At 43.3% G+C, this 72089-nt stretch overlaps 2 long non-coding RNA genes across 3 annotated transcripts; both read right to left on the bottom strand.

Annotated features, from left to right (window-relative positions):
* Positions 1 to 29545: 29545 nt before the first annotated feature.
* Positions 29546 to 37163, bottom strand: LOC309864596. 2 transcript variants are annotated; one of them, XR_014311634.1, is made up of 4 exons: positions 37100 to 37163; positions 34786 to 34866; positions 33047 to 33150; positions 29546 to 29860 (listed from the first exon to the last, which is right to left on the bottom strand). It is a non-coding gene; the product is annotated as an uncharacterized lncRNA (long non-coding RNA). The 2 variants fall into 2 exon arrangements; XR_014311635.1 differs by lacking the exon at positions 29546 to 29860 and adding an exon at positions 30671 to 30783.
* Positions 37164 to 38127: 964 nt separating this feature from the next.
* Positions 38128 to 58017, bottom strand: LOC309864595. The gene is made up of 3 exons (XR_014311633.1): positions 57812 to 58017; positions 39374 to 39521; positions 38128 to 38485 (listed from the first exon to the last, which is right to left on the bottom strand). It is a non-coding gene; the product is annotated as an uncharacterized lncRNA (long non-coding RNA).
* Positions 58018 to 72089: the final 14072 nt, after the last annotated feature.

Raw genomic sequence — 72089 nt, 5'->3', positions numbered from 1 at the left:
GCCGGCCCGCCATCTTGGCCGCCTCGGGCCCAGCGCCCGAGGAAGCGCCCTCGGAGCTCGGGCGCCGCAGGCTGCAGGCCGCGGAGGGACGCAGGGCGCGAGGGCGGGAGGCAGGGGCTGCGGCCGGCCCAGGCGCCGCCGCTCCCGCCGCCGCTGCGTCTCCTCGGCGCCCGCTGCGTCCCCGCGCGCCCTCGCGCCGCACCCCGCGCTCCCTAGCGGACCTTCCCGGGCGCGAGCCGCCAGAGACGGACCCGCCTCCTCGCACCTCCGGCCCGCCCGCCGGCCAATGGGGAGTAGGCCGGGGCGGGGCCCGCGCGGGGCACGCCCCACACCCCTTGGCCTAGCGGGCCGAGGAGAGCAGCTGCCCCGGCGGTGGCGGCAGGGGGGAGGGCGGCCGGTGGCTTCCTCGCCTGCGGACGTGTGGCCCGGGACGGCCACCCGCAGGCCCCGCGCAGCCCCGCAGGGGGAAGGGAGGAACCGAGTGAGTGTCGGGGGTTGGGGGTGACGCAGCCGGTCTTCCCGCCGCCCCAGCCGGCTCACGGAGCGTGAAGCCCGCGCTCTCGGTCCCCTTCCGCAGTAGGCGCCGGCGGCGGCGGGGAGCTGTCCGCCCCGGTGGTTCTGAACCAGGCGCTGCGGAAATTCCAGGTAGGCGCCGGGCCTGAGGGTCATGATTCCCGTGGCTGCTGTGGCTGCTGCTGCTTCGGTGCTCCACAGCCGGCTGTGCCTTGAGCTCTTGCAAGCACAAGGGCTATCTGGCTTCCGGGAGCCTTGCTATAATAAGGAGCCCTCCTCGCTGGTTCATTCCTGGGGTCAGGTGGTGACTCAGTCTCGCTTCAGTAGCCCTGTAATTTGAGGGGGTCAACATCCGATCTTCGTCATTCCTTCCGTCTTTGACCTTTGACATCTTTAAACTCAAAATATTCATTACCTTCCAAATATTAATTACTCTAACACCACCACTGCAACATCTTCACCCATACATTTGACACACTTGTCTGTTAAAGTACAGCACAATCACCCAGGCTTCAGTGTTCTGATAAACAATAGATCAGAAAGGTTTCATCCATCCCTCTGCCTTGGCCAGGAGTGCGTGGCACTCATTTCATTGATGACGATACACGTGATCAGGCGTTTCTTGCTCCTCTCTCCCTCCCACAATAATGCAATAAGTCACAATGATGGTAATTGGGCCATAAAGTCACTTGCACTCTGAAATAAAATAAATCCACAGAGATGTGAAGGGCTTGCAAATCCTACTGGGTATTAACTAAATAAGGATTACACGAAAGGGAAAGGCATATTGCTATTTCATGCATAAAGGATGCAGATGCATAAAGGGTGAAGATGTTGGTACCACCAGCTAAGGTCGTTCTAACAGCAGGTGAGCAGCTTCTGCTCTCGCCCTCCCCTCGCAAGCCCCTGTTTCCTCCTCCCAAACCAGAGTCTCTGTACCAGCATGAATTCCTGATCATCACTGAAAGATGATATATAAAAAGGAAAGGATTCACATGACATTGATTTGTATAAGAATTGGCTGATATACGTGAAATTGTTTGCAAAGCATTTCAACTCCGTTGGAAGAATTGTGTCACAGAAAAGAACTGGTTTCCAGCACTTCTCTATACTGTGTTAACCAGGGAAAGATTCTGAAGAGAGTTCATACAGGTAATCAGACTTAAAAAGGTCATTGACACATAGATTAAAGACGAAAAGTAAGATTGTGTAGCTCAAGTTCAAATTCTGCAATTAGGAATTCTGTAATACTCCTGTAAAATTTAATGACATATATTTTAAAAAATAATTGAAAGGGATCAAAACACTGAAATACATAGGCAAGAACTCCTTCTCTTCTCCAGGCAGCCAATGAAAAAGTCAGCAGCTAAAGTGTGTATTTTAAAAACAGTGGCTTGCTTTGCTACCCAGAGGAAGCAGGAAGTAGAGTAGTAACAGTTACAAGGATGGAATCAGTTTTCCATTGTGCCAAATCTGCATTTGTATGGTGCTCATCCCAAAGAAACCTTAGAGTCTTTGTGCTTGTGAGCTCTCAAGTGCTTGTAGCTCACAGAGCATGCAACACTGGGAGAGGATTATATGGTCACAAAAGAAACAGACTGGGAAATCAAATTGTTATCCAAACCCTGGCCTAACAAAAATGAGATGGCTATGTCCATTTAGAATCAAGGGTTTAGCAACCAAGTGCTACTTTGTTTAAACAAATGTTTCCGACCAAGAACAGTAAAAATACTTCAGCCTTTAAAAACAGGTGGCTGATTCTCCTTGTGAAAGGAGGGGAGGAAAGGGAAGAAAACAACTGGAAAACAAAAACCAAAAAACTTTCCCATCTGCTTGGCCACCTCCTACTCGATGCTATGATTATGGTTCTACATCATTAAGTTTTACAAGTAATGTTTTCTGGGAGGATAATTATAGAACCAGCATTATACTGAGATCTTTTAACTTTGAGTCATTTAAACACATCTTCCAAATAATACAATTTTGTAATATAATTAATTTTAAGATTAATATTGAGCTTTTGGTTCATAGTCTGCACAAATGGCTCCAGGGTAGTAAGAACAACCCATTTCTGTAGTAGATTCCTTAGGCTTTGTTAAGCCAGAGAGGTTCATGCTCTTGTGAAACTGGGGATAATAGCCATATTTCATTGAGTCTTGGCCTCCTTTCCTGGTATAGTTTAATAAGAAACAAAAAATGCTACCATTCAAACTATGATACCATGTTTTCTTTTCATTAATATTTTAATTTAAATGTATTCAAAAAGCTCTTTGGTAAGTATTTAGACAGATTTTTATTACATATGGCCTGAATGCATACATAAAATAAAAGTTAAAATTTTTGGTTAACGTTTTTCTAAACCTCACATTAAGAATCTCACTACTTTTATTTACTTTCTAACTGAGAGATTTCAGTGCCCAGATTTTTCTCACAATATGTTCCTCTGAGCCACCTAGAGCTTTTGTCATGCTGCACTTAAAAAATTATTATTAGACATATAGCTGACATTCAATGTTAAATTAGTTTCAGGTGTACAACATAGTAATTTGACAATTCTATACATTACTCAGTGATCACCACAGTAAGTATATCATTATGTCACCATAAAAACTTATTATAATATCATTGGCTGTATTCCCAATGCTGTACTTTTCATCTCCAGATGAGAACAGGAAATTATTTTATTTATTTTATAACAGGAAATTTGTACCTCTTAATCCCCTTCACCTATTTCACCCATCCCCCATCCACCTTCCCTCCCATAACCACCAGTTTGTTCTTTGTATTTAAGAGTCTATTTCTGTTTTTTTTTTTTTTGTCTGTTCACTTGTTTATTTTTTTATATTCCATATAGACATGAAATTACAGGGGCCCCTGGGTGGCTTAGTGGGTTAAAGCCTCTGCCTTTGGCTCAGGTCATGATACCATGTTCCTGGAATCGAGCCCCGAGTCGGGCTCTCTGCTCGGTGGGGACCCTGCTTCACCTGCCTCTCTGCCTGTCTCTCTGCCTACTTGTGATCTCTCTCTCTTTCAAATAAATAAATAAAATCTTAAAAAGAAAAAAAAAAGGAAGTGAAATCATACGGTATTTGCCTTTCTCCGTCTGACTTATTTCTCTTAACCTAATACCTTCTAGATCCAGCCATATTGTCACAAATAGCAAGATCTCATTCTTTTTTATAGCTGGATAATATTCCATTATATATCTATATACACCATATCTTTACCCATTCATCTACTGATAAACTGCTTCCATATACTGGCTATTATAAATAGTGCTGCAGAAAACCTAGGAGGGCATATATCTTTTTGAATCAAGTGTTTTTATTTCCTTTGGGTAAATATCAAGTACTAGAATTACTAAAGCATATGGTAAATCTATTTTTAATTTTTTGAGGAACCTCCATACTGTTTTCCACAGTTGTTGCACCAATTTACATTCCCACTAAAAATGTACAGAGGTTCCTTTTTCTCCACATCCTGGCCAACACTTGTTCTTTCTTGTCTTTTTAATGCTAGCCATTCTGACAAGTATAAGGTGATAGATCTCCCTGTGGGTTTGATTTTATTTTCCTGATGATGAGTGATATTGAGCATCTTTTCACATGTCTATTGGGTGTCTGTATGTATTTTTTGGAAAAATGTCTATTAAGTCCTCTGCCCATTTTTCAATTGGATTATATGTTGGGGTTTGGGTTTTTTTTGGGGTTTGGTGTGTGTGTGTGTGTGTGTGTGTGTGTTCTTTACATATTTTGGTTATTAATTCTTTATTTTATTTATCATTCACCACTGTCTTCTCCCATTCTGTAGGTTCCCTTTTGGTTTTGTTGCGGGTTTCCCTTACTGTGCAAAAGCTTGTTATTTTGTTGTAGTCTTAATAATTTATTTTTGTTCTTGTTTCCCTTGCCTAAGCAGACATACCCACAAATAATGTTGCTAAAACCAATCTCCAAGTGATTACTGCTTATTGTCTTTTAGGAGTTTTGTGGTTTCAGGGCTCTCATTTATTCATTTAATTTTTTTTTTTAAGTAAGCTTTACACTGAATGTGGGACCTAAACTCACAGCCTCAAGAATAAGAGTCACATGCTGTAAAGGCTGAGCAAGACAGGCACATCTCACACTTCACATTTAGATCTTTGATCCATTTTGAGTTTCTTTACGTGTATGGTAAAAGAATGTTGTCTAGTTTCATTCTTTTGCAAATGGCTCTCCAGTTTTCCCAACACTGTTTTTGAGGAGACTTTCTTCTGTTACATATACTTGCCTCCTTTGTCAAAGATTAATTGACCATATAATTGTGGATTTATTTCTGGGCTCTCTATCCTGTTTCCGTTGATTTATGCGTATATTTTCTCCCAGTACCCTACTGTTTTGATTACTATAACTTTGTAGTATATCTTTAAATCCAAGAAACTGATACCTCCAGCTTTGTTCTCCTTTCTCAAGATTGATTTGCATGCTACACTTCTTATAAAAGTATTCTGAGGTCATCCAAATTGCCACCCCTCCATTCTGCTTGGTTTGATGCTGGTAGGGTTTCTCTTTTTCTTTTTTCTTTTTTTTTCCTTATCTGAGATTTTCATATAATATCCAGTTTATTTTCTTTCTTTAAATGGTCCTCAAAAGGCCTGTGGCTTGGCATGCCAAGGGATGTAGATGATCAGTTGTGCCCTAGGAGCAGTAACCACATGGCACAGGGTCAAGCTGTGGTAACTTCATAGGGACTTCCACCTGCTCAGCCCCAACTATAAGACAATTCCTGACATTGGAGATGTGAAAGAAAATGGGAGGGGAGGGGCATCTTAAAATCCATAAAATATGGCATATTGTCTCCTGTTTGTACTTATACAATTTCTGATTTTGCAAATGGCCAAGCTGCCGCAGGGAACAAAAATGAGGTCCTAAGGTGGCAGAGACTGACCTGGCCAGCCCTGTACTGCACAGGCTATGTGTTACTGGATCAGTATGAATGGAGAAAGCAGGGGTGAGTCAGGGAAGCTGCTGCTTCTCCCTACATTGCCTTCATCACCCACAGGGAGGGGGCCCAAAGCCAAGGAGGACCTCCTGGAACTGAGACAGGGGAGGGGAAAAGAAAGCTGAACGATGCCACAGCTGCTGAACCATGACCAAAATATGGGGTAGAAGGCTGGAGGCAAATGTGCATGGTACACCGTGACATTTGGAGTCCTACGTGACATAGAAGCTTAAGGATCCAACCTTGCTCAAACTGATTTTACATGATGATTTTATCTACTAATCAACCCAGAGATGCAGAGAATGAAATAGGGCAATACTATAGAAAATGCTTGAGAGAAATCTCTTATGATTGAGATAACCTGATATTTCCATTGATTGATTGATTCATTCATTCATTCATTCAACAATTATGTACTGAGTATTATGTATCAAATCCTCTTCTGAACACAGAATAAATAAGGAAAAAACCCCACAAATACCATTTTTATAGCACATGCATTCAAATAGAAGAGAGAGAACAGACCGTAAATAAATAAATATATAATATGTCAGCTGTTGATAAGAAGTCAAAAGTACAGAGGGACAGAAACTATGTTGATTGTGATGGTGCTGGTGCTGTCTGTGTGTGCAGTTAGGGGAGATTACTCTGATAAGAAGACATTGGCAGATCCTTGAGTGGATTCAGAGAACAAGATGGGTACATTTAAGAAGAGGAAACAAGTGCAACGCCCCAAGAAAGGCACGCACTTGCTGTACTCTGTTAAACACTAAGGAGGCTGGTGAGCGGAGGCAGAGACAGCTAAGTGAAGAGGTAGGAGATAAATTGAGAAGGAAGTTGAGTGTTAAATTTTGTAAGACTGAATTTTGTATTGAGTGAAGTGGGGAGCCATTGGAGATTTTAGAGCAGAGAAATAACAAGGTCTGACTTTTGTCTTAAACGGATTGCTTTAACTGCTGAGTGGAAAATAAACTAGAACAGAGCAAAGATGGAATCCAGAAGACCAGATAGGAGACTATTACAATAACTCATAGAAGACGGTGTTTTGGACCACAGTGGGAGTAACTGAAATGTGGAGAACTGGTCAGATTTAGAATATATTTTGAAGATAGAATCCACAGTTTCTACCAAAGAATTAAACGTGGGCAGTGAAAGAAAGAGATGAATCAAGAATGACTCTACAGTTTCCTGTTTGAGCTATTGCAAGACCAGCAGAGCTCGAGAAGAATAAGAGCTTGGTTTTGAACATGTTGGGTTTAACTCATCTAGGTAGATCTGGAAAGCAGGCAGTGGAAGAAAGCTCAAAATCCAGGTCTGGACTGGAGGTGGAGATGTGGAGTCATCAGGAGATAGATGGTAGAAGAGGGACAGTCACCAAGGACTCAGTGTAGACAGAGGAGAAGTCTGAGGTTGGGTCCTGGAGCACATTCATACTCAGAGATCAGGAAAATGAGAAGAAACCCCAAGTGGAGGGGCTTGTCCTCACTCAGAAGGGATTGGAGTAAGGGTTCCACCCAGGTAAACTTAGTGGGATTCTGTGGGTCTTCTTTCCTTACCGATTTTTCTTTTCAAGATTTATTTGAGAGAGAGAGAGCAGGAGCACACACATGCAGGGGGAAGAGACAGAAGGAGAGGGAGAGAATCTCAATCAGATTCCCCACTGAGCATGGAGCCTGACGTGGGGCTCGACTCCATAACCCTGAGCTCATGACCTGAGCCAAGATTCACACGCTTAACCACTTAGCCACCTAGACACCCACCCAGTTTGTTTTTCATTCTTTTTTTAAAATATTTTATTCATTTATTTATTTGACACAGAGAGAAAGAGAGAGAGAGAGATCACAAATAGGCAGAGAGGCAGGCAGAGGGAGAGGGAGAAGCAGGTTTCCTGCTGAGCAGAGAGCCTGATGCGAGAGCCCGAGACCCTGAGACCATGATCTGAGCTGAAGCCACCCAGGTGCCCTCAATTTACTTTTCTCAGTGAAGTCATCAGAATGGTCGGTCATCAGCTGTATCTGATGGAAGGTGTTCAATTCTCACTCTGAACAAAATGGCTGTACATTAGAATCACTGGGAGAATATTAAAAGCACACTTATATCCAGACCCTAATTGGATATTAATCTAATTGGTTCTGCACCAATTAGATCAGGTCCTTTGGAGGTGGGCACTCCTGTGTTTTAAAGTCTTCCAGGTGATTCAAAAGTGTGGCCAGTGTTGAGAAGCCCTGGCTTAAGGTTGGAGGAAAGAAGATGTGAAATAGTCAAAATATTTCACGAGAAGAATGGAGATTCTGTCGGTCAGAGAAACATACTTGGATTTGTGGCTGAGAATTTAATGTGAAAGGGGCGCCTGGTAGGCTCAGTGGGTTAAGCCGCTGCCTTCGGCTCAGGTCATGATCTCAGGGTCCTGGGATCGAGTCCCACATTGGGCTCTCTGCTCAGCAGGGGGCCTGCTTCCCTTCCTCTTTCTGTGATCTCTTCCCTTCCTCTTTCCTACTGTGATCTCTCTCTGTCAAATAAATAAATAAAATCTTAAAAAAAAAGAATTTAATGTGAAAGCTTCCAGCATTGTTGCTTTTCTCACCAACCACCTTCAGCTGCCAGGGGCAGACATAGGGTGGACAGAAGGTTGGGTTTTTACCAGGGTGGGGTTTTATCAGGTATGTTTGATGTATGATGGAGGTGAGAGTATGGGACAGGGATTATAGTTATGGGAGCGGACTCTGTGCCAGCTGCGGAGGCCTGTGAGAATTTGGGGTAAGGATCAAGAACCACAGAAAATGAAATAGGGGGATGCCTGGGTGGCTCAGTTGGTTAAGCAGCTGCCTTCGGCTCAGGCCATGATCCCAGCGTCCTGGGATCAAGTCCCACATCAGGCTCCTTGCTCGGCAGGGAGCCTGCTTCTTCCTCAGTCTCTGCCTGCCACTCTGTCTGCCTGTGCTCGCTCTTGCTCCCTCTCTCTCTCTGACAAATAAATAAAATCTTTAAAAAAAAAGATTCTCTTCATAAAAAGAAAATGAAATAGGTAAATGGATTCTTCTGAGTGACTTAGATAATTAATACTTCTTGAAATAATTTAGTGCAGCCAGACCCCTGCAAAGCAGCCCAAACAACTCTGATGAGTGCTTCAATCTACCACTTCTTCCCAGGGCTTCAATCAATTGCTTTCAACAAGTGAACATTGAGATATTTAGAGCAAAGGAAAAACAATAAATATTGGAAGTTCGCATTTTTTTTAAGATTTTATTTATTTATTTGACAGAGACACAATGAGATAGGGAATACAAGCAGTGGGAGAGGGAGAAGCAGGTTTTTCCGCTGAGAAGGGAGCCCGATGCGGGGCTGGATTCTCAGGCCCCTGGGATCATGACCTGAGCCAAAGAGCAGATGCTTAACAATTGAGCTACCCAGGCTCCCCTGGAAGTTAGCTTTTTACATTCTTGGAAAATGGGATTTTGTACATTTATGTCCTTTTTCTGTCCCCTTGTGGATATTTTCCCTCTTGAAACACACCCAACCCCTGCTCCACAGTTGTCCAGTAAAAGAAAGGGATCTGAGTGCCATCCCCAAAGTTCACTTGCGTTTGAAGGAGAAACAATCCTGGGAAGCTGTTTTACACAAAAGAGTAGATTGCTCAGTTGTAGAAACTCAGGTATTATAAGAAAACGGGAGAGATATTCGTTACTAGAAGGGGGACTTGCTCAGCGTTTCTAAATTCACACTGGTAGATTGTTGAACTGTTGTAGGCTGAGTGTTAAAATCACATCTTTCCCTCCGTTTTCTTACAGAGACAATGATGGTTCTTCCAAGATTGTCTGTGAAAGGCTAGGCACCTGCAAAACCACACATTTGACCTGAGCCATCACCCAAGAAGAATGTAATCCGCTCTCAGATCATAGAAGAAAAAAGAGAGAGAGAGAATCCCAAGAAGAAACACTCACGTCAGGATTTTCATCAAATTTAGTGCACGTCTCAGCCATTTATCTTCATTTGCGGTAATTTTTTAAATAAACACTAATGTCGAATTGCCCTGCGTTACAACGAGCAACTCAATTATCAGAAAATCACGAGTCTCCAACGTTTGTTCTAATTACTAAAGCAGAGTGGACAGAGTGGACAGAGTTTAGAAAAATTTCAACAAGGCTTAAACAAGAGAGATTTTCCACTTTTTTCTAATCAGGTCAACATAGATACCACTTCCCCTACAACCTTGTAGGCAGTTGCTATTTTTCAGAGATATCATTTGGTTCTTTATAGAAGGCTTAAAGTTGGAGGTCCATAAAAACGATAATCAACTTTTATGTGTGCCTTCTATAGGCCAGGAACTGTGCTAAATGAACAGTATCTAATTTAATCCTCCTAACAAGCCCTGTGAAGTCAATACTACTGACTATTCTCACTCCAAGGGGGGGCAAAGCAGATGCTTCGAGAGTTAGAACTCAGTTTTCCAAGTTCATACAGCTCGTATATGATGGAACCATGACTTGAGCTCAGTCTAATGCCAGGTTGGACCCTCAGTGGCAGCTACTGTAGTTTTTTTGACCGTCACCTGCTTCCCTCACCCACCCCCGCCCCCATCTGATTCCCATTTAGGGATAATCAGCCATACCTAAATGACAGTGGCCAGGCAGGAAGGGTGGCTACTGGGTTTAATTATTTATATCCAGGGGGAAGAGCCGCCTCGCCCCATACGTTCTGCTTCAGCTCTTGCCCTGCCAGGGGAGTAGCCATCCTTCAAACCATCAGTGTTAATTGCTGGTGAGGGATGAATTAGGCGGCAGGGGTCACACACAGTTTACTAGTCATGCATATTTCTTTCAGAATACCTAAGTACCATTCCCTTGGAGATGAGAAGAAATGATGGGAGGGATGTTAAAAGGGACTCCCAGAAATATTTCTGGACCAGTCATGATCACTAGCCCTTATGATACTCTTGGAGTCATTTTACTGGTTCTTGAAATGAGTGCACTTGCTCTAGGATGGCTTGGCCCCTCCCAGTAATCAGAAGCTCCCAGGATGGGTCAAAGATTACTTTATTTGCTATAATTCTGCAAGTTGAATGTATGTCTCAGCCATTTCCTGTGAATGCTATTATGGGGCAGGCACAGGGGGATGACTATGGGACAGAAACATATCAGGTGAGAGGGATCCTATGCTTTTGTATGAAGGAGAAGCCCATTCTCCTTGGTGATGGGAGTTTTCTTTCTGCTCTGACTCCTGCCCAGCCGGGATCAGTGGGGAGCCTCCTCCTTTGGGTGACAGGTCTCTTTCTTTCTAAATCTTCTTTTTTTTGGGCCAAAAAGCAAGACTACCCTTCTTTTCATCTTTCAGCTTTTTCATCCTGGCCAACGACACTCAAACACCCACGCCCCCAATTTGGGCTGCTAGACTATGCCAAGAGGCCACATACTGGATATATTACCTCAGGCCCAGTGTTTGGACTTCACTGAACCTTAATTGTAACATCTGAGAAGGGTTGGGGAGGCGGATGTTGTGAGGATTCATTAAGACAATGTTATATTTTTATCACGGAGTCAAGGAAGATCTCTTGTTAGGAATGTGTTCAATCTTACCAGAATAGAGGGCAAAATAGCATTTTACATATATTTCTTAATAAAGTATTTCTTTTTAAAAAATTGTTTATTTGACAGAGAGACAGAGCAGGAATACAAGCAGGGGAGTGGGAGAGGGAGAAGAAGTCTTCCTGCTGAGCAGGGAGCCCAATGTGGGCCTCCATCCCAAGACCCTAAGATCATGATTTGAGTGGAAGAACGACGCTTTAAGGACTGAGCCACCCAGGTTCCCTGCAAAACAGCATTTTTTTTAAAGATTTTATTTATTAATTTGACCGACAGAGATCACGAGTAGGCAGAGAAGCAGGCAGAGAGAGAGGGAGAAGCAGGCTCCCCGCTGAGCAGAGAGCCCGATGAGGGGCTCCATCCCAGGACCCTGGGATCATGACCTGAGCTGAAGGCAGAGGCTTTAACCCACTGAGCCACCAGGCACCCCGGAAAACAGCCTTTTAAACAATATTTTTATTTTCATTTTATACATATATATGTAAACAGAGAATTGAATGTATACATATAAATATAACTTGTAAACACATTTGATATATATTTATGTTTATCCTAGGACGCAACACTGCCCTCCTGAGCAGCGCAAGAGGGTGGGTTTTTACAAAGAATCACCAAACAGCTTGACCAAACTGAACGGCCTGCCTTGCGCTGCTGCTTAAGAGAAAGCCTTGAGTTGGGAAAGGTTTGACAAATACTGAGAAAAACCAGTCAATTAATATGTTAAAAACACTACCCAACCACAGTATGGACCATTTAGACATATGGCTTTAATTTTGACTTTAGTCTCCAAAGCCTAGGGGTCCCTGGGGAAAGGGGGCAGAGGGAGAGAAAGGACCAGCTTCTCTGTGGGCCAGGTTTCTGGGGTTGCTCCCAGCCCTGCCCCCAGAGGGAATGCCCCCACCCAGGGCTTTGCTCCCAGAAGGGCCCCTCCCCCAGAAAGCCCCTTCCCAAATGGCCCTGACCTTTGGCCACACCCTCAGAGGTCCCATTATCCACCCCCAACCCCCTCACACCCCCCTTCCCTGCCAAGCACCGCCCTCAGAAGGGTTCTAAGGTGAAGTCAGTGTGCTTCTCTCTCAATGTCTAGGAATTACTCAGTTTTATTTTTGACTTTGTGTTTTTTGAGCGAAGTGGGTGGTGTAAGGACCTACTTTATATTTTTATATTTTAGCCAGAGGCTTCCATTGAGGTTACACAATAACCTTGTTGTTTAACCCTTAAGCTGTCCCTGCTCCCCTTCTCCCAGGGGACTTACTTAAAAACAAGTCCTGGAAATCAACCTCAGGTAACAAAGCCCAAATCCAAGGGTGGGTCAGGCCAGGTAAGACATCTGATCAGTGGAGGGCTGCATACTGTCTCCCTAGCTACCAAGGAGTATGGGTCCCGCCCTTTGTGAGTCTTTTGGGCGAAAATCCTAACCAAGGTGATAGGCTAGGTCAAATATCTACTAAAAGGTAAGTTGTAATTCAGTTGGTCACCTAGCATCACTGTGCAGCTTTCTCTGTGTGTTACAATTTCATTGGCCACCTGTGCATGACCAGGCCCAACCGCATGGCCTATGTCCTTAAAAGCTAGTCTGTAAAGGAGAGAGGGGTTGACTTCTCTGTAAGAAAAGCGGCCCTGGCTGGTCAGTTTGATTCTTGATGCTTGGTGCAAAATAAAGCTTTGTTTGACCTTCGCTTTGTATCAGTCTCGCTCTTTTAATCATGGACCCATTATTGGGGCATAACAGGTGGGATAGTGGAGCACGTACATAGTGGAGGGGACAGCCCACTGTGGGTATCCACCATTCCTTGCCTGTACTGCTCATTTGCATGTACTGCTCGCCCTGCCCGGTGAGCACAGCATGTAAATGGACACCTCGTGAGTGGTGGTCAACGAGACTCGCTGACCACGTGATGTCTATGACCGAGTCAACCGGAGCTCGCCTTCCCTACAGACCAGAGCTTGCTCTGAGCACCGGCAGGAGGCGGTGGCCTCTTGTGAGCAGCCCAGAACCCTGTCTTGTCCTTTCTCACTCATGTCACCTCCCTGTGTTAGCCAAGCCTTGGAAGTGGTGACTTAGGAGGGAAGGGAAAGAAAGGCAGCCCCTGGCTCCTGATCCTGTCAAGTTCCGTACTCATCAGGAAGCCGAGGGCAGCAGGGTTGGTGGAACAGGTGTGAGTCCCCAGGTGAGGTAAAGATGGCAGAGCTGGTCTTGTGCAGGATTTCTACGGTTCTGATAAGAAGAGGGCACGTGGGTGTGCCCCAGCTGTGGAATCCCTGCGTGAATTATTTAACACTGACATTGCACCCTGCGAAGATGAATGGCATAAATCATGCCCATAATCACATTATAAAATTTTTATTTGCTTGGAATGACATTAAATGCAAATAGAAAACAGCAGCCATGCCCCTTCAGAAGACAGATGATGGAGGAAATGAGCTTTCTATTTTAGTACCTTTAACAAACACTTCCTCCCTGTTTTTGCCCAAAGGGTCCTATATCTTCATTTTGCATGGGGCTTGTAAATTATGTAGCCAGCCCTGGGGACAGCTGTGCAGTGTCTCAATGACCCAGTGCAGGGAATGGCAGGAGCCTCCCTCCTTGATACAGTAGTATTACACAAGCCCCTGAAGCTGAAACAGAACTTCAGGATAAAGTCTGGGGGGGAGGTCCTCAAATTTCTGAGTCATGGGCTGTCATAAACAAAATAACAGCCGGGTGGCTTAGGCAACATACAATTTATTTTCTCATGGTTCTGGGCGCTGGAAGTCCAAGATCAAGGTGGCAGTAGGGTTCGATTCTTCAAACGTCTCTCCTTGGCTTGCAGATAGCTGTGTTCTCCACTCTGTCTTCAAACGATTGTCCTTCAGTCTGTACTGTCTGTGTCCTAATCTCTTCTTCCTGTAAGCACACCAGTCCTGTTGGCTTGGTGCCCACCCCCAGTGAGCTCGTTTTCCCTTTATCACCTCTTTAAAAATCCTGTCTCTGAATACTGCCACATTCTGAGATGCTGGGTGTTAGGACGTCAACGTAGGAATCTGGGGGCATCCAACTAAGCCCATAACAATAGTCAAAACTGGATCAGAAACTGAAATTTAGACACATTTTAAAATGCTAAAAGTGTATATATATAATTTTTGTGGTAGGCCTGAGATGGTTGGTAGGCTGAGATGTATTTGTAACCTTTGAGGGAAACATCCTTTGGAATGATCAAAGAGAGCTTCTATGTAATTCCATACATCCACAATTAAACCCCAGAGCTTTTTAATTTGGAATTTGGCTGTTTTGTGCTTGGTGGTAACCAAAACCAGCCTAGGGCTTTTCTTTTGTTTTGGCAGAAAAGTAGGAGGCAGAGGACTTGAGCATTTAGACATCTTGCTGCTCTTTGGTTTAATCATACTCTACTGAGTTGCCCGAAACTAATTAAGCTCTTGTCTCTGTAGAGGAGAGATGATGTTCATTACATGTCATTGGCCACAATGTTCCTTTTTTAAATTGTTGTTAACAATTGTGTTATTTTTCAGTATAAGAGACAAGCTTTATCTTAGTTTGGGCTGATGTAACAAGAGCACCATAAACTAGGTGCTTTAAAGACATACTTATTTCTCTCAGTTCTGGAAGCTGGGAAGTCTACGATCAAGACCCTGGAAGATTCCGTGTCTGTTCAAGTGCCCACTTCCTGGGTCACAGATGACCATCTTCTCCCTATAACCTCCAAGGTGGAGGAGGCGAGGGATCTCTGTGGGGTCTCTCTTATGGAGACACTAATCTCGCCCATGAGGACTCCACCCTCATGACCTAAACATCTCCCAAGGACCCCATCTCCTAGTTATGTCCCTTTGGACATTGAGTTTTCAACTTATGAATCCTGGAGGGATACACTGTCTACAGTGAGCTTCGTCAAACATCTTTTATGTTCAAGGCACTGTTTTTTGGCAAAATTAATCATTTCCTACACATCCTTTGAAGCAAGAGTATTTCTGCACTTTGCCTTCCTTTAGAACCTTTCTCTAGAGAGGATCCTAAAAAGTTCAGAAAAGATGCAGAAGAAACCTGCTGGTTAGCTCGTTTTTCACAGTAGAGCAGAATTCATTTTGAAGTAGGTTAATCTTAGAAATCCAGGCGAAGACACTTCGCTTGAAAATCATCTCAAATGATCAGTTTGTTTTGTTAGTATGAGTAATAGTAACTATAAGATCAATAGAACAACTTTTTGTTCTACTGTGGGCCTACTGTGTGCTGGGTACCTCGGAGCACCTGAGTTGAACCATCTCGTGATCCTTTCAACAGCACACTGAGGGTCACACTGTCTTCTCCTCCACGTTATGGATGAGCCTTAAGTCTGGGCCAGAAAAGACACAACTTTCCCAAAGCCATATTGCTACTGAGGGGCCAGCTGGGATCTATGCCCACTCTGGTGCCAGAGCCTGTGATTGCAAACGTGGGCTGCATTAGCTGTTCAGAACAAAGGACTGTTCATGGAGGTGACACAGCTAACCCGTGAGACCCACCACCCTTTTCCCTAAGGTCATCCCGGTACAGCCTGCAGTGATGGCCCGAGTTAAGCATTTGAACTTGGTGCTGCAGAGGGCGTGTTTTAGGGACAAGATTGGTGTTAAGGGGGTCTAATGAAGCCCAGAGGGAATGGAAGGAAACAGGACTTGGGGAAATATCTGGGTCCCTGGAGCAGTGATCTCCTTTTATTACTGTGCACCTCTCTTTCACAAAAATAAATAAATACATAAATACATACATACAAACATACATACATACATACATACATACATACAAAAAATATTTGCGGACATAGCACAAATTTAAGCAAATTTTTGATAAATTATAAACTCTACTACTCTACTAAATTATTATGCACATTATAAATGACATGCAAAAGCTAAACAGTTAAATGGATGACATGAAATATGAATAAAACTTATAATATTTTCTTCCAGCCCCTTACTGGACTATTTGTCAAACTCCCTTTGGAGAAGACTTTTTAAAGATTTGTTTATTTATTTATTGAGAGAGAGACAACACGTGTGTGCACATGTGAGTAGGGGGGTGGGGCAAAGGGAAAAGGAGAGAAGCAGACTCCCCATTGAGCACAGAGGCCTCACTAAGGGCTCAATCCCTTGACCCTGAGATCATGACTTGAGCCAAAATTTTGAGTCAGACATTTAATCAACTGAGACACCCAGATGCAGTGGAGAAGACTTTTTAAGAAAGAGATAGGACACTGGATTTATAGCAATAATTCCTAGAATTAATCTTTAAAAGTGGGAAGATAGAAATGGTTTTTTTAAATTTTTTTAAAGATTTTCTTTATTTATTCATAAGAGATGGGAGGCAGAGGCAGAAGCAGGCTTCCCGCAGAGCAGGAAGTCCAGAGTGGGACTTGATCCCAGGACCTGGGATCATGACCCTAGCTGGAGATAGACGCTGGAGATACTGATAAACCAAACTTTAGGGGAAAATACTGAACTTTACTGGGAAGATGAAGCAGAACAACAGCATATGGCAGCAACATGAGTTTTAGATAGTTGTTGGTCACCCAGAAGGCTTAAGGTGGAGAGAAAAACAAAAGGCTGTAGTGACCCAAAATTGTCCGAGTTGTGTAATTTGACCCAGGAACTTCCGGGTGACATAAAGATTTGTTTATTTATTACACGGACAGCGCCATGTGGGGACAGAGCAAGGGGGAATGAGAATTCCATACTAACGTGTGAGTGGCTCTTCTCCCATCTCCAGGGGGGAGGGAAGAGATTGGGTTTACTCCAGTAAGCATGGTGATGAGTTGGTGAGGTAGGTTGACTAGATGTCTGGACACCTGAAAAAGCCAGCTAAGGGGGCTTCCTGGCCATCTTGTCAGTGTCTTATTGAAAGCTTGTCATGTGCAAGACTTTCTTTTAACAGGTTGCCAGGTGAATTGATGTACAAATCAGACTACCGGCCGCCATGTGCCATTGCTCAGGTGGTCCATGACACAGTGCCCTGCAACTAAGGGGATGCACTTAGCATTACAGACATCGTTCTGTCTTTGTTATTTTGAAATTTAGAAAATATCTTATTAATTTGTTCACCCCAAAGAGGCAATTTATTGCTTACTATGACAGTCTTTTGGTAGAGGACACAAAACTGCTTTCTTTGTTATGAAAATCAATGTGTTACACCAATTTTCTGAAAGATAGAAATGAATTGCCTCCTTCCAGCTGGGTCAGGACATAAGTGTACCCTATGTATTGGTTTTTCAATAGATTCCATTTACAGATTGTACATGTCTCTCAATACAGAAGACATTTGCTCACATTTATGTGTAGAACATTCCCGAACCTGGTCCAGGTTGCGGATGAAACCGTCACTCTGACTGGCAAGGCATAACGAAGAAGAGTTTTCCTGTAAACAATATGTGGTCATGGAAGGAATCAGCACTGCAATTCGTGGCTGATTCCAAAGGCTCTAAGAGGTGGTAGATGCACAGGCAAAGTGGTGACTTTTGCAGAGGAAGCAGGCTGGGGAGAGATAGCAAAACAGAAGTTTGAGAGGGCCCTAAAATCTCCTCCTGTGGGATTATTGGCCATTGAGCTTGAGAAAGGCTATGGTGAAAACTTGAAAGAGCATCAGATCAAACCCTTGGCCACTGGAGGTTGAAACTGACATGAGCAGCACTATCTCTATTCTTGACCCAAGGCCACAGGATGACAAGCTTTGCTTTTTCAATGTGGTCTCAAGTCTCTATACTGCCCTATAAAGAAAATAATACAAATAAATGCTGAGAGTGTAAAGTGTAAGCAGAGCTCCCCTTGGCCATTTCCTAAGTTTTGTCCACTCCGAAGTGACTATCACTTTGGTGAGTGCATTGCAGGAAATGGCCTTAATGATCAATGGCAGACCTCCACTCCAGAGTGACATAAAAAGCAATCTGCACCTCCTTCCTGATTTGTCTGTAATGAAACTTGCTTTCCTCAGGTCCCAGCATTCGAGGCAGATAAAAATGTTCCCTTTCGTTGGCTCTTACTCATACTTCAGCAAGATTTCCCATGTGCTTTCCTTGGCTGGCTGCGAAACTGGACCACAATTTATGGGATCTTAGGGGACAGGCGCATAGAATTCCAGTGGGATCCCAGAACAGAACCTATTTGGAGATTAGAGACCATTGCAGTGCAAAGCTTTTCTTTGAGATCGAAAGAGGTGCATGTTATGCAAATATTAGCAAGTGTAAGTTCACACTGTCTATTGAAAATTTATAGACTCATTATGGTCAAGAAGGCTGGAAGATAAGTAGATTTTGGGAAAGATTCAGGTAAATTCAGGGAGGTGGCAAATTACCCCAGGGAAAGTAGAATGGCTAAAGAGTATGGCCCAAACTTTTTAAAAAAATTTTATTCACTTATTTGACACACAGAGAGCCAGAAAGCACAAGTGGGGGGAATGGCAGAGGGAGAAGGAGAAGCAGGCTCCCCGCTAAGCAGGGAGGCAAATGTGTGGGACTCGATCCCAGGACCCTGGGATCATGACCTGAGCTGAAGGCAGACACTTAACTGACTGAGCCACCCAGGCACCCCCTGGCTCCAACTTCCAAAGATGGTGTATGAGATACCTTTGGTGGGAAGGAATGAAGATCAGCAACTGTCTTTGATTCTGCTTCTCAGGAAGGCATTGTGATGTGGTGCCCAGGACTTTGGAGACAGACACATGCTTGGTGCCCTCCGGCTCTGCCGCAAAAGCAACACCTTCCAGAGGGCAGCTGCAGGCACTGGGTGGCGTCACACAGGGTCAGACCCGGGAGGCACTCAGCCACGTACCCATTCCACCATCCTGCTGGGTTTGGAAGAGCGCTATCAAAGTCCCTGCTGCCGAAGGACCATCCAGAGTGACATGTCCCATGGGGCACGCCGGCATTCCTTTACCCCTTCAGGTTATTGGCAGCAAGGCTGGAAATTTTTTTAATTGCCTGGGAAAATGATAGCAAACAGCTCCAAAAAGGAGTTTCAGAACGCAGACTTCATACTATGTTTTGAGTACATTTCATTCATTTGGCAGGTACTGACAGGGTGCTTAAGTGCCAGGTGCTGCTGCATTAGAAACAGACTTGAGAAGTTAACAGGAGTGGGCTCCAGCCCTCAACTAGCACAAAGTTGATCAATGGATGCATGTGACAGACAGAGCACTGTGACGGGGAGTACTAGGTGCTGTCATAAGAAGGGTATGCCTGGAGTTAAGGGAACACTCGGGGGGAGCCAGCACCAACACTCGGGGAGAGCTGTGGGAAATATGATGGATGCAGATGGCTCCAGGGGAAACCAGAGAACTGCTCAGATCCCTGCTTCTTAACAGCTCCAAGTGCCCGCCGCTTCAGAGTGGGGGCTGAGCGAGCAGGGAGCTGGGGTGGGCGCAGCGATGCCTAAGTTCTGACCTCAAGCCCCTGCACTGTTTCACCTGTCCCTTTAGGAGTACAATGACATAGGATGTCACCAACGGAGGATCTACCCCTGCATCCTGGTATTGGGAAAGCACGCGAGGGCTGAGGAGCTGAAAGCAAGAGTTGGTAGTTCCAGTAATGTGTGCAGGGTTTTAAAAAACTATATACCGGACAATATCCGGTCTTATTTCCATGTGTTTGTATCATGCACAATTTTTAACTGCAATCCTCCCTTTACCTTCTTCCCTGTTGTTAAGACTCTCCTCTCCTCACCGCTGCCTTTGTCCCTATAATACCTGTTGACAGCCTGGTGCTCATCCATGAGCTCATTCGCCTCTATCCACGCACACATGGGGCTCTGTCACTGTTTAACAAATATGGGCTCATTTTATCTACCTCTTGATCTAGTGCTTCCCAGTTAATAATCCCTCCTGCATAACGTCCTTCTGTTTTTATCTTCATTTTTATAAAGAATGGCTGCTCACCTTTTATCAGGTGCCTTTATTTTTTTATCAAATGCATTTATTGCTATGGTCTTAAGAGTTTTTCACAGTTAATTTAGTGATGAGGTAAATCTTATTGATTTTCTGGTCTTGAGCTCCCTTTATTTTCCTGGAATGAATCCAAGTTGGTCTCAGGATATAGTCCTTTGATAGATGCCTGACTTCTGTTATTTGCTAACATTAGTTCAGTTTCTGTTAACTAATCTGTCCTAAGCCAGATTTGTTAATAGCTTCCCCGTTCCTCCCTCTCAGGTTTGGGTATTAAAATTGTGCTCAGCTTCATCAAGTGAATTGACTTATTATTGTTTAATTGCCTGTTGCCATTTAACAGTAGAATGACAGTTATCCAGCTGCAAACCTGTCTGATCTTGGAACTCATCTTCTGAATTTTCCATTCTTGAATCATTTGGATGATTTTGTTTTCCTAGGAAATCATCGTTTCTTCTAGGTTATCAAATTGATTAGTATAAAGTGCCTTGCAGTTTAGTGATTCTTTTATATTATGCATTTGCTTTTATATCTCTGTTCCCAATCCTTATCTGTTTTGCAACTCTCTCCCTCTCTCTGTCCCCTCCTCCCTGAAACCCCCCTATCCCAATTCCCCTTCCCTCTCCCCACCTCCTCCCACACCCCATCTTCCCCCTCTCTTATCCTTAATAGGGAATGTGAAGTTTTTTTTATTATTATTATTTCATTAGTCTTTCATAGAAACAACTTTGAGTTTATTTGCCCCTGATATTTTTTATTAGTTTAAAAATTTATCTTTATTATAACTACTTCCTTTCTTTGGATTGAGCTGCCCTTTTCTGATGGGTTTAAATGAGTACTTTCTTTTATTTAAAAAAATGTTTGAAATAGAAGACATTTGACACTAAAGTCTCCTTAGAGTATAACTTCTGGTGTCTTCTGTAAGTTTTGGTATGAAATAGTCTCCTTTCCATTGCTTTCAAGATTTTCTTCAGTCGTCTTATGATTTCTTCTTTGACTGAAGACTGTATTTCTTAACTTGTATGTAGTTTCAATTTTTTGTTACCAGGTTATCTAATTCTGATTCTACTGGATTGTGATCAAAGAACTGTTCTTTAAATCTTTAATTTGGAAGGCTTGTAAAGGTTTCCTTTGTTGCCTAGTATGCAATTAATCTTTACAAATATGGCTTTCCTTAGGTGTAAGAAAGAAATGTTTTCCGAGGGAAATAAGGATGTCTATTTTCTTTTTTTTTTTTTTTTAAGATTTTATTTATTTATTTGACAGACAGAGATCACAAGTAGGCAGAGAGGCAGGCAGAGAGTGAGAGAGGAGGAAGCAGGCTCCCCACGGAGCAGAGAGACCGATGTGGGGCTCGATCCTAGGACCCTGGGATCATGACCTGAGCCGAAGGCAGAGGCTTTAACCCACTGAGCCACCCAGGCGCCCCAGGATGTCTATTTTCTGTGTGTCCTTGTTTTTCCCTCCTTCTAGTAGATACTCCCATTTGAAAAGCTAAAATTTTACCTTGTTATTGCATTTTTAGAGTCTTCAGGTATTATGTTGTTAGATGTATACCTGCTTATACCTTTTACATCTTCTTTCCAAACTCTGCCTTTAAAAATGTCCCTCTTCATCTTAGTACCTATAACTTTAGACCCAACTTGTCTGCGATGAATTTTGCCATTCCGGCTTTCTCTTTTGCATGGTATCTCCTCACCTGATACATTCTCAATCCCTTTTGCATTTTAAGTATGTTTCTTGAACAGCGTGGATCTGTAACCTCCTGATAGGCGCTTTAATAGAAAAAGTCAGTCTGTACACATTTAAATTAATGATAAACAGTCATAATTTTATTCCTCCCATCTTATTTTGTTTTTATTTTCCCCATTTTTGATGTTTTTAATCAAGTTCATTCTTTTTGTACTTGATAAATATAGAAGTTCTTTGCATTTTTCGATGACAGCTTAATTGAGATATAATTCACAGGCCATACCACTCACCATCTAATGTGGACAATTTAATGGCTTTCACTATATTTAACTATACTATACTGAACTACCTACACATTTTCATCATCCTCAAAAGACAACTTTAGCCATCACCACCAGTCTTAGGCAACCGCTAATCTACTTTCGGTCTCTGTAGATTTAGCTATTCTGGAAATTCCATATAAATCAAATTATGCAATACGTGGTATTCTGTGACTGACTTCTCTCAATCAGCAGAATGTTTTCAAGGCTCCTCTGTGTCGTGGCACATATCAAAATTCTATTCCTTTTCAAGGCTGAATAATATTCCACAGGCTGGATGGATCACATTTTATTTATCTCTTCATCAGTTGATGAACATCAGGGTTGTTCTCACCTTTTCGCTATTACGAATAAACCCTAAACCTTCATGCACAAGTTTTTGTGTGGGCATAGTTTTTTTCTTGGCTCTATACACAGGAGTGATATTGGTGTGTCATATGGCAACTCTGTGTTCTGCATTTTGAGGAGCTACTAAACCATTTCTAATGTGGCTGCGCCATTTTCCAAGCCCACCAGCAATTTCCAGGTTCCAGCTCTTCACATCCTTCCAACACCTGCTTTTGGGGTTTTTGATAGTAGCCATCCACGTGGGTGGGAGGTGGTATCTCACCATGGTTTTGATTTGCATTTCCCGAATGATTAGTGATGTTGAGCATATTTTCACGTGCTTATTGTCCCATATATTTTATATATACCTTATATGTATCTTTAAATATATATTATATATTTCATATTTTATTTATATTTAAATACATATTTAAGAATGTAAATATATTTACATAAATATGTTTATATAAATATATGATCATGTAAAATATATATACATTTATATATTAATGTATACATTTGAATATTAGAGAAATGTATATTCAAGTTCTTTGCTCACTTTTTAAGAGATTTTATTTATTTATTTGAGAGAGATTTATTGAGAGAGATCACAAGCAGGCAGAGAGGCAGGCAGAGAGAGAGGAAGAAGCAGGCTCCCTGCTGAGCAGAAAGAACGGGGCTCGATCCCAGGACTCCGAGTTCAAGACCTGAGCGGAAGGCAGCAGCTTAACCTGCTGAGCCACCCAGGCGCCCCTCTTTACTCATTTCTTAACTTGGTTGTCTTTTTATTTGAGTTGTAAGAATTCTTCACACAGTCTGAATGCATGTTCCTTATATATGACCTGCAAATATTTTCTCCCATTTAGTGGCTTGTCTTTTGACTTTGTCAATGGGGTCCTTGGAAGCACAAAACTGGGATATTTTGGTTGAGTCCCATTTATTTGTTTATTATTTTTTTTAAGTTGCTTGTACTTTGGTGTTTGGCCGAGGAGCCGTTGTTAGATTCAAGACCACTAACATTTACCTTTGTGTTTTCTTCTGAAAACTTTATCATTTTACTTTATTTTTATTTTTTAAAAGATTTTATTTATTTGAGAAAGAGACAATGAGAGAGAGCATGAGCAAGGAGAAGGTCAGAGGGAGAAGCAGACTCCCTGTGGAGCTTGGAGCCTGATGAAGGACTCAATCCGGAAACTCCGGGATCATGACCTGAGCAGAAGGCAGCCGTCCAACCAACTGAGCTACCCAGGCATCCCGAACTTTATCATTTTAATGCTTACATTTATGTCTTTGACGCATTTTGGGTTATTTTCTCTGTATGGTGTGAGGCAGGACTCCTGTTTCATTATTTGCATGTGGCTGCTTGGGAGTAAAATACTGTTCTTACCCCCATTGAATTGTTTGGCACCCTTGTCAAACATTAGTTGACTGTAATTTATTTTCCTTTTTTTTTTCCCATTGAGGCATTTCACGTGCCATGTATATTATATTTCTAGGAAAAAGGAATCCCAGGATTTTCCCTCCTGCCTGGATTCTTCCTTCTTCATGGTGCATGATGCCAGAAGAATTTTTCCATGCAGTGAAACCAAACTGAGGGGATGGAAATATTCTGCCACTTTTCTAGATCTTTCAGTTATACAAGTCTAGGGCTGGTCATGCCACACTTGTTTAACTTGCCCGTGAGGTACACAGCAGTTTTCCCAGCTCTGTGGTCATCAATAATTTCAAATTTGCCAATGTACTCATTCTTCGTCATCACAGTGAGGAAACGGGACGATGACTTTGGTGCAGGGCCTCCTAAGAACCTGGCCTTCGCCCCCCCTTTCAGCAGTGTTAATGTTCTTGAGGGCATCTGTGGGACATTTGTTCACACTGTTACTGCGGCACAGAAAGATGGCAGAAAAAGCTTTTTTCCCTTTTATTAATATTTGGTCTTGTTCTCCTTCCCTTTCTCATAACCGAATGCGTATTTCCCCTTCGTCATTTGAAAACTGCATACTGTTCTCCAGCTGTTTTCCCCAGACGAGACCTTGTGTATCAAGAATCCTTATTTCACAGTTATTATACACAATCTTAAAGATTTATGACTGTCTGCTTATTTTACACATGCATACACACGAAGCACTAAATACGGACTTTATCTGAATGGCTAAATGTTGGCCAAGACAGAAGCCAGTTGTAGTGGGAACTGATAGGATAAAGATATAGTCTGAAGTTTTTGTTCTTTAAAAAAAGCCTTCATGGGGCACCTGGGTGGCTCAGTGGGTTAAGCCGCTGCCTTCGGCTCAGGTCATGATCTCAGGGTCCTGGGATCAAGTCCCATGTCGGGCTCTCTGCTCAGTGGGGAGCCTGCTTCCTCCTCTCTCTCTCTCTGCCTGCCTCTCTGCCTACTTGTGATCTCTCTGTCAAATAAATAGGTAAAATCTTAAAAAAAAACAAAAACAAAAACAAAAAAAGCCTTCATGGGGCGCCTGGGTGGCTCAGTGGGCTAAAGCCTCTTGCCTTCAGCCCAGGTCATGATCCCAGGGTCCTGGTATCAAGTCCTGCATCGGATTCTCTGTTCAGTGGGGAGCCTGCTTCCCCCTCTCTGCCTGCCTCTCTGCCTACTTGTGATCTCTGTCTTTCAAATAAATAAAATCTTAAAAAAAAAAGGCCTTCATATTTTATTAAAAATTTTAGGTGTCCGAATTCAAAAGGTTAACAATATAGTACAATAATAATAATAATAATAATAATATATCATCTAATAATAAAATAATAATAATTTCTCCTGCATAGTCACTGCTGCACACTAGTAAAATGAGATGTTTCTTTTCTTTTCTTTTTTAAAGATTTTATTTATTTTATTTATTTGACAGACAGAGATCACAAGTAGGCAGAGAGGCAGGCAGAGAGAGAAGGAGGGAAGTGGGCTCCCTGCTGAGCCAAGAGCCCGACGTGGGGCTTGATCCCAGCCAAAGGCAGAAGCTTAAACCACCCAGGCGCCCCGAGATGTTTATTTTCATTTGGGATTATGGAGGGGCAAGGTGTTTTTGGCTCTCCTGCTGAAGTAGGGACTCAGTCAGTATGGTCTCCACCTTTTTCCCTAAGAGTAGCTCTGGAAGATGAAGACGTCCCTCCATCTCCCAGACATGAGGGTTTGACCAGGACATTGGATGGTATAAGCTCATTGACATAGTCTCATGAACTAAGCCCTGGTTTATTGGTCACAGTCGTTCTCCAAGTATTTTCAGGAATAAACTGCAGGTGTTGCCCTTACTCTAATTTTTCTTTCTGAGATTTCTGACTGCAATCGCTACTTCCTGCAGTCACTCAAGAAGAAACGAGGCATGTGGCAGTGCAACAGTGTGTTTTTCTTTCAAGATGACAGAATCACTCTTGATTTCTGTACGCATCTCGGATTTTCATAAACGAACATGGATTTTGGTGTCTACCCTGAGGAGATAATACATATGGTGTGAGCTACACATGTATTCTCATGACACGTCACCTGGGCTACCCAGAACTTTCTGGGCCCGGCAGAAAGGCAGAAACCCAGGTGAATTCCTCATTGTTCCAGCAGGCTGTCAGCCCTCAAAGGCCTTCTGGATGTGTTTGTGCATCGCAGTGTCTGCTGTGTAAGATACAGAAAGAGCACAGTAGTTCAGGGGGAAAATATTTAGGAACACATTTTCCAGGAGGAACCAGGATTCAGTTTGGGTGACTCTTGACCATTTTTCATCTTCTGACGACTGAAAGTGGTAGTTAATCTACAGTCATGGTTTTAACATGCATTTCGAATGTAATGTGAGTTTCCATCAACATAAAACTATAAGAACTGTCTTCCTAAAGGGCATTCATGTAAGGCCCGTTATTTTACAGCTTGATTAATGAAAACAAAATTTTTCTGTAATGCTTTCTTCCTACTCTGTATTAGTTTTCAGGACTGGATTGAAAGTGATTTATTGTGGATAGGGTTATACCTGCTCGTGGAATTTTTTTCTGTTCCTGGGTTTTTAAAGGTGGCAGAGTTGACTTTCTGATTTTAATTCATCTTCACTAGATGAAGAATTCACAAATAGGACTTTTTCTTGAAATAACCATAGCCTGGGGGCGCCTGGGTGGCTCAGGTCATGATCTCAGGGTCCTGGGATTGAGTCCCACATCGGGCTCCCTGCTCAGTGGGGAGCCTGCTTCACTCTTTGCCTCCCCCTCTGCTTATGCTTTCTCTAATAAGTAAATAAATAAATAACCTAAAAAAAAAAGAAGTTGTATTTGACTGGAGCTTCATGTGGAGTGACAGATCAACAGAAAGACAAAGGAATAAGAGACAGGAAGCAATGAAGGAAAACACAGAGGTGCACAGTATAGACAGATGTTCCTCGGCTTATGACGGCCTCGGCTTCTAATAAACCCATTGTTCAGCTGGAAATCTCTTTAGTTGAAAATGCATGGAAAACACCTAAGCGACTGAACATCAGAGCTTAGCCCCGCCAAACTTAAAATGTCTTGAGAAGACTTACAGTATTGCACAGTTGGGCAAAATCCTCTAACACAAAGCCTATTTCACAATAAAGTGTCTGGTATCTCATGTAACTAACTGAACACTGCACTGAAAGCCAGAACAGGACGGTTCAAGTGTGTTGGTTGCTGACCCTCGTGATCATGTGGTTTGCCTGGAGGCTGTGCTCGCTGCCCCTGCCCAGCATTACAAAAGAGGACCCTACTGTAGATTGCCAGCCTGGGAAAAGATCCAAACTAAATGCATATCACTTCTGCACTATTATAAAAAGTCAAAAAACCATAAACTGAACCAAGGTGAAGTCAGGGATCTTCTGTACCAGGTGTGTTAGGGAAGGTCAAGTGCTCCTGTCTGGCCAGGAACCATAGTGGTATGGGGGAAAGTTCCACAGTAGAAAGTTCTACAGCGGAGAACCACTAGGACTCAAGCACCAACGGTCACAGGTTACGCCAGGAAGACTGGATGCTCTTCTGTGGGCGATGAGAAGCCACGAGCGACTCAGGAAGGCTGAAGAGCCTGGGCAGGTGGGACAGCTGAGGGCTGCAATGAAGAGGGACAGGTGGAGCTGGGAGACCAGGTGGGGAGAGCCCGCTACCCTCGAACAAAAGGCAACAAAGGTCTGGACTGGGATGACGGAGATGGTGGAAGGTAATGGGATATTCATGAAACAGAACTGGAAAGCCATGGAAATGAAATAAGAGAGGGAGGGAAAACCGTTCATGACTTTAATTGCCATCAGTATAAAACGTGTTGAATTAAAATGAATTGGTATTTCTAGACCGATGATGACATCACAATAATGGAAGGAAACCAATTTTGATTTTGAGCCTGGTTAAGGAGACAGTATAGACAAGAGAAAAGCAGAGGCTCTGGAGTCACACAAATGTCACCGTTGAGATTCGTCCCCACTCTTCATTCCCTTCCCTGTAAACCCAGGCAAGTGACACCTGCCTCACAGCACTGGTAACAAATAGGGAAGAGCACACGTTCCCACGTTCCCGGGTCAGACAGGACAGCCAGGGATCAGCGGCACATGAGGAGGTGACAGGTGGTCACTAAACTGAGCTCAGGTGCATACACAGCATTTTATGTCACCTTGAGATGGCTCCTCTTATGACCTCTCGAAGAAGGTGGCAGTGGTGAGGAACGAACTCCAGGAGCTTATTAGCATACATGATCTTCAGGTCGTCTGGATGAGACTCAACGATCTGCTCTACAATCACCTAGCAGAAGGAAGAGCGTTTTATTTTTATTTATTTATTTGTTTGTTTGTTTGTGTTTTTGTTTGTTTTTAAAGTACCTAAAAGAGAAGTATGAACTATACACTACAGAGAAAAGAATCGTGTAAACCTTAAAAATGCACTTCGTCCTTCCTCCTCCCCACTCAGTATGCTTTCTAAACAGGAGGTAAGTAACAATGGCATGAAAATCTAGGTCCCGGGATTTGGGAATACTGCTCCAACCCTGGGGGACACAGAGGCTGAGGGACAGAGACTGGCCTGAAGCTAAAACATCACACACACTCATCTGCTTCCCTTCTGAGCTTAAAAGCGAAATACTGTATCTGCAGACAACAGCTCTGTACCATCTTCACCCTGGCCTTATCCTCTACCGTCTCCAGAACAGGGAAAGGGCTGAGATGGAAAGTGATGGAAGAAAACACATCTTATTTTGCTTTAGTATTTAATTTTTTTTGGTGAGGCTGAGTTGCAGGAGGTGAATGACAAGCATACAAACTTAAAATACAAACGTGGCCACAGTTCATTTAATGACACGGAAACGTAAAGTACTTCCCTAATTTAGCATATTAGATTCAGTTCAATGAAAAGGGCATAAATTAAATAACTAAAATATTTTCATTTAGTGACAAAGAATAATGTGATCTTTTTCACCCCCACAGAGAGAGCTATGAACTATAATAGGATACATACAAAGAACTGACAGATCATTTACTTTTAGTAGTCTTAATGAAGCTGAGAAGATTACTGAAATTAATCCTTCAATTTCACTTCTATCACTGGGATACTGTCTCGTTTTAAAACTGGAAGCCTTTCATCCTGAAGTCATGGTGGGTAGCTTTATACTTACCAGACAGAAAGAACACTCGCACTGGCAGGTGACTGGAAGAAAGCCCTCAAACGCTGAGACTGGCTTCATGACTTCTGTCAGCTTGAACTAGATAAAACCGACGCTCTCTAAGTTGGAAGCTGCTGATTGCTGGCGGCCTCACATGGTGCAGCCCATACTCCGGCCGCTCAGAAGCAGGATACACTGACTCCCTGTATTTAACTGTATCCTTAAAGGTCAAGAACACTGGGTAACCAAGTTCTGGACTTAAGGTACTACCCCGCTAACTCGCCCTTCAAAGCCCTTCATCTTTGAATATTCCCTCCCTCCCACCTTCCTAGCCTGGCAAACTCCCCCATGGTCTTCAAGACTTAGGCCACATCAATTCTGCGAAGACGCTTCCCCTCACAGACTTTCCCTGAGCACAGAGCTGTCTTCCAGCTCCTCCAGTGGGCATGGGCACCTTGGTGGGGTCATGCTTTTCGGCAACTTCATTAACGTATAACTTATGGAAATGGAAATTGACCTGAAAATGTTCTGATCTGTACCTTCTTCCTAGGCAAGTCCCTCACCCCTACTAAATTAAGATGATCCCTGAGTTATGGCATCACTGTAAGAGACCAGAGCGCATGCCTGATTCCTGCCATGCTGATGGGCACCAAGCGGGACCAACCTTTTCTTACAACCAGAAGAGCAGGAACTAAGAGCATCTTCAAGGAAGAGCCCTGAGCTCTCTCGCACCCAGTCAAGAAACGAAGCCAGATTAGATGCTCTGTGTTTGTGGAATGAGGTGCATGGGGGCACAAACCTCATCCATGTACGGTTTCACCAGTACTTGACCGACTAACGCCTCTGCATCCCGTGTCTTGTCAATTGTAGCGTAAGTCTGGAGGCAGTGCCGTATGATGTCCACATTGGAAGTCTGAAGCTCTTCTAGCAGCAGGCCTCCCAGGGACTGCTGCAGCATGGCCGTAATGTGGGCTATACGCTGCAAGAACAGAGAGACCAGGAAAGAAGGTCCAGGCACCACAGTTTCTAAAAGCTCAAATATACGTGTATAATTTATATACATATGTGTTATATATATAAAGCGAGCCTCTAATTCTACCAGAATATATGTAAGATTAAAATCCCAACATTTCCTAGAGAATAACAATGAATCTCTTCTCCCCATGATTGCTTTCTTTCTTTTTTTTTTTAAGGGTTTTTATTTATTTATTTGTCAAGAGAGAGCACAAGCACACAAGGAGACACAGGCAGAAAGAGAAGCAGGCTTCCTGCCAAGCAAGGAGCCCAAGGTGGGACTCGATCCCAGGACCCTGGGATCATGACCTAAGCCAGAGGCAGTGGCTTAACTGACTGAGCCACTGAGGCGTCTCCTCCCTATGATTTCTTTGAAAGTAAGTCGGCTTCATCAAAGTGAAGTTTAGACAATTACGGAATGACAAAAAGTTATTTGCCTCTTAAGCTACGGAGTAAATCTGACAAACGTGCATTTAAACCCAGTCAAGGGCTTTGGATAAATGAACTCTGACTACATCATATGATGTGTCAAGTTACATGAAATTCAGAATTAATTTTACTTGCATAGTTTGGAGACTACGCTTGTGTCTTTACACAAAATCTATCTAGTGTGACATAATGGAAGCAGGGTCCCAAGCAGGAGACACTGAAAAAAAAAAAAATTCAAAGCTAGCTTCAAAATCCTGTAGAGTAGCAATTATCAGGGGCAATGCTAGGTAAAACCAAAATCATCCAGGAAATTCGCAAACAGCAAATTGAAAATCGAAACCAACACTTGCTGGTCTTACTTTGTCCAGAAGAGGCATGCCTTTGCTCTGAACAGCATGAAAGTGTAACTGGTTAAATTCTGTGGCAATTCTCTCCAAAATCTGTCTAGTCCAGAGAGGGCTAGTAGAGACAATTAGAGAAATGTAATTCCCAAAGTTAAAACCTGCCACCCCCACCGCCCCCCATGCCTTACAGCGCTCAGGCACCTGCACCTGAACGCCATCAATTTTCATGACAAACTGTCTGTGCAGCAGGCCCCAGTGCAAGGGGTGAGGAGCGGGGAGGTCGTAGAAGCCACCGACGCAGCCTGGCCCCGGGCCACAGGGCCCAGGCAAGGGGATGGAGCTATTTTAGGTCAGTGTGGGTACAACTGCATGATTCCTCCACGTTCCTCGGGCTCTCCCATTCGTGCCCTTCTTCTCCCTTTTTCTCCCATTCTCTAACCCCCTCCTCTCTCTTTCCCTGTCCTACCGTTCATACCCGAAGCCCCCTCATCTTCTCTGCCTGCCTCATTCTCCCTCCCAAGTACCTCCCCAGTACCAACTACTGCTGTCTCCTCAATCAGCTAAAACTGACCGCCTAGCAGCAACCTGGGAAATCACTCAGAGCAGTGGACTCCAAGTTTAAATTTACCCAACGGCAGAAAGAGCAAGCTCGGTGCTCCGGGAGCTGGTGAGAAATCACTCACAGTGCATCTGCCATCAAGTGGACTGGATACACTTCCCTCTTGCCCCCCACATTAGAAAGCATCAACCCCATTCAAAAGGAAGTCGAACAGTGAAAGAAAAAAAAAACCACAACAAAGGCCCCAAAGCCCCTGCTGGGCTCTATGAGGCATCCCACATCTGAGGATGGGCAGTCAGGTAGTGAGGAAACACACTGTAAGAAAACCCAAAATCTCTGGAGACCTGCCATGGTGTGCTCCGTCCCAGAGCATCAGAACTGGTGTGGAGGGAAGGCAAGCGCTTGGCAGGAACAGTGCCTAAGCCTAATCCCAACCTCTACTGACTGATCCCATGCGCATTTCCTATTTATCCTTTTCTCGGCATTTCTGGGCCTGGCAGAGCATGATGGATTTACTGTGCGCTGACACTGCTCTGGCTTTCCTGACTCTAGAGCTCAGAGCTGCTCTTCTGGAGAAAAAAGTCCTCCAAGGTAATTCTGAGCAAGAAAGCGCACAATGTCTGTTTATCAAGGACAGTGTTGCAAAGGGACAGGATTGTAGACACAGAGCTCACTGAGGTGTTTCTATCCGAGGAGCACAGCAGCAACAGCAAACTCTGGAAGAACACTGGAGGGCCAGCTCTCCAGGGGCCGAACGTGGACATGGCTGGAGGGGCTGGAGGGGCTTCAGGCGCTGCCAAGGGCCGCAGTGAAGCAGAGCCGCTGGAGACACACGGGCTGCAGAAGGGCCGCGTGCAGACTGTCTGCTAAGTGTGGACGAACGGGGCAGAAGCATGAGTGCAACGGGCTAGAGACACAAGCACAGTGGAGGCTGACCACTTAGTTGAATGCCTTGATGTGAAAGGGGACAGAGACCTAGGACCAGAGAATCGCTTCCTTTGGGATGTGTCCGTTCTTAATCTCCATCATGAGACATGTGGAGCATATGGTCTCTCAAGTTCCTTCCAAATCTAAAACCTTAATTCCTAAAATTTAGAAACCTAACTCCGCCTGCAAGGGGAGGGACTGTTAGCGTCACACAACAGAGCACTCAGGGCACCAGGCGACCTTGACGCAGGCAGCCCAGCTGGTATGTGTAGGACCAGCCCCGGCTACTCCCACTGCACCACTGTGCGTCTCACAGTGCTGACAGGACCTAACTACTCATTTTCTGAGTCACTCATCTACCCTGGCTGATTGAAAATTCACACCAGGAAGGGAACAAGACAATCACAGTATAACAAAGAGAGCCATCATCTTTTTCCTATTTCATAAGTTTTTTCTTTCCTGTTTGTAAATTTCAACTGGATATGTCCTATACTGTTTCATAATAATATAATGCTGGTGCAAAATACATCAATGGTAATACTCTGGGCATGTCTAGGGAAAAAAATGAGATGGAGAAAAACCAAGATGAATGGTAGGTATGCCTTAAAGATCAACAGGACTTTGCTAGTCCTCAGGGAAGGTGATTCCAAATATACTTTTACACTGCAAGCATAATGACGTGTTGGAACTGTGGTCTATAACCAAAGGGTTTATAGGAACGTGTTATAGATTTCACCATTTCATGCTCTCCACTCTCCTGGAGCTACATTCTAGCCACAAACCTGGATTTCCTTCTTGTTCAGAAATGAATTCTAACTAAGCCGTCCCCACCTAATTAGATTGGATGTGAAGTATTAATTTATGTGCTACTTAGTTTAAAAAAAATGCTTACCTGCTTGCTTCTAGTGCAGAGGTTTCTTTCGAACTTTGTGAATTTAAGATTTTTTCAATCTTTTCAACTGATCAAATAACTTGTATAAGCCTCAACACACACATCTATAAAAATAAAAATTAAGCAAACAAAAACCGTCACCATCTTTACTCTTAATCTTCTTTATTTCCCATGCTAAATGCAGGAAAATATAAGACCAAAAATTAACTTCAAATATATAGGGCATGCTATATTTTGAATATTTCTATGAAACACAGAATTCTCAAGAATGCAAATCTTAGTTCTAGAATAAGCATACTTCCATATTCTATTGCAAGTTTATAGAGGAAAAAAAAAAACCCTAGACTTTGCTTTCTCATATTCTATACTCTTATTTCTTTTTTTCCCCATCCTGAATCTTTCTATGGGCATTTCTTTCCTATTTTTTTAAAAAAGATTTGTTTATTTGAGAGAGAGAGAGACTGCATGTGCGCGTGCAGGGGAGGGGCAGAGGGAGAGAGAGAATCTCGAGCAGACATCCTGCTGAGCACAGAGCTCAATGCAGGGCTCAATCTCATGATCCTGAGATCATGACCTGAGCCAAAATCAAGAGTCGGACGTTTAACCAACTGAGCCACCAGGCGCCCCTCCATTTGTTTTCTTATGGCCCTTTATTCATGTTTTAACTTTGGCTTCCGATTGTACTGGCCCTCTCAGTTTACATGTGCATATACCTATATGCCCAAGCACCAAATCATTAAAGACCTTTTACACTACAAATATTATCAAAGAGGTTGAGGGACATTATGAAAACTCTCATCCTTAAAGAACAAAAAAATACAAAGTCATCCATTCAATAAATAATAATAATAATGAACACCCCTGGGAGCTCGATATTCATTCCGACGGGGGGTGGGGGGGGCACGAGAAAATAAAGCAAGAAATACACCCTGCTCTCACAAAGCTTACTGTTTTGTCTGGAAGCGCACGACAAGCATTCTTTGGACAAAAGCTGTGAGGAGATCCAGAGGCGAATTAAACAGAAGGTCCCTCAAACAGGCTTCTCCCCACTGAGATTTTAACAAATATGCTAATAATACACATAGAAAACATTGTACAGAGCAGCAGGCGAGAGTCAGAAGCCCAGACTCCCAATGCCCGCTGTGCCCCTACATCGTTATGATCATGAATGATATCGGGGACACTTGGAACTGGAGATAGCACTAAGGGGCACACTCCCGGGGTGAGCCCTCAGATGTACAGAGCCGTTTCCTGTCTCACACACCTGAAACTAAGCCAACACCGCATGCTAACTACTGGGAATTGAAAAAATTAAAGTGAACACCAGAACATAAAGAACACAGGATCAGAAAATAACAGCAAACCTACGGCAGAATCCTGAGTTTGCTTTGGAAAGCCCACTTCTCCCCTAGTCTCTAATATAGGCCTATTTTCTTTACAGTGCCGCTGACAATTTATACAGTCATTAACTGTCAAGCGCTGCACCGACAACAGTTATCACTGTTTCTTGTTCTGGAAAAAGTGGGTGATCTTGAGATCGTGTGGGTACCTCTGAAATTCTGTCTTCTTGTTTCAGGTAGATAACGTGACATAATGCATAAAATGCACATGCGTGAGAGCTTTGAAAAAAAGCTAAATTAAAAAAAAAGAAAAAAAGCTGAATAGTGCTGACAAGTTCGCAGAGACAAGAGGAGAGGGCTTCAACTGGCATGCAGCATAAGAAATCTACTGGAGGGTACCTTTTTCTTCCTTATGTCCTCTTGTTTACACATTCGTTTATCTACTGCCTGAATTCCTTCACTGACTGATGACCTGAGACTCTTTAAAAGAATAATAAAGAAAATGTATTACAGACATTGTTTTGTCACATTATCAATTTCCTACATCTCATTCAATTCCACAGAAATTAATACCTGTGCACCAGTACTATGCAGATATTGACAAGAAAAAAAAAAAAAAAACAAACATGATATACCAGACACAGTTACTGTTGAGGGGACTCATGACCTGGGGGCATAATTACACGAAGGCAGGGTCGCATGGCCAGAAGAAGAATGACATATACAGTGAAAGTTATGGGGATGAGGGGGCTTAGAATGGAGAACAGATAATATGAAGCAAAGTACAGGAGAGTCTGGAAATGCGACGGGGCTCGAATCGGACTCTGAAAGCCATGTGTACACAGCTGCCGAGGTGGGGAGGGGATGGGGAGCAGATGTAAGTGCACACACACTCAGGGGCAGGGTCAGACAGGCACACAGCCATGTGCACTGCAGGCTTCCTTCTGGAGAGAAGCAGAAATAGGAATGGAGGGCCAACTTCACTGAGATGAAGTCTTTAGATTCTGCATATTTTGGAGAACGAAAGAATGTCAAAGCACTGATGCATGATGATGAAATGTGGGTATGGAAATACCAGGAATCAAGAATGAAGAACAGAAGACCAGAAAAAGGCAGAGCACAGAGGTAGAGAAACATGTCCAGAAGCTAATGAATAAAGAGATAATTAGGAATTAGGGCCAAAACAAAGGTTAACAGAAACAACTAGAATGAAGTAGGCATATCACAAAAATTCCACAGGAAGGTGAATTAATTCACTCCATCAACATTATGAAACTCCTCCTGGACGTCAGTATTGTGGCAGCCTACAGGGATGCAATGAAGACAGATATAGTCGTATCCCTCAGTGGTCTGAGAATCTCACAGAACAGCTTCAGAGTTGGGACCAGAAAGGCAGGTCAGGCCTGTGGCTGAGCAGGACCAAAGTGGCCATAAAAACAGGCCATGGAAAAGGGAGGGGATACGGTGATGGCAGGGGGTGAGGCGGGACGGGAGCCTGTGTGAGTAGAGCAAATCTGCCTCCAGGAAGGGGGTTCGAGAGAAGAGTGGGAGGCCAAAGGAAGGCTAGGCTTGGGAAACAACACCCCTATGAGGCCCCGGGAGGAAGAGGCACACCAAGGAGGCAGTGGGAGAGCCCCACAGCGGCTGGTGTGGAATCCAACAGCGGACCATGAAAATCCCTTCCATTCCAAGGAAAAGTATCTTTAACAAGATTTTGTAAAATTCAAATGAGACATAAACCATGGAAAGTATTGGCTACAACTCAAGGCACAACTCAAGATTTTTACCTGTTTCACGAACTCTTTCCTGCCTGCCCCTCCCCTAGGCTTCTCAGCACTGATATTTCCATTACTCCGCATTTTTCTTGGTTCTAACCATGTACTGTGTCTTCACTTAAATTATGTTCTCCTTATATTCTCTCTAGGATGCAGGCACTGTCTTAGGGGAGGGACGCAAGAGGCCACTCAAGCTAGAGGAGACACACAAGGAAGGATGGTGTCGTTTATGACAAGTTTACGACAGGGCATCAGAATGGACGGAGGCCGTAAGTCAGGGCACCAGACACAGACGGGGGGGGGGGGGCGGGAGGGGAGACAGGGCAGCACAGTTTTCTGTAAGAAGTGATGCCACAACTGCCCCTCCACTGTTCACCCAGGTGGAGTTCCTATTCCCAATGGCTTAGAGGTGGGGAGTCCCATTCCCACAACAGAGATTTTTCTGAGAGAACATGCAAATGTAACATTTATTAAGTATTACATTTTATTTATATTATCCTTCAGTTCCATTAGGGATTACACAGTTTTTGTAGATCAGCCCAGGAACCTAACCACACGTAGATTACGTGGGGTGGGGGGGGATATTTACAAGATTACAAACTGTTAAAATACAAGTCATTCGTAAGTTAGAAACCACTTACATATGACCAAAGTGGCATTAATAAGTTGAATTTGGAAATATGCTTCCTCTCCCCGACATTTTAAGGTTGTCTACTCTGAGAATATGTCTTCTTCAAATCGAACATGTTTTTTTAGGTTTTTAGCATATGCAAAAACAAAATCATTTACAACTCTTCTGAAGGTGAATATTATAATCATGAACCGTTAAAATACAACCACCAGTACCACCAAACTAACAGATGAAAAGAATTCTTAGAGAAAAGCCGACGAGGACAACAGGCGTCACAGCAGACTGTTTTCATTAATTGGGGACTTACCAGAACTTCTCGTAACTGTCCCAAAGGCACAGAAAGTTGATTGAGGGCTTTGTCCATGCCAACCTAAAGGCAAAACCAGGTTGGCACAAACACATCACGATAAGGAGTAATAGTGACGTATCTATTTAATGATCAAAGCAGTACCAGATTTAACTTGTTTTTTTTTTTTTTGGCACAACCGTATTTTGCTACATAACTAGCTAAACAACAGAAGTGTTATTTGGCCATTAATGTTGTTCATAGAATATGAAAAAAATCTTTTGAAATACATGAAACTATAAAAATAAGGGAATTCAGGAGAAACGAAAGTTTCCTTAAGAACAATTTGCCTTTAGATGACATTTTAAATGAATGTGAAAAATTTTCGCAGAAGGTGAACAGTTCTCTGTCTGTAATTGATGATACTCAGCCAGCTGATGTGAAAGTCTGACGGGCTACATCTCTCTTAAACATTATTATAAGCCTTGAGAAAAATAGAAATTAAACAGAAGTAAAATTTTCTAGGCTTTTAATCCTATTGGGATATTTATCTTAGTGATATATTTCCCAAAAGCAAATGTGCATCATTAATTTTAATGCTTCTTGAAATTCCCACGGAGCTGCAACTTTCTGTGCTTCTCTGGACAAACAGATTTAAAACAAAATGAAGCATCAACAAGGAGACTTTTCTGCCAAGTAACAAAATTCAACATTTCTAAACGGCTTTTACAAACAATTGATAAGCTCACTGCAAATCATTCTTATATTTTTATAAAACCAAACTTTTTAAATATCAATATTGGCCAATGTTCCCTCAACCTAGCTCTGGCTAACAGATATACCTGGGAGTAAATTAAACATTGTAAGAGTGGTGGACATTTGCTCCTACAAATTAGTCTAAATCAAGGAAGACTTCAGGGTAATCACTTAGCAACTAATAAAACAACCCCTTGGGTATTATTATCCTTTACTTTTCACTGTTGACTAATGAATTTGAAACATAATCAAACTAGAGCAACCTTAAATGAATAAAAACTAAAACAAAAAAATGTATTCCAAAAAGTTTAGTTCTTTTATTAATGAAATTGGTAATTTCTTCAAGTTTCTGGTGGGGTTGGTGGGGTAATCAACTGAAAGGTTCCTAAAAACTCTGCCCTTTTAATAAATATGAAGGAGAGAGAAAGTGTGTGTGTGTGTGTGTGTGTGTGTGTGTGTGTGTGTAGGACTTGTGAATTTCAGGTTTACCAAGTTTGTGGAAAGGTTGACAAAATCTGCATAATCCTTGTTGATGAGCTCGACCATGGCTATTTTAAGAAGTTTATAGTAGAGTTCCAGATCTCCTCTTAGTTCCTCCAGCTGGACACGCTTCCTACAATCAGACACAAAGTGATCGACGTTGAAATCTTCCTGAAAATCAAACCAGAAAGAAAAAATGATTGCACTGATACCACATTTTACATAGAAAAATAAGATAAGAGAAAGAATAAGAGGCCGTATTACTGCAGGGGAACACACACAGGACATCAGGGGGTCTACTCACTTCCTAAGATTATGGGAAAGGGGGCCCCTCACCAAGACCATTCTCTCCTGTTGCCTAACTCTACAGGCATTTTATTTCTTTTAATTATACATTTCAAAGAGGCTCTTCTCAAAATAGAAACAGCTTTTTCTTAATTGTAACACAGCGATTCACATCCTTCCAGACTTTGTTTTGGTCTCTTTACTTTTTTTTTTTTTTTTTAAGATTTTATTTATTTGAGAGAGAGAGAGAACAAGTGGGAGGAGGGGCAGAGGGAGAAGCCGGCTCTCTGCTGAGCTGGGAGCCTGATGCCAGGGTTCATTCCAAGACCCTGAAATCAAGATCTCAACCGAAGGCAGACGCTTAACTGACTGAGCCACCCAGGTGCCATAGGCTTTCTCTTTAAAATATAAATTACTTTTGGGGTGCCTGGCTGGTTCAGTGGTTATGGGTTCAAGCCCACATTGGGCTTTCTGCTCAGCAGGGAGCCTGCTTCCCTGTCTCTCTCTCTGCCTGCCTCCCTGCCTACTTGTGATCTCTGTCTAATAAATAAATAATTTTTAAAAAAATAAAATATCAATTACTTTTTAAAGAAACTGACATATAATGGACACATGTTAGTTTCAGGCATACAACATAAAAATTCCATATTTTTATCTGTTGTGAAATGATCACCCTAAGACTAGTTAACATCCATCACCAAACATACACATTTTTTTCTTGTGCTAAGAACTATTAAGCTTTAGCAACTTTAAATATATAATAATATATGGCACCTGGGTAGCTCAGTGAGTTAAGGCCTCTGCCTTCGGCTCAGGTCATGATTCCAGGGACCTTGGATCGAGCCCCACATCAGGTTCTCTCCTCAGCAGGGAGCCTGTTTCCTCCTCTCTCTCTGCCTGCCTCTCTTCCTACTTGTGATCTCTGTCAAATAAATAAATAAAATCTTAAAATATATATATATATATATATATATATATATATATATAATACTATGCAGCCATCAAAAGAAATGAAATCTTGCCATGTGCAATGACGTGGATGGAACTAGAAGGTATGCTGAGTGAAATAATCAGAGAAAGACAATTATCATACAATCTCCCTGATATGAGGAATTTGAGAGGCAAAGTGGGGGGTGTGGGGGTAGGGAAGGAAAAATGAAACAAGATTTGATTCGGAGGGGGGCACCTGGGTGGCTCAGTGGGTTAAAGCCTCTGCCTTCGGCTCAGGTCATGATCACAGGGTCCTGGAATCGAGGCCACATCGGGCTCTCTGCTCAACGGGGATCCTGCTTCCTCCTCTCTCTCTGCCTGCCTCTCTGCCTACTTGTGACTTCTGTCTGTCCAATAAATAAATTAAATCTTAAAAAAAAATATTGGATTGGGAGGGAGACAAACCATAAGAGACTCTTAATCTCACAAAACAAACTGAGGGTTGCTGGGGGGAGGGGTGTATGGAGAGGGTCGTGGGGTTGTGGACATTGGGGAAGGTATGTACTATGGTGAGTGCTGGGAAGTGTGTAAGCCTGACAATTCACAGACCTGTAACCCTGGGGCTAATAATACATATTTCTAATAAAAAATAATAAAATTAATATACAATAATACACAGTATTATTTACGACAGTCACTATGATGTACATTACATCCCCAAGGCTTATCTTATTAACTGGAAGTTTATACCACTGGACCCCTTCATCTATTTCCTCCACAACCTCGCCTCTGGCAACCACCAATCTGTTCTCTATGACTTCATTTTGTTTTGTTTTTTAGATTCCACATGTGAGGGAGATCATACAGTATTTCTCTTTCTCTGTCTGACTTATTTCACTCAGCACAATATCCTCAAGGTCCATCCATGTTGTTGCAAATGGCAAGACTTCCTTCTTTTTATGGTTAATATTCCATCGTATACACACACATTGTCTTTATCCATTCACCCCATTGGTGGACACTTTAGTTATTTCCAAGTCTTGGTTGTTGTAAATACTGTGATACTCACTACCGTGAGTGTGAGTCTTGCTGGCTGCTTGAGCCAGGTGATCTAGAGGTATACCTGGGTAGCAACTGCAAACCTCGGGGCATCATACGAGCATTCAAGCTCCTTTCCAGGAGATACCAGAAAGCAGAAGCGAGGTAGAGGGACAGCGCAAAGATGGTACCCATCAGCTCCATCTTTGGAGAATACCTTACTAGGCTCCCAGATCCACGTTAAATTAGATGCCTGCCCCTCAGGGCTTTAAGATAAGCAAATGAGCCTCTTTCACAGAAATCTGATCCCATTTCAGTCTGCTACTTCTGTGCTGAGTTCCAGGGTGGGTCAGTCTACTCGCGGGACTGCTTTAAGAACTGTTTCTCAGTTTGCTATAGCCTTGTGGGTCTCATGGGTGCAAGCTCTGATGGCTTCCAAAGCTGGATGTTTTGGGGTCTTGTCTCTTAGATGTACGTCTTGGAAGTTGGGGTGCCAGAAGTGGGGCTCAAACCCTTTGCTCCTCAGGGAGAAGCCTGGGGTTTTGAGTACCCTCCCAATCCCAGGTCGCTGTACCAGGGGTGGGGTTTATGGCAAGACTGATTCTTACTTCAACATAGGTTTTTTTCCTTACTCACCTAATGTGTAGGAGTCACTCAGCTAGTTGTAGGGTTTTTTCCACAGGAAATTTTTCCATATGGAGCTATAGATTCAGTGTGTATTTCATAGAAGAGATGAGATCAAGATCCTCCCATGCCACCATCTTGAATGGAAACCCCAGACCTTATCTATGTATGTGTGTACACACACACACACACACACACACACAAATATTCATGCTCTTCTAAACTATTTCCCATCTAGGGGCACCTGGATGGCTCAGTGGGTTAAGCCTCTGCCTTCAGCTCAGGTCATATCTCAGGGTCCTGAGATCAAGCCTCACATCAGGCTCTCTGCTCAGCCGGAGCCTACTTTCCCCCCTCTCTCTGCCTGTCTCTCTGCCTCCTTGTGACCTCTCTCTCTCTCTGTCAAATAAATAAATAAAATCTTAAAAAAAGAATAAAAAATAAAAAATAAAAACCCATTCTATTAAAAAAAATTTCCCATCTAAAAATATAACTTGAATGTCTTTACATAAAACACATACATTTCTATTAATATTTTATGTGCATGCTGAGTGTCCCATTGAACAGATGTTCCAAATCTTTCATAACCTATTTCCAAGTATTGGTCTCACAGGATTAGCTATCCTGTGTTTCCCCTCTACAATACTGTGATACCCTGGTAGGCTTATATGCTTAGAGGCAATAAATTACTATCTAATTCCCCTGTGACTCTGCTACTCCATGACCTGTTTAGTCAGCAAGAATCAAATGTGATGGGGCGCCTGGGTGGCTCAGTGGATTAAGCCGCTGCCTTCGGCTCAGGTCATGATCTCAGGGTCCTGGGATCGGGTCCCGCATCGAGCTCTCTGCTCGGCAGGGAGCTTGCTTCCCTCTCTCTCTCTCTCTCTGGCTGCCTCTCTGTCTACTTGTGATTTCTCTCTGTCAAATAAATAAATCTTAAAAAAAAAAAAAAAGAATCAAATGTGATGATTCCCAAACTAGTTAAGGACACCTACACTTACTTTTCATTAAACACTATGTAAACCAACAAAATATGACTGCAAAAAAAATCACTGTTCTTTTGAAAACTAACACAGCTACTTTGGAAAGATTTGATATAAAGAAATCAATAAGAAAATTTTTGCTAAGTTAGGTATGGGTGAGATGACCAAGTACCAGGCAGGGAGGGAGTGATCACAGGATTCTCACTCAATTCAGTTAAAGAAACTGAAACTGAATGCAAAAAAAGACAACATAGAAAACTTTTTTTAAAGATTCTTTTTATTTATTTGAGACACAGAGAGACAGTATGAGCAGAGAAAGGGGCAATGGGAGGAGATTCCCTGCTGAACAGGGGGCCCAATGTGGGACTCCATCCCAGGACCCCGAGGTCATGACCTGAACTGAAGGTAGATGCCTAACCTATTGAGCGACCCAAGTGCTGTGATAACTCAGAAATCTAATCTGCAGGCCAGTTTCCAGAGAAAAGACCTGGCACTGTTTCAATGGAGAATAAATGTACATATATTTTTTCCAAATAAAATGCTAAAAACTGTATGTACCATTCCCTAAGAGTACTTGTTTAAACTGACTTTTTTAGTTAATCAACCAAAGACTGACCCTGCTAGTGTCGGAGAGAAGGACTTCATACCAAACCGTAATTTCACAGTCATCTACAGAAAGCCACCTGCTCCTTACACTGGTGACCAAATTAGCCTGGACCTTTCTCTCCTGAGACAATTTCAGACCTTACATCATAGTTATGTAGTACATCACGGGAGGGGGTCTTGGTTCATAATCCTGGCCATCCTACTCATCAACTGTATACCTTTAGGTTGATCACTTTCCCTGCCTCAGTTACACATTGTTGAAGTTCTTGAACTTCATGATGGCATTCTAAATTGTATAACTGGGGTGCCTATGTGGTTAAGCATCTGCCTTTGGCTCAGGTCATGATCCCAGTCTCTTGGGTTTGAGTTCCACATCAGGCGCTCTGCTGAGCAAGGAGCCTGCTTCTCCCTCTGTCCCTTCCTCCTGCTCCTGCACTCTCTCACTCTCAAATAAAATCTTAAATAAATAAATAAATCATATAACTTAGCCTCAGTGAACAAATGCTATTAGGTAATATTAGTACTCAACTTACCATTTATGCATTTGTTCTCAGATAAACAAAAGTTGCATAACACATGACTAAATAACTCGGAACATCTGTGAATACTGGGTGAGGCAGCATTTGCTGTGAAAAGCAAACCCAAACTCACAGTGCCATAATAGAGACCCATTTCACTTAACCAAGAATGGTTTTACTACTTTAGGAATGGTTTTACTTTATAGTGTAGATTCCCCAAGTATTCAAAAAGAAAGTATTTACAACCCATACATTTATGGTCAACTGATTTTTCACAAGGATGCCAAGACCATTTAATGGGGGGGGGGAACAGTCTTTTCGAGTGCCTACTACTGGGACAAGTGAATATCTACATGCAAAAGAATGAACTTGGAACAGCAACGTCACACATACACAAAAATATAACTCAAAATGGATCAAAGATTTAAATGTAAGAGTCAAAACTGTAACACTCAGAGAAAACAGGTGAAAATCTGTATGACTTTGGATCGGGAAAAGCTTTCTTAGACATGATACACAAAGCAATAAGAAATATTAGATAAGCTGAACTTGATCAAAATAAAAACTTTCGTGTGTCAAAGGACACTACGGAGAACGTGAAAAGACAACCCACAGAATGGGAGAGAGTATCTGCAAATCATTTGTCTGACAAGGATCTAATAACCAGAATATGCAAATATACTCTTAGAACTCAACAACAAAAAGACAAATAAACTAATTTAAAAACAAGCCAAAGACTTTTGAATAGACATTTCTCCAAAGATGATACACAGACGGTCAAGAGCACATGTCGGGATGTTCGACATCCTTAGTCATTGGGGAAATGCGAATCAAAAGCACATGCAGATGCCACGTCACACCCACTAGGACAACTATGGTAAAATAAGAAAAAGAAAAAGAAAAAAAAAGAAGAAGAAAAGTGCTGGCAAGAAGGCGGAGAAGCTGGAACCCTCCTGTATTGTCGGTGAGAATGTAAAACAGTGTGGCTAAGGCAGCAAACAGCTCAGTAGCTCCTCAAGAAGTTACACACGTACAATTACCCAGCAGTTCTACGTCTAGGGGTATGACACCGACAGAACTGACAACAGATGTTCCTGCCACAACCTGTACATGAATGTGCACAGCAGCGCTGCTCGTAACAGCCAAAAGAGTATATACCCAACGTCCATCAACTGATGAATGGATACATAAAATGTGGAAGAGCCTCTTACACAACCATAAAAAGGAATAAACTGTTACATGCTACAACACGAGTGAAGTCTGAAAACATTCTACTCTCAGGTTAAAGGAAGCCAGACACAAAAGGTCACGTGTTATACAATTCCACTGATATGAGATGTTCCAGAAAAGGCAAATCCATAAAAACAGAAAGTAGATTCATGATTGCCAGGGAATAAGGGGAGGGGAGAATTGGAAGTAAGAGGTTTATTTTTCGGGTGATGGAAGCATTCTGCAATTAGACAGAAGTGACGTATGTACCATATACACAGTAAATATACTAAAAACCAGAGAAGAGTACGCTTTAAAATGGCAACTATTATGCTTTGTGAATTATATTTTGATGAAAAATGAAACAACTTAAATATCAACAAGCTAAATGCTAGGATACATTAAAAAAAATCCAAAGTAACACTAATCACAGGAACAATGGCGTAGCTACATGAATTTCAGACAAAGCAGATTTCAGAGAAGGAAAATTATCAGGCATAAAGAGCAGCATTACATAATGATAAAGAAATCGACTGACCAAGAAGACACAATTATCCTTAAGGTATGTGTGCCTGATCAACACAGGTAAGACACAACCTAACAGAACTGCAGGGAGAAATAAACAATTCTATTATCACAGCTGGTGACTTCAACACTTCTTCATCATTAATGGGCCGATCCAGCAGCAGGGCAACAGGATTTGACAGATGTGGACATTCAGTCCAGACATGGCACACTTAACACCACCATCAATTACCGTACAACAGATGTACACAGACTATTTCGCCCAGTAATAGTGCAACACACATTCTTCTTAAGCTCATATGGAACACTCATCAAGACAGAATAATTCTGGGCCACAAAACACAACAAATTTTTAAAAATAAAAATTATACCAAGTATGTTCTCAGACCGCAATGGAATTAAAAATCAGTAACAGAAGATAGTTGAAGAAGTCCAAAATACATGGAGATTAAATGACACACTTCTAAATGACAGGAGACCAGTCTCAACAAAATACAATGTAGCAAAATGTGTGGAATGCTGCTTAAAGGGAAAATACAGTACTGAATGCAAATATTAGAAAAAAAAAGATTAAAGTCAATAATCTAAGCTTCCATTTTAGGCAACAACAACAAAATCAAATCTAAAGTAAGGAGGGGCTCCTGGGTGGTTCAGTTGGTTAATCATCTGCCTTTGGCTCAGGACATGGTCCTAGGGTCCTGGGACAGAGCCCTGCATCAGAGCTTCCTGCTCAGGGAGGCTGCTTCTCCATCTCCCATTCCTCCTGCCTGTATTCCCTCTCTCACTGACTCTCTCTGTGTCGAATAAAATCATTAAAAAAAAACCTAAAGGAAGTAGAAAAAAAAAATAAAAATTAGAGCAGAAATCAATGTAATTAAAACCAGGAATTTTTTTTTTAAATCAATAAACCCCAAGTCTGTTTCTTTGAAAACATCAATAAAACAGATAGACCCTTAGCCATTCAAACAAAGAAAAAAAGGTAGAAGACATAAATTACTAATATCAGATGAAAGAAGGGAGGGCTACTGCTAACAATCCCAATCACTGTAAATTCAACCAAACATTTATGGAATACTACACAATTCTCTAAAATCTCTTCCAGAAAGTAAAACTAGAAGGAGTACTTCCTAAATCATTCTAGGAGATCATTATTACCCTGACACCAAAACCAATACTACAAGAAAAGAAACTATAAACTAGTATCTCTCATGAACACAGACACAAAAATCTTCAACAAAAATTAGCAAATAAAAGCAAACACTATATTAAAAAATTATACACCAGGGTCATGTAGGATTTATTCCAGGTATGCAACATTAGAAAATGTTCAACATTAGAAAATCAATGTGATCCATCATATCAACAGAAAGAAAATCACATGATCATATCAATGAAGGGAGGAAAAAATACATTTAACAAAATCCACACCTCTTCATTATTAACCCTCAGGAAACTAAGAATAGGAGGACTTCCTCAACTTGATAAAGAATGTTTCCAAAAATCCACAGCTAACATGATATTAATACTGAGAAAATAGAAGACAGGGAATCAAGGCAAGGATGTCCCTCCTACTACTACTATTCAATACTATACTGGAAGGCCAAACTAATGAAATAAGGTAAGAAAAGGAAACAAAAGGTATACAACCTGGGAAAGAATAAAACTTTGTTCAGAGATGACATGACTGTCTACAGAAAATACAAAGACTTTACACCCCACACCCTCCTGAAACTAGTCAAGTGATTATAGCAAGTCTGCACAATACACAGTTAAAATACAGAAGTCAATTGCTTTCCAATGATGTATCAGACAAAGGGCCAGTATTCAAAATTTATAAAGAATTTATCAAACTCAACATCCAAAAAACAAAAAAATCCAGTCAAGAAATGGACAGAAGACATGAACAGACCAAAGAAGACATCCAAATGGCCAACAGACACATGAAAAAGGGCTCCACATCACTCAGCATCAGGGAAATACAAATCAAAACCACAATGAGACACCACCTTACATCAGTCAAAATGTCTAAAATTAACAAGTCAGGAAACAACAGATGTTGGCGAAGATGTGGAGAAAGGGGAATCCTCCTACACTGTTGGTGGGAATGCAACTCTGGAAAACAGTATGGAGGCTCATCAAAAAGTTAAAAATGTAACAACCCAACGACTTAGCAATTGCCCTATTAGATGTTTATCCAAAGTACACAAAGTGATTTGAAGGGGCAAAAGCACCCCGATGTTTATAGTCAAACTATTGAAAGAGCCCAAATGTCCATCAACAGATGAATGGATAAAGAAGATGTGGTATACATACACACACACACACACACACACACACACACACATTACTCAGCCATCAAAAAGAACAAAATCTTGCCATTTGCAAGGACATGGATGGAACTAGAGGAAGACAAATACCATATAGTTTCAGTCACATGTGGAACTTAAGAAACAACAGATGAATATAGGAGAAGGGAAGGAAAAATAGAAACAGACAGGGAGGCAAATCACAAGAGACTTAACTACAGGAAACAAACTGAGGGTTACTGGAGAGGGAAAAGTTGGGGTAACTGCGTGAAGGGTATTAAGGAGGGCACTTGTTGGGATGAGCTCTGGGTGTTGTATGCAACCAATGAATCACGAAATTCTAACCATGAAACTAAAAGTACACTGTATGTTAACGAGATTGAATTTTAATTAAAAAATTTAAAAAGTCAATTGCTTTCGTATATACCAGCAATGTACAAGTGGAATTTGAAGTTAAAAACACAAGACCATTTACATTAGCATACCAAAAAAATTAATACTTAGGTGCAAATCTAACAAAATATGCACAAGATCTATATGAGAAAAAGTATAAAATTCTGATGAAAGATAACAAGCAAGGTAAGATGTGAAGTGGAAAGAAAGTCCACAATCTTGGGTAAGAACACTCAATACTGTTAAGAGGTCAGTTCTTCCCAAATTGATCGACAGACTCAATGCATTCCCAATCAAAATGCCAGGAAGTTATTCTGTGGATACCAACATGTTGACTCTAAAATTTGGATGGAAAACTGGAAAACCAAGAGTCCCAGAGTAGTCAACAAAATATTAAAGAGCGGGGAAAAAAAGGAAATTGAGGATTGCCACCACCCAATCTCAAGACTTACTATTAAAGCTATAGTGATTAAGACAGAAGGTGCCTGGCAAAAGAGACAGGTGCTTGGAACAGAGTGGAGAGCCCAGAACAACATCCACACACACAGGCAAAGGCAACTCAATGGCAAGGACAGTCTTCAACAAATGGAACCGAACAATGGGACATTGATAAGAAAAAACAAACAAATGAAAAGAATAAAAACAAACTTTTCACACCTTTCACAAAACCTAAACGTAAAATGCAAAACTTCTTAAAGATGACATAAGAAAAAATGTAGGGATCCTTGGATTTGGCAATGACTTTTCAGATATAAAACCAAAAGCATGATCTACGAAAGAAAAAAATTGATGAGAGGGACTTTGTTAAAATTAAACTTCTCTGTAAAAGACACTGTTAAGAGAATGAAAAGACGGGACAACTGGGTGGCTCAGTTGGTTAAGCAGCTGCCTTTGGCTCAGGTCATGATCCCAGCGTCCTGGGATCGAGACCCACATTGGGATCCTTGCTCCGCAGGGATCCTGCTTCACCCTCTGACTCTGCCTTCCACTCTGTCTGCCTGTGCTCACTCTCGCTCGCTCTTTCTCTGACAAATAAATAAATAAAATCTTTAAAAAAAAAAAAAAGAGAGAGATGAAAAGACCAGTCACAGAGTAGAGAAAATATCTGCAAAACACAGCCATGGTAAAGGACTTAAAATAAGAAATATAATATAAAGATGTCTTAGTACCAACAAGAAATCAAACCTAATTTAAAAATGTGAAAAGAGCGGTGGCTGGGAACCCCAGTCAGTTAAGCATCTGCCTTTAGCTCAGGTCCTGGGACTGAAATCCACACTGGGCCCCCGGCTCAGCGAGGAGCCTGCTTTTTTCCCTCTCCTGCTGCCTGCTGCTACCTCTCCGTATGCTTGTGCTGTTAATAAATAAATAGAATCTTTAAAAACGAAAAAAAAAAAAAGGATCTGAAAAGATGCTCAACTTTGTATGTCATTAAGAAATTGCAAATAAAATCCAAAGCACTAGTAATACCAAATGCTAGCAAGGATGTGGGACAACCAAACTCTCATTCACTGTTTGGTCAGAATGCAAAATGGGAGGCACTGTGTGAGACAGCTTGGCAGTTTCTCACAGAACTAAACACATTCTCACTATAAGATCAGTAATTGTGCTCCTTTGTATTTACCCAAAAGAGCTTAAAACTAGTGTCCACACAAAAACCTGCACACGGATATTTACAGCAGCTTTATTCTCTGAAGTGCCAAAACTTGGAAGCAATCCAATCTCCTTCAGTAGGTGAACAGGTACACTGTGCCACACCCACACAACGGATTATTCGACAATTAAAAGATGAATTATTAAGCCACAAGACTTCGAAGAACCTTAAATGCATATTGCTAAGTGAAGGACCAGTCTCAAAGGCTAAATACTATATGATTCCAACTCTATGGCATTCTGGAAAAGGTAAAAATTAACCAACATTTTTATTTTTATTTATTGTTTAGGTCATCTCTATACCCAATGTGGTGGCTAGAACTCACAACCCTGAGATCAAGAGTCAGATGCCCTAGCAACTAAGCCAGCCAGGTGCCTCTAAAAAGGTAAAACTCTAGACAGTAAAAAGATCCCGGGCTGAGGGGTGAGCAAGGAGGGTGCAGAGAGAGGAGAAGAAACAAATAGATGAGGTACAGGGTTTTTCAAGGCAATGAAACTAGGCTGTAAGATACCAACAGTAGGTAAATAACATTATACATTTGTCAAGACCCACAGAACTATAGAAAGAGGAGTGAACCCTAATGTAAACCATGGATTTTAATTAATACTGTATCAATGCTGGTTCATCAGTTGTAACACATGTACCACAACAATGTAATCCATTAATAATAGGAGATAGTGAAGTTAGAAGAAAAATATCTTCTCTTTGTACTCAGGGGCATTTCCTATCTGAACCCAGTTAAAGTACAAATCCCCCAAAAGGCCAGAAGTTGGGAGATCACAAGAGGTGTTGGAACACAGGAAAATAAATGAGCAAACCAGACAAGCTGCAGGTAATTAAGAACCATTAACCATGAGAGAAGCAGTGACTTCACTCAAAATTAAAACCAAGTAGAGTTTAAAAGTTTAGCTACTTTACTAACTAGCTGCAATCAGGGATGGCAAACAAAGAATAATTCAAAGTAACCTGGGAATTAATCATTTAAAACTTACCAATAATCTGAAATTAGTAGCTTTAATGCTATGAAAATTACATGGAATTTGGAAAGATTGAAGTTCTCTAAGCTGCCAAGAAGTAAAACACTCCTTCCCAGATACATGGACTTATAAAATCACTATATACTATCTCCACGAGAAGCAGAATCCCCCAGAACCATCACTCTGTAATGATGAGAAGTACTAAGAGGGCATATGAAATTTATGAAACATGTCCCATTTCATCGAGACAAAAAACCAAAATAGTTAAGCACTAATCTGCACACTACATAGGGGTTGAAAGACATAGAAAGTTTGTGTGAGCTCACGTATGTGTGTGTTTCCAACCATTCTTGAAAACAATGGACAACAGAGATGAATAAATGTCCCTGTATATCCCATAAATATTCCTCAAATATTTATCATGCAACTCCAGCTCTGCTCTAAGACCTGGGGACACAGTCATGAAAAGAAAAGACAAGGTCTCTGCTTTTAAGGAGCAGATATTCTAATGCAGAAATGAGAAAATAAATATGTAGACAAACATTATATTAATGAACAGTGATCAAATAGTGATTAATGAATAGTGATCACAGCTAAAAAGAAAACAGGACACAGTAAAGGTTGAGTGACAAATGGGATGTATTTTAACTTGGATGAACCAGGAAATATAGAACAATGAGTTGAGATCCAAGTGACACAAAAGAGCTAGCCACCGGAAGTGTGGGAAGAGTGTTCCCGCCCAAGGTATCAGCATGTATACAAAAATGTCCTTGGAGCTCTTCCCTCCAGCCCCTGCTCTCAAATCTCTGACCCAGCTAGGTGGGGACATAATCTAGGACTTCTGTCTCCCAAAACTCATTCTAAATCTTTGTTCGGTGACTAAATTATTCAAGCTTGAAAATTAAAAACATATGCTAACAAGATCTTCCCACCATCTACAGAGAGATCATCTTAAAAGCATCATGAAATAGTAACACTAAAATTCTAAAAAACTTCTGTTCTAACATTTTAATCAATTTTATATCAAATTCCTTTCTTGAATTTATATACCCATTTGACATATTTATGAAGAGACAAAAAAAAACAACAAACCCTACATTCCGTAAATGTATTTATCCATCTAACAAATATTTGAGTACCTAATTACACTCTGTTCCAGCTGATTTCTTCTTTTTATCTCTTTTTTCCCCTCAATTTAACACCAATCATAATCTATGTAGGCTTTTAGTTCGCTTTTCAAAATTAATTTCTTGAGCTATTTAAAGGAATTATCCAGTGCTAGAGTTCTCAACACTGGTCACACATTAGAATCACTTAAGGAACTTTTTTTTTTAAGATTTTATTTATTTATTTGACACAGAGAGAGAGATCACAAGTAGGCAGAGAGGGAGGGAATCATGCTCCATGCTGAGCAGAGTGTCCCATGCAGGGCTCGACCCCAGGACCCTGAGACCATGACCTGAGCTGAAGGCAGAAGCTTAAACCTCTGAGCCACTAAGGCACCCCCTCACCTGAGGAACTTAAAAACAAAAAGCCCAAAGGGCACCTGGCTTGTTCAGTCACTGGAGCGTGCAGGTCTTGATCTCAGGGTTGTGAGTTCAAGTCCCATGTTGGGTATAGAGATTACTTAAAAAAAAAAAAAGAAAGAAAGAAAGAGCCCAAGCCCCAGTTTGTGATTAATTTGTTTAAATGTTTCAAGAAATTTGATGCTAAATGTTGTAAGACTAGTTAAATAACAAAAAGATATATTTACATAATACTTCTTGCTCTCAAATTTTGAACAAAGAACTTACTAATAATCAATAACTTAGTAGGCCAACATTTTATTTAAATAAGTTTTATGGTACTACAAAGAGTGAATTAGAAAATCAAAAGCAAGGAGAAATGGGCATGATGTGAACATGGGGAAGCAAGAGAAAGCAAGAAACTATGTGACCAGGAAGCGAATGCTTAGCTCTGAGATCCTTCTCTGAGAGAAGGACAGATTAAAACCTAAAAAGAAAGAAAAGAAGGATCCCATGCACTCAAGGAAAGAGAAGTCCCCCAACATCCCTCCTGCTTTTTCCAATATAAACACACAGCTGGGCCGACTTACCACATCCTGGTTGGTACTGACTTTATCAACTTTTCTATTTAAGCCAAACTTGACCGGTCAATGATGGATGGGCTGTGTGCCAAGTTTACCAGTTGTACAACTGACTGTGTAATGGCTGAAACTGAGAAACCGGGGTGAAAGTATCAAGAGGCTCTAAGGATTGCGAAAGAGCCAAGATTCAAATGATTACCACGTACACACAAGACAAACTATGCAGATGACTGCTCAGTATGGAAGTACTTCAGAGTGTTACACTGTGGCATCAGCTGACCCAGACCCAGAAGATTGCTGGAGTTCCCATCATGGACATCTCTAACCATATAGACGACACTGAGCAAATGCCAGATGATGATGGAGCCCCTCACTCCTATGTCTTAATAGAGTTCCTCAGCTCTCCTTTACCAACTTTTCCTGTTGCCAGTTCATACAAGCAATTCTCCTTACCCAGTTCCTCTGTTCTGAGCTATGGCTAAAGACACTCACTTTTTTATGTTTTGAAACTGATTATCTTGTACCATTTTACTTTTTGTTGCATCTTTTTATAAATCAGATGACCGCTCACAAGACAAAAAAAAAAAAAACAAACAAAACAAAAAAAAAGGAATGGAAAGGAAAGATCAAAAGGGAGGACAACAACAACAAAAAAACAGTTCTTTTTTGCCGGGAACCCTTCTTACAAGTGCCAATCAGATAAACTTTATCTGATGTTACATCGTCACAACTCCTCTATCATCAGGGAAAGTAGTTCACATAAGAAAATTTCTCTATAAAATGAGTTCCAGGCTTACATTCCATATTTGGCTAATTAGAATTTCATTACGATGTCTGTCTCACACTGATGCGGAAGAGAATGGAATCTTGTCATCAAGACGTGACATCGAACTAAGAACCCACAGGGTAAGCACTCAGATCCTGTGATATGAAGTCGGCTCCTGGGGATGAGCGACCCTGGGCAACAGTGGCTGACCTGTGGGCCTGCGGCTATCTGCCGTCTGTCACTCTTCCCTCTTCCTCCTCTGTCAGCTGCTATCTCCAGCTGCTGTCAACAAAGTCCACCTCAAACAGCCATCACTTCCCTCTGGTCCCATTTACCATAGCTAAGCTCCAGGCCAGGCATCCAGATCACCAGCCCTGTGGGAACTTCTTCTAAGGTAAGAGGTGGCCCTATTGGTGAAATGCAGGTGCCAAGGCATGCGGACATTGTGCCATCTTCTGCGCTATTCTTAATGTTCTGATTGTCCCACTTCCCTCAGTTCCCACCTGTGGCCTCTGGAAAGGAACATATTACAGTAGGATTTCCAAGGACTGATGCGTGGGGGTCAGGAGATCTGGCCTGTGATTGGCCCCAACTAGCTGTGTGGCTTTAAAGGAAGTCATCACCCCTCAGGCCTCAGTTTCCTTATCTGCAAGCCAGGATGGACTAGAGTCTTTTCAGAGGAGCCGGCAAAGATCACATAGATAAGCACCACCTCATTATACTAACAAGCAAACAGAAGGCCGGAGGCGAGTGATTTGCCCCAAGACAGACATAAGCAGGCAGAGAGCAGAGCCGAGGATGGGACCCACATCTGCAGGTCACAGCTAATCAGCCAGCACAGTACAAACAGATCTGAGCAGCTGCTCATTCTTCCCCTTTTCCGTTTTGTCCATCAGAATGCATGCTCCCTGCAAACAAGGACACACAGGACCTGCTTCCTGCCTCAAAATTCCCAGTTCACCCAATTAGAACAGGGAGGAGCCTCAAGGACTTACCCCCCGACCCCCACACACGGTTCTTTTACCTATGGAACATGAGGGTACATACATTCACCGTCCAGAGGGCTCCTGCCTTCACTTCTCATGGAAAAGGTCATCATGTGCCTACCCGGGGTGCCAACGAAGCCACAGGTTCCAGAGAGGAACTGACACAGAGAAGTTCAAAGGAGGCAGATGGCTCATTGCAGAAACAAACTGTCTACCAAGGAAAACTACCCCATGGGGGACTGATTCTCTTTGAAATACGTTCGAGTGCGTGGGAAAATGGTTTTTCAAGAGCTGGTGGACTGACCAGTCACCTGGTACATACAAGATCACATCCGCATTCTGACAACAGTGGCTCGGCTGCAGTGTAGACCAGGGGCCAGAAAGACAAGGAAGGCACATGGAGACTGGGTGAGAAGCTTCTACGGTGTGATGGCAAGGGCGCACTGCAAAGGTACGAGAAGAGATGGAAAGAAGTATATGGACTCAAGAGGTTTAGTAAGCGAAATCCACAGGACTTGGTGTAACAGACTAGATTTTGGAAAGGTGACAGAGTAGGAGTTGACTTCTGGTTTCCCGACTCCAGGCTAAACGGATGAAGTGTTTACCGAGAGAGGCAATAGAATAAGAAAGGTGGTTTTCCGTGGAGGAGGTGCTCATGAATTCTGTCTTGAACCTGATGAGTCTGAGGGGCCACAGACACATCCGAGAAGAAAGATCAGCAAGTCCGATATACAGAACTGGTGCTCAGGAAGCGTGTGGACCAGAGACAGGAATCTGCCTTACCTGCTGATAGGTGGTCATGAAGCTGCACAAAAGGTCATCTAGGGAAAGAAAGGAACACGGGGCTGAGCCCATAATCAGCATTCAGTGGCTACCAGGAGCATGACTTTGCACAGGAGACACATCAGAGAGGTAGAAGAAAGACAGGAAGCAATGCAGAGCATTTGGTCTACTGCGATGTCGAGTAAGGAGACAGAGAAAGGTCAGGTGCGCTGACTTAGAAACAGTTTTGGTAAGAACTCTTTAGTGGAACGACAGGGCCTGAAGGGTGGAAGGTGGGAAAGTCAAGTCAACCCCTGAGCACTGGCTGTGATGCGCGACAGTGACAGGGTAATACCTAGAGGTGGGGCAGTCAAGTGGGAGAGGATCAAACAGGAGCGCGTGATGGGAAGGAGTGCAGGGGAGAGGATCCTTGCAGGCTCCTGGAAGGGCGGGAGGGCATGGACTCCGAGCCAGAGTGGAGACTGAACCCGAGGAGGAAGGAGAGCCCCTTCCCATACCAGGCGAGGAGGAGAAGGGGACAAATACAAGAATGGGATCATGGTCAGCAGGATGGAAGAGGTCCCGTGGGATGGCTGCTAATTTTTCTGTACGACTGGAGATGAAAGAGGAAGGCTACTTGTGATGTCAATAGCACACCCATGTAAATGGTCTAATTTATCTGTTATGCCACTTTCTCCCCCTACTACCAATACCTTATGTCCTGCTCATCTATTAGTTGGCTGTCAACCCAAAGGATTTTCGGATTTCTAAGCCGACAAAGTATGATGTTGCCAGTGCCTCTGCCCCAGGTGACCCTTCCCCATCTGCCATTCCTGCACTTTGATCACCTACCTCTTTTGCATACCTTTCCCCTTCTATTTCTTATTAGATCTCATAAACATGACTTTTTAAGTAGTCTCCTGCCACCAGTCAGCTCGAACTCAACAGATATGACCATGCAACTTCCTGCTGTAAACCTGACTGCAGCTCTACCATGAAGACTGCATCAACGTGGACCCCTCAATGTATGCAGTGTCCAAGGTGCAACCCGCAGCTCCACCCCATCTCCCTTTCTACCATCCCAGTCTCATTCCAAAATGTGCCAAACAAGACACCTATGTAGAAATACAACCCCGACAGCAAGCTCTCCGCTCATTTCTGCCTCGGAACTGTAACTTAACAAAACATCTCTCTGATGGAAACAGAAATTGCAAATAACCTTTATCTCCAGCTCCCACATAGAAGATCAATACCACTTTACACAGAACAGCTGTTCCATGTATTTTCCTTCTATGTATGAAGGGGTCATGTTCATTAACACTACAAATTGTACATTATATTCAGAAATTTCAGAGCTTTGAAAGAATATGGAATTGCTGGCATTCTAGCCACTTTCCCAGTTTGCTCTCTTCCTACCTCTAAGTCCTACTTTAGAACTGCTATTTTGAGATTTCTATTTTCTGAAGCTGCTTTGACCAAAGGCATTCTGTCAGCTCAGAGTGAGAAAGATGGCAGGGCTAGGAAGTGTTAGAAAATGCTAGTGTTAGGCCCAAAGAAAGCCTGACGAAGTCCAAAGACAGACAAGCTAAAGAGACTTCCGTGCTTTGAGATTCTTTAAGTCTATGTGTGTGCCTTTTCTTCTTCCAATGACCTCTCTCCTCATCACGTGTCCTTCATTAACAAAAGGTTTCTGGATCAGAGAATTCACTCTGTGCTCTCCTTCAGACACTCCATTCACTTTACACCTTTTATTACAGTGGCTTAACATCACCATACAAGAACAAGAGTACAATATACCTTCGTCTAGACATCCCTACATATTAAAAATGATATGGCCACACCGCAGAGGATCCAGACATAAGGACTTTTAAAGCCAGAGTTTGGGAGATGTGATCTGAATGCAAGTATCAAAAAGGAACTAGCTGGTTAACCCAAAAAAGAAAAAAACATATTATGACTTGAAGCCATAAAAAAGTAAGAAATTCAAACTCTTCAGAATTTTAGGTACCTACAGAGCCAAAACTTTTTAACACTGAAACCAGCTACTAAATCCCAATCCTTAGAAATTAAACATATACGTTTTGATAGTTTAAGTACAGACCCAGAGGGATACAGAAAACAGATAAAGCTCCTCCTGGCTCTGATTCAAACCTTGGGACATTTTCAAGGCTATGTCTGATGAACCTTTCCTGTCAGTAAAGTCTTTTCAGTTTAAATTTCTATTCTGTAAGTTTATGTCCTACAGTTATCTGCTGCCAGCTTCAGGCTGACTTCACCAAGAGAAGTAGGGAAACATTAGAAAAGGAGCTTGGTATGCTTTGTAGTACTGGACCAGAACCAGTAAGGACAGTACAGTCTTTCAGATTTCTCATTCTGAGCTTAAGACGAAAGTCAGGCATAAACGTTAGCTTAAGTGCCTTTTTGACCCGATTCCTGGTAAGTACGTGTGTTCAGAGATGTGTTCAACGCACAGTCGCTGAGCTTCTAGGCACAAGGCACTGGGAGGCTTCTGTCAGGCTGGGGGAGCGGCGGTCTGACTGTGCCGCACGGTACCAGAGGCGGGTCCTACGGGTCCGGGGCTTTTATGTTTAGCTCAAAACCACTTGCCCTGAACTTTCAGGCCTTTTCCTTCAATGTGCACGATTTCACAGGAGTGCTTTCTCCAGGTTGCACCTAGCCCACCCGAGGCCAAGAGACTCACTGCGAAGTGCAGTGAGGTCCCTGCCGAGGACCCGTCCGGGGCGGGGACGGCCCAGGAAGCCCACAGGAGAAGCCCGAGGAGAGGCCCCGGAGGGCCAAGGAGGGCAGGCCACCCACGTCACAGCTCCGGGGAGCAGAGCCCAGGCGCGCACCTTCATGAACACGTCCTTGTCGAAGCAGAGCCTGTCCGGCCCCTTGGGCAGGTTCATCCTACTTCTCTCCATCCCGCCGGCCGCCGCCTCTCAGCACCGACACTCGAGCGAGGAGGAAAGGTAGGAGGCTGCGCTCCCCGACGCTACCGGTGAAGCCAGGGCGTTTCCACCGAACAGAAGGCACTGCTTCCTCCAACATGGCAGCGTCTGCGCCCCGGCCAATGAAAGAGGACTCCGCAGGCCCGCCTCCGCCTGCCTCCGCCAAGAGAGGGGTGCGGACCGCTAACGCGAGCCAGCAGGTGATGCGGCCCCCATGTGGCGGCGGGCGACACTACAACCTCGAGTAAGTTTCTGCGGAGCAGCCCCGCCGCTGGTGATGCGGGGTGAGCGGGAGAGGGGAGGGCGGGTAGGGTCAGGGGCGCTCCCTCCCCACCTCGCCGTTTCCCTCGGAAAATCGGCCTGCGAGCCTCTTCCAGGACCTTCTCCCGAGATTGTCCCGCGGGAAGCATAGCTGTGGCGGGATGCTGGCCCTTTACTTCTGCGGCCGGTTGTCCAGAGTGGGGGGCGCGTCCCGGTGTCAGGCCTCCGGTCCCCTTGCGCCGCCGCTGCAGCCGCCTGGGCGCGGAGTCCTCTGTGGGAACCCGGCTTCCGCCCTTAGCCCCCGCACCCACCCGCGAGCGTGGCTTCTCCCCCGCCGAGCTTGGCTCCAGCGATCAGTAGGGAGGAAGGTGGTCAGCTGGCAGCCTCGGGTCGTCTGGGCAGCTCCCAGCTCCACTTCGGCTCAGCTGCTGGGAGGCCACAAGTTTGGGTTCTCAGAGCTCTTAAAGAATCACCTCGCTACTGGCCGACAAAACGCAGCCGACAAGTAGATGTGGGAGCATGTTTATGTCCAGTCCGCTCTAGAATGGGCGGAATCGTGTGTTTGGCTAGCGTTGGTTCAATCGCCACACCTGCCCCCCCTCCTCCTGCCGTCCACCCCACATTTATTTTGAGATTTTTCTTTCCTCTTCCCTTGCTCTTTCTCCCACTGTCCTCCCCTTTAGTGGGCATGTCATGGTCAAATGATGATTCATTTCTCTTTTTTTTCTCCGTGAGACTCTGACAGCTCAAACCACAGATCTCACGCGTGCCCTTCAGACTGCAGCTTTGCTGTAATAGCCCAGGCCTGGGCTGCCCCTCCTAATGCTGTGATCTCCCAGAGATAGCACAAGCAGTCCTTAGAAAGGGATGGGACACAGCAAGACAACGGCTTACAGTGAGTCTTGCATTCGAGTTACTCCAAACGGGAAACTGGTCACTTTTTTTTAAAACGTGAGTACAGGGACGCCTGGGTGGCTCAGTTGGTTAAGCAGCTGCCTTCGGCTCAGGTCATGATCCCAGCGTCCTCGGATGGAGTCCCACAAGGGCTCCTTGCTTGGCAGGGAGCCTGCTTCTCCCTCTGCCTCTGCCTGTCATTCTATCTGCCTGTGCTCGCTCTCCCCCTCCTCTGATAAATAAATTAAAAAAAATCTTTAAAACCTGAGTACAGAATCTGAAACAATACATTCCCTAGCAGTGGGCCTGGCAAGGCCTTGTTGAGGAAAACGTTCCCAGTCAATATCCAGAGACTATGACAGGTAGGATGAGAGCTGGAATCTTATTTGGAGAATCAGAATAAATTGCCAGGGGAACAACTATGAAATTGCATTCTATGCCCTGTTGTGGTCATTTGGATATAGGGAATGAAAGCCTCATTATTTGGTCTTTGTTTGTTTACTCTTATTATGAAAATTCTCAAGCATACACCAAAATGTGTAGAGCAGAAGGATCCTGCCCCTTCCGAGTACTTATCACTCTGCTTCCCAAACTGTTTCATAGGCCCTCCTTCTACTGCCCCCGAAGTGCCTGTATTTTTGTTTTTGGGGAGGGGGGAGGTCTGGAATATATTTTAAAGTAAATCCCAAACATCACATCATTCCCTGCTCCCCAAATACCTTGGTTTACACATCAAAGAAGGAGGAGGAAAAGGTGGAGGAGGGGAAGACTGAGAAGGAGGAGGGATGAAGAAGAGAGATTTCCTCACAGGCCCACTATGCCAGAATCAATAGGTGTAATAAGCTATTCCGATTGGCTCTGAGAGGCATGACTTTTAGCCCAGGGCCACAGTACTAATAAGCGACAAGGGCAAATTCAGGCAGAGCAAACAGCAAGGCCCGCACTCATCACCAAGGCACCGAGAAGGGGGGCAAGGGTGCCAGACCGATGGAATAAAGTTGTCTGGGAACCCCACCTGCCCTAGAAGTCCAGATGAGCGAGTAGTTGAACTGTTTTTTACCTTCATTGTCATTCCTTTCTGAAATTATTGCCGGCCTTTGGTAAAGACATGAACCTGAGCTTGTGCAGCCTGGGGTACTGATCTTGGGGTTGCTGAAGAGAGTAGGTGCCAACAAAGAATGAAAATCCCTGCTGCCTGTTCTCCTTCCGAGAGTAAGGAGGGAACAGTCAAGAGCCCATACAGTGCACTGCCACTTGGAGCCCTGGCTGTGGCAGTGGCATGGCCCACCAAAGCCAGGAGCAACAGGCAAGACCCCAGACCCCAAATGCTAATGGAACACCCTGGGGAGGATGAAGGAAAGGCGGAGAGTCAGCGGAAACCTTCCCAAAGTACATTTCCCTCAGTTTCGTCTGGGAGCTGCCATTCAGCTGGTACACACCCCTTCAGCCACACAAAGTTTGGTGACTAGCCTCTGGCCAGAACCTGCTGTGTGTCTCCCTACCCTAAACCCTTCCCAAGATCCCTACCATGGCCTCGTGATCCAGGCACTGGGCGTGTAACACTTGACTCTGCAGGGGTCCCCGGGCCAGCTTTTGGTTGGTTAGTTGTCCGCGCTGTTAAAGATTTGACTACTGTTACATGTTTGACTCTCGTCTTTGGTGATGGTACCTATTTCATAGGAAATAGAAGCTGGAATCCAGGAAACAGGCTGGAAGATTAAATTAAAAAGTGGATACAAAGCTTCTAATCAGAGCCAGACACAATCGGCGATCAACTATATCCCAGTCTCTCCCCTCTTCTCTGATACGTACTTTCCTTAATGAGGAATGAGACTTTAAGTTGACTTTTTTTTATCTTCAAGTCTCTCTCTCTCTCGATTCCCTAACTTCCCTCTCTTGCCTTCATTTCATCCTAGAACTTGTGCCCACGACTTCTTTTCTAAGTAAATATTAACCCCCTTTGACTCTGAATCTCTGGAAGATTCTCAGTTCCCTATTTTCGCTGGCACTGTGACAGGTCCTCATTTCTCTTTCCAACTCCTCTCTATTTATAGTTTTCACATTTTTTTGGCAGGTTGGCTACAGAACACTCAAAAATTGCAAAGAGAAATATTGTGTTCTGGAAATTCGTCCGAGTATTTTTTTCCAATATCGTCCTTATGCTCTTCTGATCCTCTCTTGAACTGTTGGACTAAAGCAGCTGACGCTTCCACCAGCAACCAGAGTCATCCTGTCCACTACTGTGGGAACAGAGGGTTTCCATTTGGAACTGCAGACTGAGCCTAAAGTCTGATGGCCCTTTGGTGCCAGGATAGCAGGTATGGGACGGGTGGGACATGGAGGACAAGCATCATGGTAGAGGTCTCCATTCGACCAGGAAAGCTCACAATGAGCCAACAGGTCCATTTCAACATCTTCTGTATTTCCCTTATAACCTGTTTCATTCCAGAGTGGATTTGAGATCATTTAATTTGATTCTTAAATATTTCCCATTCCAACCGGAAACAGACTCATTCTAGGGGCTCCCAAATTCTGCCTCATCTTCCTAATCAGTTAGTACCCGAAATTGAATATGATAGTGCAAGAACATTCTTCCATGTGTATTTTATAACAGACTAGTATTTTATTAGGTTTTTTTCAAACTAATAAGAATAAGGGTAACTTTTTTTTTTTTAAAGCATAGGCAAAATCATGAAAGACATTGAAATGAACCTAAAAGATTATAGTGTCTTCCAAGGGAAAACACATGTTGTCTCATGTAACCTTCTGGGATGACCAGTTCTATGGGATATTCTGTGCCTTTCTTGTCTTTGAGCTATTTTGCAACTCTATAGATTGTACATAATTGATGTGGATGCAGATGATCTTGTCTAGCTATATGTAAATGAATTTTGTCCACTGGAAGTACAGTTGACCCCTTTTCCTTTGGTAGAAGGCAGTTTTGCATCCATTTGCATTCTATTTGCATATCTATTTGCATCTATCAAAGCAAATTCGTTTAAGTATTACTGATTGTATATGTGTCTGCCTGGAGATTTTTGCTTGAAATGGTGGTAACATCTTAGTGGTTCCCGAGCTAATGAATGAATTAAACAAAATCCCTTCAGGCATTCATCTCATATTTGTAAAATGGTCCTTATTTAATCTTTTCGAGAAAATGATACACTAGCAAACCATGACAAGATTCTAGTAAATGAGAAGTGCAATGAAATCAAATCGGAATGAATTTTAGAATTACCTTTAATGTGGCCCATGCTATGCCAGAGGCAGAGGATGAATGAGTCTCAAAGCCATGGCTTCTGGCCTCCAGAAGTTACAATAATATGTGTCAACATTGGCATGCCTGAGAAATGCATGTGACTTTCCCATCAGGGTTTCCCCGGGGGTTCAGTTAACCTTTCTCTTCCAAGCTACCCTCTCTTGTAGTGATATCAACTGTGCCCTTGGTTTCAGCTCCCATTCCCTAGCCAACATCTCTCCCACTGATACATGACCATCTGTTTCTTTCCTACCCACCAGGCCCGTGTAACTGACTACCTACTCATGCTATTTCACTGATATCCCACCTGTGCCTCAAAACCCAGCATGTTCAAAACTTGATTCATCGTCATTTCTGAAAGAACGGCTTATCCTCTTTTGTTTTGTTTCTTTAGAAATGATTCTACCAATGCCAGCGGCATGCACCAGAAACCAGGAAGGAATCATATAGCTGAGCCAACCTGCTGTACTTTAAAACACTTGACCACAATACTCCAGTGGATACTCAACTCTGGCTTCAAACTCCCTTGTCTCTTTGGTGAGTTTGCTTTCCCTCTAATGGATGACCGTTTCACACCTTCAAGACTTGCCTCAACAATCCCTACCCCTACCTCTTCTGAACTATGTCACCTCACTCCCAGCTCCTGTCCTAAGGATGAGGGAGCAGAAGGCAAGCTGAGGACAAAGCAGAAGCTGGCGCCCTACACCCTCTCCCCATGCCATATGTGTAACATTCCTCATGCACTCCCGGCTGCCCTAAAGGAAAAACGATTCTTAACTGATAGAGATCCCAGTCTTGCAGGACAGGAGTTTCCCTCCATCTACAAATGTCCTAGCAACTTACAAGGAAGGAAGAAGCTTTCTCATCAATAGCCTGACATCCAGACACCCATACCTCAGTTTCCGGAAGCCCTAACATTACCCTCCCCTCCATAAAATTGAGGGAGTCTAAGGGGGAGGGAAGTGTAATAAAACTGAATTTCTTCTAAGCCCAAAGCCCACTGACAAGGATGTGTGATAAGAGGAATGTAACATATCTCCAGGAAACTCCCAGCTGTCTTCATGCTTTCCCTCATTAGAGGTAAAAACAGCCTTGACTTGACAATAACCAGGTCTCCCTTATCCTGAAATTCTTCTTTAGCATATGACAGTCCTTCTGGACACCCCCTTTGTACTCACCTTCCTCAGCTCCCAGTCAACCATGCCTCTGTCTGAGCAGCTCTTTCTGACCCTGGGTCCTGTCCCTGTGTTTTAATAAAACCACCATTTGCACCGAAGACGTCTCAAGAATCCTTTCTTGGTCATCGGCTCTGGACCTCACCCCACCAAACCTCACCTGTGTTCCAAAACTTCATCACTAGTGTCACACTTCAAGAAAATAAAAGCCCCTTGTGCAGGAATTCTCTTATCTTACCACCACCCAATCAAATCTATACCTACATTTGTATCCATTTTTAATTTGTTTTTAGACATTTACTCAACAAATATTTAGTCGGTACCTACTGTGTGCTACACACTGCCCTGAGTGTTTGTAAATCTGTGGCAAACGACACAGAAAAGTCCCTGGCATCATGGAATTTACATGGTAATTGGAGAAATGTACAAGAAACACAGAAAGAGTTGAAGACAGAGCAGGTTTATTGAGAAGAGCAGACATCCCCAGCTGGGGTTTGTTCTTCCTTGTGCCTGGGATTTGTTCCCTCCAACCCTCTCCAGGACTCCACTCCCAGGGTCAATATCAAGTTCTTGTCCCAATGGATCCTTCCAGTTAGAAGACAAATGACCTTTTTCTTAAAAACAAAAGGAAAAAGCCCAAAACAAAGACTTCCTTTAACCTTCTACCTTCCTATAACAACCTCCATATTTCTCTCCCCACCTCATTCCCAGCATAGCTTGTAAAATATTTGTCTACACCTGTGGGTGTAAGGTACCGTGTCCCCAAGGGTAGCTGAAAAATCTCTATAAAGAATCCTTATGTGCAGATCATTTTAAGGGAGTCCATTTCCAGATCCAAACTCCATGTGTGCTCTGTAGGATAGGTGATATGCCCATTCTTGGGTCTGATATCAGGATACTCCTCTACTTCCTGGAAGATCAAGACACTCCTCTCAGATCTTATTAGAGTGTAGGACTTGGGCTGATACCAAAGTTGAAATACCAGTTTTGTATCAAATAATGCCCTTCTGTGGGCAGTCCTGGGGCTCCACCTTTAGAGCTTCCTCTCCTTATTAAGGGTAAAGGTTAACATCAGAAAGGGGATTAGGGCAGATGTTGGAAGTGCTCTGACATCAGAATAACAATCAGTTTTGGTTAGTGACACTCATTCCTTCATATTTAAATTAAACTACATATTTTTAGGGACATAATAGGGAAAAGCACAAGTAAGGATTTTAATGGTTTCATTCCATTCCAGTGTGGTTTGGGAAATAAAATAACAGAAAATGAGACTGTTCTGCTTTAAAAAAAAAATACAACTTGTAGCAGGCAAATGTTATTCCAATGAAGTCGATCCTTTCCTATCTCATTTTCTTTTTAAAGATTTATTTATTTATTTGGGAGACACACACACACACAGAGAACACAAGTAGGGAGAGCGGGGGAGGGAGAAGCAGGCTTCCTGCTGATCAGGAATGTGGGCCTTCATCCCAGGCCCCTGGGATCATGACCTGAGCCAAAGGCAGCTGCTTAGTGACTGAGCCACCCAGGTGCCCTCTATCTCATTTTTTAAATGTTTAATATTTTCAACACCTAGTTAATAAAATATACATATATTGTGATGAAAAGTTTATGATTAAAAAGTTTCAGATGTCAACTTAAAAATGTGCAAGGTGTGTGAATTCTCACAGGTGGTCCATGCACCGAACATGCCTATCACTAGCAAACGTGGATGTACTCGGTGTCTCTAGGTTCCCGCTTCCTTAGTGCCCTCTTAATCACATGGTTTCTCTTCCTACCATCCTGGACCTGTATTCTCAATTTGCTTCTCTATTTCATCTCTGCCCCTTTGAAGAGCTTGATTCTGGGTCTTCTGTAGCTATGCGTTCGCTCTCTCTCTTTCTCTCTCCCTCCATCAGGCTTTCGCAACCTAGCACTATTGATACCTGGTGGGTGATTCTCTGCTGTGGGGCTGTCCTGTGCCATGCAGGACAGTTAGCAGCATCTCTGGTCTCTAGCCACTAGATGCCAGCAGCACCCCCCCCCAAGTGGTGAGCATCAAAAATGTCGCCAGATATTGTTCAATCGGCCCTGGGAGCAAAACTCCTTGCCTCCCAGCCCCAGTTTTAAAACCACTGCTTTGGCCGATTCCATTCAGCATCATTGATTTAAGTTCTTTGTAGAAGCTGAAGGCTCTGAAGTTAACGTCTTTAATCCTAACCCGCCCTTGGAGCTGAGATTCACATGCAGCATATTTCTCCATGAATATGTAACAGGAGTCTTATTTTCACCATGATTTCTATCCTGCTCCCTCCTCAACCTGCTCCTGTCCCAGTCTCCCCATCTTAGTAAACAGCATCCCCACCTCCTACTGGCTAAAGCCTCAGCCCCTGGGATAAATTCCCCCTTTCCCTTTTCTCGTATCTAATCCATCAGCAAAACCAACTGATTTGACCTCCAAAACAGAAGTCAGACTTGCTCACTGCTCTTTATATCCACTGCTCCCATTTGAATCCAAACCCTGAATTTTTTTTGCACTTCAGACACTGTTAACAGCCATGACTACACCTACACAGATATTTTACAAGATCGCTAATCACCGCCAAGTTGCCAAATCCAATGATTAACTTTCAGATCCAAATGACTCAACCTGTCAGTCCTATAGACATAGAACTCCCTCCACTTCTCTGGAAATATTCTATCTTTTTCATCGTGATGTTGGCTCTCCCTTCCTCTTCCACACTGGTCAGTGATGATGGCTCCTTTCCTGGCTGGGTTTTGTTGAGCTTCCTGACCTTTAGACATCAGTCCTGTGCTCTGGGACTCGGACCTTCTGCTTGAGTTTTCTGTTGTGTTAAAAAAAAAAATTCAGCTGAGTACATTTTAAAGAACCTATTGGCTTTATTCAATGATTCACGAAATGGGCAGCATCCAGCTTGCAGACTGAAAGGAGCTCGGAGGAGCAGTACAAAATGAAAGACTTTTATAGGCAGAAGAGAGGAGGAGCAAGGAAGTCACGTCAGGCAAACAAGGCAGGTTGGTTATGGCCAGGTGACTTGGCTTATGGGGATGGCAGGGGTCCGAGGGAGTGGGGATCAGGTGGTGTCTGCTTGCCTGGGCTCAGATTCAATTTCTGGGACAGCTGAAATCATAATTAAGTCTGGTTTCGGGGACATGGGGCTTAGCATAAGCAACTCCATTTTGGGCCTCTTGTTTTGTTTTTAATAGTTACTTCATAACAAATAATAACAAGTTTAGTAACTTTAAACAGCTCAGTTTACTATCCTACCATCTCTAGCTGTCAGGAGGCCAGACACAGCTTAACCAGGGTCCTCGGCTCTGGGTCTCACTCAAAGGAGGAGAGAAGGCCCCCACCAAGCTGTGTTCTCACCTGCAGGTTCCACTAGGGAAGGCTCTACTTCCAAACTCACTCGGGTTGTTGGAAGAACTCATTTCCTTGTAGCTGTGTGATTTGGGGGGCAGCCCATGCTGGGGCGGGCCAGGGAGATTCTCCAGGCTGTTCACTGGAAACCATCCTCAGCCCCCAGAGTCTGCTTGCGGTTTCCTGCCATATAACTCTCTCCACAGGTGATTCTGAACTTGGCTCTTTGCTTCTTCAAGTCCAGGACAGCCTCTCACTCCAATCCATAAAACAGTCTGATTTAATATAATGAGATCATAATAGTGACATCTTCTTACCTTGCCAAATTCTACTGGTTAAAAGCAAGTCCTAAGTCCCATACACACTCCCATCCATACTCACAGGACAAATACCAGGGGACAGATATCATGAAGCTGCCTTATCATGTTGCCAAACACACCTCTGTCCATACTCACTGCGTAGGTAAGCCCACTTCTTCTCAGAGCTTGAACCCTATGTCCTAACGGTGCTCATATTTGTGCCTCCAGCCTGGACCTCACCCATGAATGCCAGACTCGTGTGTTCAGCTGCTGGTTGGGCATCCCCATGTGGATTCAGCCACCATCTCCAGAACCAAACACCTGTTGCCCATCAAACTTGCTTCTCCCGTCGTCTTTCCCATCTTAGCAAGTGGTAACGTCACTGTTCCAGGGCCTCGGGCCCCCAAAATTGTAAAATCATCCCAACTCTTGTCTTTTCCGCACACTCCACACTTAATATGTTTACAAATCCTGCATGTTTTGTCTTCAATATACACCCAGAATCTCCCCCCTTCTCCCCACCCCTGCATCTACTGCTCTGGTCTGGGCCAATACCCCTTCTCACCCAAATCAGTGGTCCTCAACCAGGAGAGTTTTGTGTACCTGCTCCCCCCCAGGGGATTTTGACAGAGTCTGGACACACTTTTCGTTGTCACAACTTGAGAGTGGAAAAGGGCGCTCCTGCGATCTAGTGGTCAGTGCACAGGACAGCTCCCCATAACAAAACTTAATGTGGCCCCAAATGTCAGCAGTATAGAAATCTCAGTCTACATTAATGCAAGTAGCATCCCCACCCCACAACCCCACAAGTCCGTTCTGCACACAGCAGCCTGAGTGATTCTTTTCTTTTCTCTTTAAGATTTTATTTATTTATTTGACAGAGTGAGAGATCCATGTAGGCAGAGAGGCAGGCAGTGGGAAAGGGAGAATAAGGCTCCCTGATGAGCAAAGAGCCCAATGCGGGGCTCGATGCCAGGACCCCGAGACCATGACCTGAGCTGAAGGCAGAGGCTTAACCCACTGAGCCACCCAGGCGCCCCAATCCTTTTCTAATCTAAATCAAGTCAAGCCTCTTCAAAACCATCCAAGCTCTTCTCATCTGGCACAAAGTTAAAGGCAAATCTTTACAATGGCCTTGAATACTTTATGTGATCTGACCCCACTACCTTCCTTACCTACCTCCTACTGAAAGGCCCCTCTCCCCTTGCTAAAGGCTTGTTTAAGTAACCTGATGTCCCCACAGCACCCCCTCTCCCCTTGCTGAAGGCTTGATTGTCCCCATAGCCGGATGGCAACACATACCAGGATGTCTATTGTCTGTGATCACCCGGTCTGTCAAAAGAAAAGACAAATGAGGAATAGAGTGTACCTGGGACTTTCCAGAGTGCTGAGGCAAGGCCCGCCAGAACAAACAGCTGTGTCCTTGCCTTAAACCCAACGCCTGACTAATTAACCAATCAGATCCCTGTAACCATGCATCTGCTTCTGTAAGCTTGCTTCCCGCCACCCCAACCCTGCCCTATATAATCTGCTCCCCAACTTAGCCCGGCACGCTCAGCCCACAAAGGCTGATGCATCCGCAGGCGCCTGTGTAACCAATAAACCTCTTGCAATTTGCATCCAGTGGAGGCGTGCTGTTTGATTCTTGGGTGCGGCTCCAGGGTCTTTCCCTACCACTTGCCGTCTTGCTCATTTTTTGCCCAGCATTATTGGTCGCTGTGTCATTTTTTAAACACACCAGATGTGCTCCCACCTTGGGCTTACTGTTTGCTTTGTATGGGATGCTCTTCTCCAAACAGCACAACTGCTTGTTCCTTAATTTCCTCCAAGTCATTCCTCAAATGAGGGAGACTTCCCTGACACAGTCCCATAGAAAATACCAACCTGCTCCCCTAAACCCCACACGCCATGTCCACTCACTCAGCTTAGTTTCCTTCCTACCACACATCAACCCCTGATATGTATGTATATTTATTTGCTTCATTTCTCACTCAACAACTAAAATGAAAACTCCAAGAGGACATCAAATTTATTTTGTCTCTTGTTAACTATTCTGTCTTTAGGGTTTAGAACAGTACCTGACACATAGTAGATGTTCCGTAAATATTGGAGAATGATTTGTTACTATTTTTGCCTTTTCTCTATCCATTCTTTACACAGCAGCCAAAAATGACATTTTAAAAATGCAAAAGGAATCCCATGACCACCCTCCACCCACCAGTGTAAAACCCTTCAACGGCTTGTCGTTGTGCTCAAGCCACAGCTGACATTCTACAGCCCAGGCCAGATTAAGATTTCAGAGTTCTTAATCACTGGAAAGACGATGGTGTTGTCACCACCAGAGATATTTAAATATTTTTGAAGATTAGATCCCAAAGTTAGTGTGCTAAAAGCCTAACAATATCCGATTTCACAAACTCAGATTTCATAAAGTCTCATTAGTCTTCTCACCTTGTGTAAGTTTAATCTTTCCTCGGCCCCCTTTTCTCTTCTGTTTCAGGCACTCACCATACTTTGCCAGAATGACCATAACGGCCTTCCAACCTGTCATCTCATTTTCAGGAATATGCCCCTTTCCCTCCCCTCCTCACACCAATTCATCCTCTAAACTTATTCTAAGATGATCACTCTAAAATGTGCATCTCACTGTGTCCTTCCCCTACAGGAACTTACTCAATAGCTCCTAAGGACGTGTGAATTTCCTTGGTGTGGTATTTTTACAAGACCCTTTGCTTGCAAGTGGCAGCAATCCAAAGAAAACTGGAGGAACCAAAAGGGAAAAGCAAGCAAACAAACAAAAAACAAAGGAATGTCCAGGTTCCTGTATGGATGGATACCACAGAAGTTCATAAAAATCCAAAAGAAGATGGGGCACCTGGGTGGCTCAGTGGGTTAAGCCTCTGCCTTTGGCTCAGGTCATGATCCCAGGGTCCTGGGATCGAGCCCCACATCGGGCTCTCTGCTCTGCAGGGAGCCTGCTTCCTCCTCTCTCTCTGCTTGCCTCTCTGCCTACTTGTGATCTCTGTCAGATAAATTAAAAAAAAATCTTTTTAAAAAATCAAAAGAAGAGCTGCAGAACAAAAATTTCAGAATCAAGAACAGGGACTGGAAACCAGCAAAACAGTTTTCTATTTCTCCATGTCTCATGTTTACTCGTCTCCATATGGCTGCTTTCTTCTCTGGTCAGACTCTTCAAGTGTCCAGGAAGATAGCCATGGCCAGCTCCTGAATCCCATCCAGCAAGGCCAGTCACTCGCCTAAAGAGAGAGCCTCGTCTTCCTGTCACTTACATATCAATCCCAGGGAGACTCTGATTGGTCCTATTGGTGTCAGGTGGACTAGTCACTATATGGGTTTATATGTGTGCCCATCCTCCTCCAGACAGCATAAAGCACAGGTAAATTTTCTTAAATTAACATATAATGTATTATTTGCCCCAAGGGTGCAGGTCTGTGATTCATCTGTGTTACACATTTCACAGAACTCACCGTATCACATAACCTCCCCAATGTTCATAACCCAGCCACCCTCTCCATACCCCCTCCATCCCCCCAAACCTCAGTTTGTTTTGTGAGATTAAGTCTGTTACGGTTTGTCTCTCTCCCAATCCCATCTTGTTTCATTTTTTCCCTCCCTACCTACCATGACCCCTACCCCACCTTTCAAATTCCTCATATCAGACAGATCATATGATAATTGCCTTTCTCTGATTGACTTACTTTACTTAGCATAATACCCTCTAGTTAAATCCAAGTCATTGCAAAAGGCAAGATTTCATTTTTGATGGCTGCATAGTATTCCTGTGTGTGTGTGTGTGTGTGTGTGTGTGTGTGTGTGTGTGCACCTCTGTGTGTCTGTGTTTCTCTGTGTAAAGAGGACCTGGCCATGCCATCGTGGGTGGAGATGCCACAAGCAGGATCAGGCTGATGGGTGTTAGATGTCTGGTGGGCAAGTCATGTTCACAACCCAGTTTAAGGATGGTTAAGTGGGATCGGGTGGAGGGTCTACACCCTTCTGCCCAGGGTTTATCCTGAGACCCGAAATGGATGGGTACATACCCAGAGTGGGGCTAACAATAACAGTAAGAACTAACCCTGACCCTGACACTGACTGTGAGCCTGCCCCAAAAGCTAACTCAAGCCCTGACCCGACCCTGACCCTGACTGTGATCCTGACCTGAAACCTAAACCTAAACCTAAGCCTGACACTGACCCTGATGTGGACCCTGAACCTAAACCTAACTCTGACATTACTGTAACCATGACTCATACCTACCCATGACCCTGACCCTGACCCTAATCCTAAACCTGATGCTGACCTAACACTGACCTAACCCTAACCCTGACCGTAACTGTGAGCCTAACCCTAACCCTAAACCTAAAGGTAACTCTAACCATGACCCTAATACGAACCCTGAACATAAACCTAATGCTTATCCTGACCCTAACACTAACCCCTACCATAAACCAAACCCTAACCCTGACCTTACGCTGTCTAACCCTAACCCTAAAAATAACCCTACTTCTAACTCTAACCCTTACCCAAATCCCATCCCTACCGCCAAAACCTAACTGTGACACTGAACAGAACATTGACCCTAAACCAAAGCCTGACGCTGAACCTGACCCTGTCCATGACCTTCATCTGACCCTGACCCTGCCCTAATCCTAACCATGACACTATACTGACCACTACATAATCCTGTCCCAGACCCGAATGTGGACTTTAAACCAATACCTGAACCTGACCCTAAACCGGACACTGGCGCTAAACTTCACCCTGACCCTGACCCAGACCATGACCATAAACCTAACCCTGACCCTAACAGTGACCCCGACCCTGACCTGACACTAAACCTGACCCTAACTCTAACCCTAAATGTAGACCTGACCCTGACACTAACACGGACCCTACCCCGAATCCTATCACT

This window comes from Mustela nivalis, assembly GCF_964662115.1.
Source record: "Mustela nivalis genome assembly, chromosome: 5".
In the NCBI taxonomy this organism is placed as follows: domain Eukaryota; kingdom Metazoa; phylum Chordata; class Mammalia; order Carnivora; family Mustelidae; genus Mustela; species Mustela nivalis.
This window is presented reverse-complemented; position numbering and strand designations above follow the sequence as displayed.